The 72,089-nt window shown below is 40.2% G+C and overlaps 1 protein-coding gene across 1 annotated transcript; it reads right to left on the bottom strand.

Annotated features, from left to right (window-relative positions):
• Nucleotides 1-45,942: 45,942 nt before the first annotated feature.
• Nucleotides 45,943-49,192, bottom strand: LOC128576493 (zinc finger protein 624-like). The gene is given in 6 exon segments (XM_053578691.1): nucleotides 45,943-46,380; nucleotides 46,383-47,096; nucleotides 47,099-47,715; nucleotides 47,717-48,398; nucleotides 48,401-48,907; nucleotides 49,042-49,192. Coding segments are annotated over 5 exon segments (2,478 nt in total). The 5' UTR covers nucleotides 48,834-48,907; nucleotides 49,042-49,192; the 3' UTR covers nucleotides 45,943-46,348.
• Nucleotides 49,193-72,089: the final 22,897 nt, after the last annotated feature.

The raw sequence follows: 72,089 nt of genomic DNA, 5'->3' as shown, positions 1-72,089 counted from the left end.
TCCTTTTCCAACTGGGGCCAGAGGTGGGCAGGCGGGGTGACTTAATTGCTGATTTTTCCACACAGCTGAGACTTCAAGCCAGAGTAGAAGTTGCAATAGGATCGAACAGAAACCAGCTGAAAACAAGACAGAACCACTTTGCTCCACCACACCAGACAGGGCCCCAGTTTCTCAGGCCACAACACTGTACGGGCCCTCGATAAAACCCCAGGGGAAAAACCAAAGGGAGTAAACCATGGGGCGGAATCAGCGGAAAAACTCTGGTAACATGAATAACCAGAATAGATCAACCCCCCCAAGAAAAGATACGGCAGATGTGATTGAAGATCCCATTCATAAACAACTGGCTGAGATGTCAGATGTCGAATTCAGAATTTGGTTTGCAGACAAGATTAATAAAATGGAATTAGGAATACGAGGAGAAATTCAAAAATTGTCTCAAGAATTTAACGAATTTAAAGACAAAACCACCAAAGACTTAGACACACTGAAACAAGAACTTGCAGCCCTCAAAGATATGAAAAATACAGTAGAATCCCTCAGTAACAGAATGGAGCAAGCAGAAGAAAGGATTTCTGACATTGAAGATAAAGTCTTCGAACGCTCCCAATCTCTCAAAGAGGAAGAGAAATGGAGAGCAAAAACGGATCACTCACTCAGAGAGCTCTCAGATAATTCGAAAAAAAACAACATAAGGGTTATAGGAATTTCGGAGAACGATGAAGTAGCTGCCAAGGGCACAGAGGCCCTTTTACATGAAATTATGAAAGAAAATTTTCCAGACATGCCTAGAGAATCTGAAATTCAGATAGCAGACAGCTTCAGAACCCCAGCACGATTCAACCCCAATAAGCCATCTCCCAGACATATCATAATTAGCTTCACTAAAGTTAACATGAAAGAGAAGATTCTCAAAGCAGCCCGGCGAAAGAAAACTATAACGTACAAAGGTAAGAATATTAGAATAACTGCAGATCTCTCTGCTGAAACTTTTCAAGCAAGAAGAGGCTGGTCATCAACTTTTAATCTCCTAAAGCAAAAAAACTTTCAACCCAGGATCTTGTATCCAGCTAAACTGAGTTTCATCTATGATGGAGAAATTAAATACTTCAATGACATTCATATGTTGAAAAAATTTGCCATAAGTAAACCAGCTCTTCAGGATGTTCTCAGACCTATCCTCCACAATGACCAACCCAATCCTATACCACAAAAGTAAACTCACTCAGAAACTTCGGATCAAACTCCAACTTCCACACTAGCGAAAGGATTAAAAATGTCCACTGGACCTTTGAAAAACTCGATACCCAAAATTCCACCAGACTTATCAATACTCTCCATCAATGTGAATGGCTTAAACTATCCTCTAAAGAGGCATAGGTTAGCTGACTGGATACAAAAACTCAAGCCAGATATTTGTTGCATACAAGAGTCACATCTCAACTTAAATGACAAATACAGACTCAGGGTGAAAGGATGGTCATCCATATCAGGCAAATGGTAATCAGAAGAAAGCAGGTGTTGCAATTTTATTTGCAGATACAGTAGGCTTTAAACCATCAAAAGTAAGGAAGGACAAGAATGGTCACTTCATATTTGTTAAGGGTAATACTCAATATGACGAGATCTCAATTATTAATATCTATGCACCCAACCAGAATGCACCTCAATTTATAAGAGAAACTCTAACAGACATGAGTATCTTGATTTCCTCCAGCTCCATAATCGTTGGAGATTTCAACACTCCCTTGGCAGTGTTGGATCGATCCTCCAGAAAGAAGCTGAGCAAAGAAATCTTAGATTTAAACCTAACCATCCAATATTTAGATTTAGCAGACATCTACAGAACATTTCATCCCAACAAAACTGAATACACATACTTCTCATCAGCCCACGGAACTTACTCCAAAATTGATCACATTTTAGGTCACAAGTCTAACCTCAATAAATTTAAAGGAATAGAAATTATTCCATGCATCTTCTCAGACCATCATGGAATAAAACTTCAATTGAGTAACAACAGGAATCTGCATACCCATACAAAAACATGGAAGTTAAATAACCTTATGCTGAATGATAGCTGGGTCAGAGATGAGATTAAGAAAGAAATCACCAATTTTTTGGAACAAAATGACAATGAAGACACAAGCTATCAGAACCTCTGGGACACTGCAAAGGCAGTTCTAAGAGGGAAATTTACAGCACTGCAAGCCTTCCTCAAGAGAACGGAAAGAGAGGAAGTTAACAACTTAATGGGACATCTCATGCAACTGGAAAAGGAAGAACATTCCAACCCCAAACCCAGTAGAAGAAAAGAAATAACCAAAATTAGAGCAGAATTAAATGAAATTGAAAACAAAAGAATAATACAACAGATCAATAAATCAAAAAGCTGGTTTTTTGAAAAGGTCAATAAAATAGATAAACCTCTGGCCAACCTAATCAGGAAAAAAAGAGTAAAATCTCTAATATCATCAATCAGAAACAACAAAGACGAAATAACCACAGACTCATCAGAAATCCAAAAAATCCTTAATGAATATTACAAGAAACTTTATTCTCAGAAATATGAAAATCTGAAGGAAATAGACCGATACTTGGAAGCACGCCACCTTCCAAGACTTAACCAGAATCAAGTGGAAATGTTGAACAGACCCATATCAAGTTCAGAAATAGCATCAACTATACAAAACCTCCCTAAAAAGAAAAGCCCGGGACCAGATGGTTTCACGTCAGAATTCTACCAAACCTTTAAAGAGGAATTAGTACCTATATTACTCAACCTGTTCCAAAATGTAGAAAAAGAAGGAAGACTACCCAACACGTTCTATGAAGCAAACATCACCCTGATCCCCAAACCAGGAAAAGACCCAACAAGAAAAGAAAATTATAGACCAATATCACTAATGAATATAGATGCAAAAATATTCAACAAGATCCTAACAAACAGAATCCAGCAACACATCAAACAAATTATACATCATGACCAAGTTGGTTTTATCCCAGGGTCTCAAGGCTGGTTCAATATACGTAAATCTATAAATGTAATTCAGCACATAAACAAATTAAAAAACAAAGACCATATGATTCTCTCAATTGATGCAGAAAAAGCTTTTGATAATATCCAGCATCCCTTCATGATCAGAACACTCAAGAAAATTGGTCTAGAAGGGACTTTTCTTAAACTGATAGAGGCTATCTACAGCAAACCCACAGCCAATATCATATTAAATGGAGTTAAATTGGAATCATTTCCACTCAGATCAGGAACCAGACAAGGCTGCCCATTGTCTCCATTGCTTTTCAACATTGTAATGGAAGTTTTAGCCACCGCAATTAGGGAAGAAAAGGCGATCAAGGGTATCCATATAGGGTCAGAAGAGATCAAACTCTCGCTCTTCGCAGATGATATGATTGTGTATCTGGAAAACACTAGGGACTCTACTACGAAACTCCTAGAAGTGATCAAGGAATACAGCAGTGTCTCAGGTTACAAAATCAACATTCATAAATCGGTAGCCTTTATATACACCAACAACAGTCAAATTGAAAAAGCAGTTAAGGACTCTATCCCATTCACAGTAGTGCCAAAGAAGATGAAATATTTGGGAATTTACCTAACAAAAGACGTGAAAGATCTCTATAAAGAGAACTATGAAACTCTAAGAAAAGAAATAGCTGAAAATGTTAACAAATGGAAAAACATACCATGCTCATGGCTAGGAAGAATCAACATTATCAAAATGTCCATACTACCCAAAGCAATATATCATTTCAACGCACTCCCTATTAAAGCTCCACTGTCATATTTTAAAGATCTTGAAAAAACATTACTTCGTTTTATATGGAATCAGAAAAAACCTCGAATAGCCAAGACATTACTCAGAAATAAAAACAAAACAGGAGGAATCACACTACCAGACCTCAGACTTTACTACAAATCGATAGTGATCAAAACAGCATGGTATTGGCACAAAAACAGAGAAGTAGATATCTGGAATAGAATAGAGAACCAAGAGATGAATCCAGCTACTTACCGCTATTTGATTTTTGACAAGCCAATTAAAAACATTCAGTGGAGAAAAGATTCCCTATTTAACAAATGGTGCTGGGTGAACTGGCTGGCAACCTGCAGAAGACTGAAATTGGACCCACACCTTTCACCATTAACTAAGATAGACTCTCATTGGATTAAAGATTTAAACTTAAGACATGAAACTATAAAAATACTAGAGGAGAATGCAGGGAAAACCCTTGAAGAAATTGGTCTGGGTGAGTATTTCATGAGGAGAACCCCCCGGGCAATTGAAGCAGCTTCAAAAATACACTACTGGGACTTGATCAAACTAAAAAGCTTCTGCACAGCTAAGAACACAGTAAGCAGAGCAAGCAGACAGCCCTCAGAATGGGAGAAGATATTTGCAGGGTATATCTCTGACAAAGGTTTAATAACCAGAATCCACAGAGAACTCAAATGCATCAGCAAGAAAAGAACAAGGGATCCCATCGCAGGCTGGGCAAGGGATTTGAAGAGAAACTTCTCTGAAGACAGGCGCACGGCCTTCAGACATATGAAAAAATGCTCATCATCTTTAATCATCAGAGAAATGCAAATCAAAACTACTTTGAGATATCATCTAACTCCAATGAGACTAGCCTATATCACAAAATCTCAAGACCAGAGATGTTGGCGTGGATGCGGAGAAAAGGGAACACTTCTGCACTGCTGGTGGGAATGCAAATTAATACATTCCTTTTGGAGGGATATATGGAGAACACTCAGAGATCTAAAAATAGATCTGCCATTCAATCCTGTAATTCCTCTGCTGGGCATATACCCAGAAGACCAAAAATCACAACATAACAAAGATATTTGTACCAGAATGTTTATTGCAGCCCAATTCATAATTGCTAAGTCATGGAAAAAGCCGAAGTGCCCATCGATCCACGAATGGATTAATAAATTGTGGTATATGTATACCATGGAATACTATGCAGCCTTAAAGAAAGATGGAGACTTTACCTCTTTCATGTTTACATGGATGGAGCTGGAACATATTCTTCTTAGTAAAGTATCCCAGGAATGGAAGAAAAAATATCCAATGTACACAGCCCTACTATGAAACTAATTTGGGATTCTCACATGAAAGCTATAACCCAGCTACAACTTAACAATAGGGGGAAGTGGGAAAGGGGAGGGTGGGTAGAGGGAGGGGAATCGGTGGGATCACACCTGTGGTGCATATTACAGGGGTATTTGCGAAGCTTGGTAAATGTAGAATATAAATGTTTTGGCACAGTAACTGAGATAACGCCGGAAAGGCTATGTTAACCACTGGGATAAAAATGTGTCAAATGGTTTATGAAGTGAGTGTATGATGCCCCATAATCATATCATTGTATACACTTATGATTTAATAAAAAAATTAAAAAAAAAAATAAATTGTGGTATATGTACACCATGGAATACTATGCAGCCTTAAAGAAAGATGGAGACTTTACCTCTTTCATGTTTACATGGATGGAGCTGGAACATATTCTTCTTAGTAAAGTATCCCAAGAATGGAAGAAAAAATACCCAATGTACACAGCCCTACTATGAAACTAATTTGGGACTCTCACATGAAAGCTATAACCCAGCTACAACTTAACAATAGGGGGAAGTGGGAAAGGGGGGGGTGGGTAGAGGGAGGGGAATCGGTGGGATCACACCTGTGGTGCATATTACAGGGGTATTTGCGAAACTTGGTAAATGTAGAATGTAAATGTTTTGACACAGTAACTGAGATAACTCCGGAAAGGCTATGCTAACCACTGTGATAAAAATGTGTCAAATGGTTTATGAAGTCAGTGTATGATGCCCCATAATCATATCATTGTATACAGTTATGATTTAGTAAGAAAAAAGAAATTATGATGTTAAGACTGCACTTTTTGTTCAACTTTCAGAATCAACCTGTGGCCTGAGCATAGAAATCTGGCAAAACAGAATGTAAATGTTACCTGCTTTGACAAACTAAATATACAAGTGTAACTGATAAATTTGGATGGATAAGGTGGCACAGGACAGAATTTAGACCAGGCATCCTCAAACTTTTTAAACAGGGGGCCAATTCACTGTCCCTCAGACCGTTGGAGGGCTGGATTATAGTTTAAAAGAGAAAACTATGAACAAATTCCTATGCACACTGCACATATCTTATTTCGAAGTAAAAAAACAAAACGGGAACAAACACAATCACACCACCTCATGTGGCCCGTGGGCTGCAGTTTGAGGACCCCCAGTTTAGACTAATGTTTTTATCTCATATTGTGTGAAGTCAAGGTACTCCATAAAGTAACTAGAATGGAAAATAGAGGTTTAAGGACATCACTTAACATCAATCAACATATTTAAGGGGAAGAACAGGAAGAGGATAGTGGAGGATAGTACAAGAGAGAAAGTGCCTGTGATTCATGGTGCACAGCAGGTGAGCTACTCTGAGGCTGAGAAAGGAGGGACAGAGCACAAGCATGTCATTGAAACCGGATGGGAAGAGCCAGGGTCTCTAAGAAGCGGCCTGCTGTAGGTGAGCCTGGGGCCACAGGAATGGGACTGAGGAAAGAGACCTACTTTTTGACCCGAGCTTTTCACTATTAAAAGACTTGGTACTGGACACACAGCTTACTTCTTTTAGAAATAAAAAGAATTTTTTAACTGACTAGCAAAGAACTTTCTTGATGAAGTTGCTAAAATAAAATTCTAATCCAGCCTTTTAAAGATACATTCTTCATGCAGCCTTACGGGGTTGTGTGAGCTGGCTTGTGCTTCTTGACGACCCATCCCAAAATGAAGCTTAAAGTGACAAACATTTATGATTTCTCACAGTTGCATGGGTCTGCAGATATGTCCTTCAGACCAGGGTAGCTCTCTCTACTCACCCGCATGCGGGGCTGTGGCTGAGGCTGGAGGACTTAGGGAAGCTGCTCACAGGTCTGGCTGGTGACTGGCTCAATGTCAGGGCGGGTGGCTGAGCCTCAGAGGCTGTCCTGAATATCTTCCATTTCCCCTATGATTTTACTGTCTTCTGCGTCTCCTCCTTTCCTCCTTTGCCTCTGCATGGGCATCTGCGTGGGCCACATCAACGGCTCCCTGCCCTCTGACTTCCATAGGAATAGCCCCAGCAGCAAATCAGAAAGGGGGAGACAAGAGAGAAGCCAGGGTACCTGTTCTGGCAGAGTCACCCCTGTGGTTACCTGGGACTGACTCAGGGTGGCTTTCCCTAACCAACTCCCTCCTCCTGGCCTTCCTGCAGCTCTGTCCCACTGCTGCCCCTCATCCGGGAGCGCTGCGCTGTCCTTTACCGTCTCTCTGGCCGGCCAGCACCTTTGCAGGTGACCTCTTTATTAAGCCCTCCCCAGTATATCCTGATTTGAATGTGCCACCTAACCTGGGCTAGGACTGCCAATGGCCCAGCATGTCAATGAAGCACCATTGTTGTTCCATGTGCTGCCTGAACTGCTATCTCAGAATGGCTTGTGGTCCACGTGGTTGAAGCCAGAGCCAGACAGCTGCCCACAGAGCATGCTCAGAAGTGTCCTGTGGTCTTCTCCCCTCCCAGGCTCTTTCACCTCACACTGTCCCTGAGTACATGCCCCACCCTCAGCGTGAACCACAGGAACCTTCCTCAGCAAGGCTGACCAGGCATTGACCAGCACTATACCTTCCTCAACCCCATCCCCTGGGGACGACAGTAAGTGACTGCCCTGTGGTTGGGCTTCATGGCTGTGTGAAACTGGGTTCTGATGTGGGCTACTTGGTGATGGGTATACCCACCGACTGTCTTGGCAGCATCCTCTGTCCACTCTCCTGACTCACAGCCACCTCCCTTTGGATTCTAGCCAACATCTCTGACTCACCGTGCCCCACATGAGAGTCAACATCCACCACATCCCAGGGCTCCCCAGACCTAAGTCCCACCTCGTGAGGGTGCTGACACCAGCCTCCACCCTGAACCACTCTTCCCTTACCCTGCAGAGGCCATGTGTGGGCATCCATGGAGTCTGTTAAGCAGACCCCAGCACACCCCTGCCCTGGTCCACTGGCCCCAGAGAGTCCAGTCCATCATCACTCACGTGGACGGCTCTCTGCCTTACTGCCCTTGAGTCCTTCAGTCAGGCTCCATGGGCTATTTGGAGAGATCTGCCCCCAAGGCTGAGGCTGATCACATCATCCCTCTGCTCAAAGCCCTCCAACGTGACCTGTTGTAAGTCTCTTCAACTGAGGGTAGAGAGGTCTTCCGGGTTGTTCCTGCCACCATTGCAGACCACTCTCCTGGGCTTCCACCATTCCCCTGTAGCACACGCAGGTAGCATCCACCTCAGGACATTGGCACTGCGGTCCCTTCACTGGAACAACGCTCCCGGTAGCCTCTGTGTTGGCATCTCCTTCATGCTATGGGTGGCTCCCTGCAAGGGTCAAGACCTCAGAAGTCTGCTCAGACACCTGCATACATAGGCTACCACCCTAGGCAGCCTCTACCATGCTTTTCTAGAGTATTTTTATTGTGACACACTCAGTTTATCTGAAATTGTAATCTTTATTTATGTGTAAATGTCTCCCACTAGACTGTCAGTTAAAGAGAGCAGAGATAATTTTTCAGTCTTGAGCATGCTCTGTAGCTGGTATTTAAAACAGTATAGATAGTTTACTTGTGAAAAGCTAAATAAACTCAACTACAGCTCAACTGCAAATGTCGGTTTCTGGCTGCAGCACTGTAGGCTCATCTAGGGGCCCCCCTCGTTCCTTCCTGGGGCTTCTGTGTAACAAAGCACCATGCACTGGGGAGGAGAACCAGCAGAAGTCTATTTCCTCACCATTCTGGAGGCTGCACCTTCAAGATTAAGGTGATGGTAAGACTGGTTCCTCCCAAGGGCCGAGAGGAGGCTCCTGCTCAGGCCTTTCTCCTTGGTTTGCAGACGGCCATCCTCTGCCAGTGTCCTCACATGGTCATCCCTCTGAGTGTGTCTGAATCCCCCACGCTTCTTATAAAAACACTAGTCAGATTCAATTAGGGTCAAGCCACCCAAATGACATCATTTTTTTTTTGACCATCTCTTTAAAGGCCCCATTTCTAAATGTAGTCACATTCAGAGTGACTGGAGGTTAAGACTTCAACACAAAACTCTGAGGGAAGATGAAGTTCAGCCCATGACCCCTACTGTGCATCTGGGTGCCCATGCAGGCCACCACTGAGACCTTCCAACTCTAAGCCAATGAGACACATGCTTCCAGCCCAAGGCTGTGGGCAGTTCACGGGGTCTTGATTCTGTAAGATTTGAAAAGAATGGTGTGACAGCAGTTAGTTTCCTATGTCTCTCCACTGCACCTGACTCACGATGTCCCTCCTGTTGGGAGAAGGGGCCTTGGAGTGAAGCATTTGGGGATCTGTCTAATGGGAAGGGTTGGGAGACATGCTCAGTTTGACTTCCCAGTGTAGTTGCCTCCGTGTGTAGCTAACTTATCAACAACCATTCTGGAGTAGGGATGACTTCACGGAATGTCCCTTGCCCATGGTGCCAGCTCCCCCTATGTCTTCACGGGGAGGTGCTATATTTCCCATAGCACCAAGGCTGTGGGCATGGAGGAGAAACAAGCTTTGAAAGCAGGAGCAGGGAGATGATCTATGGAAAACTCTTCCAGTCACCACACTTACAAAACATAAGTCGTTCTCACTGATGTCTCGTCAAAAGCAAAGTATTTTTTTGTTAAGAAAATGCTTAAAGGGCAGCATATTTAATTATAAACACAATATATTTTTCCCCCATTTTCATGGGAATCCTGTGCAGTGGAATGTATCAGAACTCCTCTTGCCCTCACTGGGGCAAATGGCCATACGGGCACTACAAACAGCTGTGTATGTGAAGCCACATCTTACCCACCCAAGAGAGATTCTAATGCATCTTGTCCTGATGCATTAGAATGACACATGCAAATTGCCACCAGTCCAGTAAAACGCCTCAGGAAGCAAATATTTCAGAGGCATGTCAGATAATTTATAAAATTGTGTTATTTATATGATATTGTGGCATACATGGTATTTGCCAACTTTCAAACATATGTCATATACTGTGATTTCTTTCCTCATTCTACGTTAAGTTTCTCAGGTAAGTTTGCCTTTATAATTTTGTATCCTGAATCTGCCCCCACCCTGACCATTCCATTTCTATCACCCCCACTGAGTCCATGTCCCCACATGCAGAAATCATTGATGTGAGTATGGGGTTTCGGGAGTATGGCGAGCAGGGGAGGGAAGGAGGAAGGCGACCAGGCAGAGGGAAGACCCAGCCACATGTGGCCAAAACCCTGTGCCCAGTGACTTCTGCATTCTGAATACTATATACAGTGCAGTGATGTGAGCTTCTGTCCCTCAGTGGCTTTGTCACACACAGAGGGCAAATTCCTGGGCAAGTTTCATTGTCCTGAAGAACAGGCAGTGAGTATAATTCACTGTCTGAGTGAGGATTAGTAAGACTGTGACATGTCTGTGCTTTGTAAACTGCTTTCCATTCAACATAAAAGATTAGGCAGAATAGTGCTATCACAGACAGGAGGCTGGGTGGTCCTCTGTGTTTCTGGCAAGGGGGTCTGGCTATTCCCTAATATGATTAGCTTCTTAAAGATCCCTCTAAAAATGTGTTCATCTGGAGAATAAGCTCCCTTCCTGGGTCAGAGGAGACAGGAAGTCAGACTTTCAATAGGCAGATGGCTCACTTCGGTTCTGACAAGGCCCCTTTTAACTCATCCCACTTAGGGACAGGAAAGTTTGTTTTTGTTTTGTTTTTGTTTTTCCCTGTTCACTGCTCAGGATTGCAGAATGAGAGGTAGTTTGCAGAAATCATTTCACTGTTAATGAAACATACATTAAAACCTCCCACAATGTAAAAGTATATCAAAACATCACATAGAACCCCAATTCTTATTTGTCAATTAAGAATTAAATACGTAAAAAAATGACATTTGGCATTTGGAAAGGGGGGCAAGAGAGCCAGGATAAGTGAAAAAGTAATCCCATCTATAGGAATCTGAAGACTCCAGGCTGAGGGACTGTGAAACTGAAGGGGCTGGCAAGTCCCCAGGGCTCTAGATCATGTGGGATAAAACTGGTTTCTGAAATAATTGGGCCCATATGTTGTTATCAAAAACTGGATCTTATAGTTACATTCTTTCTTTTTAAATAATGTACAGGCTAATACTTGTAAAGGAAGCATGACTGTCCGATTTGCATTGCTATCCATATCACATGGAAGTCGTTAAAATATAATTGGTTTAGAATTAAGGCTGGGAAAGGAGTCCCAGCACCCTAGAAGCCTGGAGCTACCAGTGGGCATATCCTTTTATCCAACTTTCTGCCCAGGAGTGATATGCCTTCCTGGGAGCCCCAGAGGACAGCCACCCCTCTGCCAGGGCGGTCCAGAAGCCAGGCTCCTTCTGGGTGAATATACTACCCCAGCGATGAGACAGTTCTTGGAGGGGAGCCCACGTCAGCTTCTTCTTCATGTAGCTCAAATCACCTGATTTGATTCCAAAAATATAATTTTCAGTTGCTAATGTATGAATGAAAAAGAAACAGATAAAGTTAAAATAACCCTGGACCAGACCACCAATGGAGAAAACTTATAACACAAGCTGTTCCCAACAACTGTTGTTGTTTATATTTTTCTAAGAAACAAAAGAATCAATTTGAAATCTCTCTGGAAAAATCCTTCTAGCCAGAATATTGCATCCAAAGAAACTTTAATTTTTTTTTAAATGTCCATCTTCCAAAGGATTACTTAGGGGAAAAAAGAGAAACAAAAAGCAGAACAGAACAAAATCCCTTTATGTTATTAAATTCATGAAATCCCGATACATGTTTTAAATATTTCAAAAAGTTGTTATTTCTCTTAAAATGTTACATATAGACTAGAGGCTATTTTCAGCAATCAAATCACATCCTGACCACTGTGCTGGGCATTGTGAAGTACAAAGGAAGCAGACCTAGATTCCAAGCAATTATCTGTCCCGTCTGTACACTTGGGCTGCGGCAACATGCCTAGAGCTTAAGGGCCTGAGCTCTGAGCCGGATTTCCCTCCCTGCTCCCATCTCCATGATCTGCCTACCACCTCATCTGTGAAATGGTCCCAGAACATGGGAGGTTTGGGGGGCGAATAAGTTAGTTCATGTAATGTTCTCTGGGCAGTGCCCGGCACATAGCAGTAAGTGCTAGACATTCTTAGTTCTTACCCATTTCTGTTCAGTGAGAGCCAACTATAGATTATTCAGGGACCAATTTCTGGATTGTACATTAGTCTGGCAAAATTTTTAACATTCCGTTTTGTGATTTTTAGATAAGTTTGCTACTTTTTGAAAATATCATCTGTGGCAGAGAAAAGATAAGACTTAATGGAATCTATTTTCTTCTTTCTAGAAAAAAACAAATGGGCCAGGAATGAAGTTTCTCAAAATAAGAGTGGTGAGCAGTGAATAGTCTTGACTTCACTAGAAGAGCACAGCGGAACTCCCAAAAGATCTTCTGCAGAGGCAGGGTCAGGAATGGCCCTTGTGATCTGTGAGTCCTTGTATCCATGACCTTGTGGCATCATCTTCCCTTGAGTACAGACCACACTTAGTGACTTGTTTCTAATAAATAAAACACAACAAAAAGAATGAGATGCCACTTCCAAGATTAGGTCACAAAAGGGCTGTGGCCTCTACCTCTCCTTCTCTCCCTCACTCACTGTAAAGGAAGCTGGCTGCTGTGTTGTGGGCTGTGCAACAGAGATAGCCATGTGTCAGGGAACTGATGTCTCACTCCACTTGACAGACCAGGACCTGAGGGCTGCCAACACGTGAGCTTAGAAGGGGATTCTCTCCCAACCTGCAGCCTCCAGGTGACTGCAGCCCCTGCCAGCACCTTCATGGCATCTTCATGAGAGGTGCTGAGTCAGAGCCATTCAGTTAAGCCTCGCTCAGATTTCTGATCCCCCCAAAATAGTGAACATTTGTTGTTTTAAACCACTGAGTTTGGGGCTAATTTGTTATGCATCACCAGATAAGTAACATGGATGATTCCTCTGGCTAGTATAGATAATACACTGGATAGGTTCAGTGCCTGTAGCTCAAGCAGCTAGGGCACCAGCCACATACACCAGAGCTGGTGGGTTCAAACCCAGCCTGGCCTGACAAACAACAATGACAACTACAACCAAAAAATAGCTGGGCATTGTGGCGTATGCCTGTAGTCCCAGCTATTTGGGAGGCTTAGTCAAGAGAATCACTTAAGCCCAAGAGTTGGAGATTGCTGTGAGCTGTGACGCCATGGCACTCTACCGAGGTGGACATAGTGAAACTCTGTCTCAAAAAAAAAAAAAGATACACTCAATAGTGCGGGGAAGACTGGAAGCACCTGCAGTAGCTTCAGCAAGGAAAAGATGGGTCAGTCCCAGGGCAATGTCAGTGGCCAAGGTGGGAGGCAGACAAAGAGTACAAGGTTAAGGGAAAAGTGCCAAGGTAGACATGGGATGAGTGTGGCAAACACATATGTTGATATCTCATACTCTTATTAGAAGAAGCTATAATTATGACTCTAAGCCATTAAGTGGTCAGTGCAAGAAGAAAACAGCATTAGCTACATAATTTATAGAGTTTACAAAATGAAACCAAACTATTTTCCAAAGAACAATCCAATTATTCTTCAGCTGAGATCAATGAGAAATTTTTCCATGGATCTTCAAAGGGAGATACTTTCCTTCATTAAAGGAAATGTGTCCACAAGTGAGATTAGCTCTTTCTTTTGCCATCTCTCATCATTGCCAATGGCATTAATCCAAAGAGAAATTCAGTAAAGATTCCCTGGATCCTATCGTGGTACATTCAGAGTACACAGGTGATTTCATGCAGGCACAGATACTGGAATCTAGAGAGAAAATTGCGCTACATGCCCCTTCTCCACTTAGCTTTTGAGGAGTGCTGAGTGGCACCAAGTTCAAGGTTATACTCTCATTTGCTGGAGCTGGAGGGTACTGCTTATCTGTGAGCATTTAAGTGTCAACCTATGCAGAGAGAATGCTCACCACTGTCACATTAGAAAGGATGTTGGACTTGAAAGATCTTTCTAGAGATAGCAAACCAGTAACTTTGGACTCACTCTAGTTCCCAAAGTTCTCTAACATAGAGATAAGCTTAAAGTTAGCCTCAAAAATTTTAAAGCAGGTGTAAAGAAGTTAAGAATGCAGCTGTTGATGTCAGAATTTCTGTGTCTATTCCTGGTAGAGCCCACACCTGGTCCTGTCCGGGAACCTGACAAGTCAGGAGGGGCAAGTGTGGATCAGACAGCCCCACCTTCAGGGCAATGCAAGGCATTCCAGACTCACTTGGGGAAGCTTCGCCCTGGAAGGTGTGTTCTAGTAGATTCTGTGAATTCAAAAGATGAACAGAGAGAAAAGGAAGGAGGTTAATATGTACAGGGGAGAAAGCAGTGCAGAAGATGGCTGTGGAAACCCATGTGTGGCTCCAACAGTTCAGTTTGTAGGAATCTGACCATGCCGGTGTTTTTAGAAGAGCTGGACAAAGTACCAAAGATTGTAGAGACCTGGTAGCTAGTACTTGGCCAAGCTTCCAAGAGAAGAGAAACACTGAAGTGAGCTGAGCATTTAACACAACTTTGCCCAGCTAGGAATTTACAGGCACATAAAGAGCACAAAGCAAAAACAGAGAGCATCAAATTGTCACACGGGTAAACTAGGACTCAGAGCTACCAAAATGCAGGACTTTTAGAGAATAGAAAATTGTAGAAAATTGAGCCTAACATTCAGAGACAAATTTCCCCCGGAGATATTTTTAGAATTTTTTTTTTATTTCAGGTTAATGTGAGGGTACAAATGACTAGGTTAAAATGTTTGCATTTGTTAGGTAGAGTCCTTCTTGTAGTTGTGTCCTGCACATTTTTAGATTTTTAAATACTTAATTGCTACTATATAGTAAACTGTGTCCCCCTGAAATTCGTACGGTACCCCCCTAATCCCCAATGTGACTGTACAGATGCTGCCCAACTTACAAGGGGGTTATGTCTCAGCAAACCCATTAAAAGTTGAAACTGTTTTAAGTCAAAAATGCATTTAATACACCTAACATACTGAACACCCTAGCTTAGCTTACCCTACTTTAAATGTGCTCAGATCACTTACATTAGCCTACAGTTGGGAAAAATCAAATACCGCAAAGCTAATTCTAAAGTGAATGTTGAATATCTCATGTCATTTACTGACTACTCTACTGAGAGTAAAAAACCAAATGTTCGTATGGGCACTTCAAGTATGGTTTCTACTGAACGGGTATTGCTTTTGCACCATCACAAAAATCAAAAAATCCTAAGTCGGGGACCGTCTGTATTTAGAGATGGAGCCTTTCGAAGGTAATTAGGTTTCAACAAGGTCATGAGGATCTTCATGATGGAATTTAGTGTCCTTATAAGCAGAGCCACTGGATAGCTAGCTCACTGTGTCCTCTACCACATGAGGTCACAGCAAGACCTACCTTTCTAGGAACCAATCACTGGCACCCTGACTTCAGACTTCTGGACTTCAGAATTGTGAGGAATAAACTTCTGTTGTTTGAAATACCCAGTCAGTGACATTTTGTTGAGGTAGCCCAAGCTGATTAAGACAGTTGACAAGAAAGACAGAACTTCTGGTGGTCTCACAAAGCTGAGGAATTTGATTTCAGGGTCTGTCACTGAGCAGAGTTCTAGGAAACTCCCAGGGTCCCAGTGAGGTGCCCTGGAGGAGTAAAGCACACCAAAACTCTAGCAGATGATGGAAGCTGTCACACATCCTCAAATCAACTTGGCCCCTGACTGAACTGATGTGACCTGCCCCTCACTACAAGTTTGCCCAGGGAGCTCATGGAGGAAGACAGGTCATGTAGAGGAGTGCTACCCAGGAGAAAAATAATGGGTCACATATGCAATTTTAAATTTTGTGGCAGTCACACTAAAAAAGCAAAAAGAAACAGATGAAATTGGTGTTAATAATACCTTTAACCAATATTTTAAAAATATTGTCATTTTGATATATGATCAATATAAAAATTATTGAGTTAGTTTACATTATTTTTTTCAAGTCTTTGAAATCCATTGAGTATTTGACACCAAACCGACCCTTATTTCAAGTATTCAACAGCCACCTGTGGCTACTTCATCAGACAGCACATATTAAACTTCTGCAGTTTCTTCCCACACGATGTTTAACATTCAATGAAAAATCTCCAGACATACCAGAAGGTAGGACCAAGAGAAAAAAGCAGATAATAGAAACAGATCTAAATATAAAATTGGCGAGATACAGATGTCAAAATAATTGTGATTTGTATGTTCTAGGTAGTAGAACACAAAATGGGGATTTAGCAGAAAGCTCAACTCCATAAACCAAATGAAAATTCTAGAACTGATAAATGCAAATAACTGATACTAAAAGCTGAAGAGGTGGTTTCAACAATAGTTTGGGTACAGCTGAATAAAAGATTAGATTAGGAAACTGGAAGATAGGCCAGTGGGATCCTCTAGAATAAAATAGAGAGACTTAAAAAGAACATAAAATACAAAAAATAAAAAAGTGCGTAAGACACAAATATGACATGATGAAATGGTCTAGTATACACACAGTTGAAAAGCTAGAGAGGAAGCGGCAAGAGATATGGTGTAAACAGATCTGAGAAGTTCTCAAAACTCATGAAACCCACAGAAGCCAGAAGTTCAGGGAACCCCAAGCAGGGTAAATACAAAGATAACCCTTCCTGGGGAATGTCAGAGTGAACTGCTGAAGACCAAGAACAAAAGGAAAAATCTTTAGCACACCCACCAAAAAGGAAAAAGACATTTTAACTTCAAAGGAGCAATAGTAAGACATTCAAGCTCTGACAATTAAGTTTGCAAACTCATTCTAGAAAAAGTGCTTTGAGGGATGGACTAGGCACCGGCGTCAGTACACATATTTCCAAGGGGAGTACTTGGAAGGTGACCATAGTGATTTTCAGCAAAGAGATATGTAGCACATTTTCTAGAAAGAGTTTGTGGACTTAATTTTCCAATCTCATATACATAGCTCATTTCTCAGAGTGAAAACAGAGGATAATGGAATGACACTTTAATAGTGCTAAGAGGGAACGTCTACACAGGACGAGAAAGTAGCAGGAGAGAGATCTGAGGCTGTTTATTCCATTTTATAAAAGAAAAATAGACTCCCGGTTATCTCTTGATTTATGCTGCTTTAATGAGAGTTTTAACTTTTTTTATTTTCACCTTTTTAGATTTTTACTCCCTATTAATTTTTCACTCATCTTAGTAACTGAAATAAAGCATTTACGTGTATTCTAAATCTAAGAAAACATGTTAATAAGTTAAGTACTAATGAAATCATGAGTCTCATTTCTGAAAACCGTATTTTAATCAGTGGGACTTTCTTCCCATCAAATACTTACAAATTAATGAGGCCCTTGCCAACATTAGCTACACACTCCAGTGACTAATTAGAGTGGTATATAGTTTTATTCCTCCTGGCACACTAAAATATTTCATTTACATGGCTAGTGAAGTCATTAAAAAATCCCAGGTTTTTAATTAAGGCTGAGTAGGAATCCTGCTTTCACCTCCTCCTAATCACTGTGTGATCTTGGACAACTTTACTTAATATCTCCAAACCATGATTTCATATATGGCAATAATAGGCATATCCTAGGAGTTTGCCACACATAAATGAGATTATTCAGGACAGTGAAGATTCTATGTTAGACATAGAATCCACAGGTTTCCAGTAACTCAGAAAAAGCATGTTCTCTTGGCAAACATGGACCCTAAGTGATGGGCTGATGACACCCGTGACAAGCCTTGCCCTGTCCCCGAGACAACTTGCCAAAGAGCAGGATTAGTGGGTCCCAGTTAGCAACAGTTGGTGGCAAAGGAGAAAAATAGAGAAAAAAATAAAAAAGTAAAAAGGATGGACAGAGAGAAGGTAAAGCAAGCCAAACTAACACCTGCAACACCGCAGCCCACGCACATCTGTTTCAGCAATGTGTTTCCTCCTTTCCTTGATTGAGTTGGTGCAGCGACACCAAAGTGAAGTTTGGTTTCTAGCTTTGAGTTTCTAGTCATTGGATTTTTTATTCCCTTGACTCTGTCCCCAAATCTCCATTTCTCGCCCCCAGACACTGATTAAGGTGAAGAATGAGAACAGAAGTGGTGCATTCTTAAACAATCGCTTCAAAAACTATGCTAAGGAGGGGCTAGAGAAATTCTCTAACGTTCATTTTAATTTCAGAATTGAGAGAAACATGACATGATTTTTGAAATGATATTTTTCCTAAACTGATAGGCAACACATACACTGATTAGATTCAACTTCATGATTCCAATTTCTCTAAATAGAGTGTGATCTTCACACACTTGGATAACCCAAGTTCTAATTTTATTCATCTAAATAATGCATACTTATGATCTCTATGTTTACTTTTTCTCTTTTAGTCAATAAAATATTTCCATCTTTTATAGAAGCATAATATAGAGTATAGGAAAACATACATGTCACAAGTATGTACTTGTATCACACTTACACACATGTACAAGGGTACACGTACCCTTGATTATTTTCACAATGAAAGCTGCCAAGTAAATAAATAGTAACCTACCCAGTTACCAGAGCCTCAGCTCCCAGAGCCTGGGAAGCTGAGCAGAGCGGGCTCTGTCCACCCTGTCCCACACCTGTACACCTCAGCCTCTCCCTGAAAGCCTCTTCATCTGTTGTCAGGATTACGGCTGGGCACAGATTTTGGTGGGGGAACAGGGAGGCTCTGATGCTTAAAAAAAAATTAAAGTAACGATCTCTATACCAGAATGTTTATTTCAGCCCAATTCATAATTGCTAAGTCATGGAAGAAGCCCAAGTGCCCATTGACCCATGAATGGATTAATAAATTGTGGTCTATGTACACCATGGAATATTATGCAGCCTTAAAGAAAGATGGAGACTTTACCTCTTACATGTTTACATGGATGGAGCTGGAACATATTCTTCTTAGCAAAGTATCTCAAGAATGGAAGAAAAAGTATCCAATGTACTCAGCCCTACTATGAAACCAGTTATAGCCCAAGATGAAGAGGAAAGGGGAGAGGGAGGGGAGGGGAGGGGGGAGAATGGGTGGAGGGAGAGTAATTGGTGGACCACACCTACGGTGCATCTTACAAGGGTACATGTGAAATTTACTAGGTGTAGAATATAAATGTCTTGACACAATGACTAAGAAAATGCTGTGAAGGCTATTTTAACCAGTTTGATAAAAACATTTCAAATTGTATATAAAACCAGCACACTGTACCCCATGATTGCATTAATGTACACAGCTAAGATTTAATTTTTTAAAAATGTTTAAAAGGAAAAAAAGTAACGATCTCATCCTGAGATTCTAGGTTCAGCTCAGGACATAGGGATACACTATCGCAACAAGGTAAAGATGCCCAGTAGTTGAGACCAGGTGGCAAAAGGGGCCTCAGAGTAAATACAGGGTCCAAAATGGACAAGAAATCCCAAAGTGGAAGCAGGGATGTCCCAGACCCAGATCTGTGGGTAAGCCACTGGTCAATAGTCAAGAAAGATACCAGAATTAGAGTGAAGCCTTTGTCTGTCTCCATTCCCTCCAACAATGGCTTGTGTTATGCTCTTGCAAAAAGTCCTGGTCCTCCCTGGAACCCACAGGATAAATCCACTTCATGCAGGCAGTTACTAGCACAGCCAAATCCAGAGCACAGCACTCCATCTTGGCAACAGCTGTGGGAAGTTTCAGTTCCAGGTTTCTACACATGATTCAGCCAAAATTCTCAGAAACGGTGTGGGTACTTCCCAGGCAATCTGAATTCTGTGCTCAGTTCTTCAGAGTAGATGTCATTCTATTCTCTGCCATAGAATGCAATTTCACCCTTGCCCTTGATTTCCCCATGTAGAATGTCCTCATCTGCTGTTCCCTCCATGCACTTAGGGATGGGTTTCTTGGCCCTGACCCAGTGAAGCACTCCTGTTGTGATGCTATAATCTCTGAGCTGCCCTGTCATCCTTGGATATGCCTTTCCCCACAGGCCTCCCCACAATTGCAAGAATATGCACTTAGTTGTACTGTTTTTTTATTTTCTTTTCCCATAGCCTTTCCTCTCCCTCTGAGAGTAGTTTTCTCTGATGAGATTTTTAAGGCATGCTTTCTCTTATTCCAGTTTTCAGAAAATAGTTCTGCAACTCTCCTGAAGGCTGCCACATAAAATGCATTTGTACTGCCTTCTTTTTATCCTTCTACTTCCTGCAGCACAGAGAAATCAATCATTCAATTTCTCCTGATCTTTCTTTTTTAAAGACCACAATATCCAAACACTAAAAAAATAGGCCCTCTGAAGATAACGTAAAAGACATAATAGATGAGATGGGGTCCCTGCCCTTGAGTAAAGGAAGAAAGCTGGAAGCACCCTTGTTGATCAATTATCTGACAATGAATGGATGGAAGGTGGCTTGGTGAATAGACGGATGGATGGGTGGATGGATGGATGGAGGGATGGAATTCAGGAGTTGCCAAATTTTAAGGGAGTAATATAATTTATACAATACCCCCAGTTGGGTATAGGACAGTACCAGAAATTGGGCACCCTGATTCATTGAGTAGTTGAAGTGATAGTTGAGTAGTAGTTTGAATAATCACTCAGTGAGCTTTAGAAATAAAATAGATTATAACCATCCTAAAGTCCTGTCAGTTGGGAAGAGCATTTTTGATCTTAGCATTGAATATAAGAAAATGTAAATTTGGCTTGGCTACTATAGCACGGTGGTTACAGCGCCGGCCACATGCACCAAGGTGGTGGGTTTGAACCTGACCTGGGCCTGATGAACAACAATGACAACTGCAAAAACAAAAAAAATGACCGGGTGTTGTGGTGGGAACCTGTAGTCTCAGGTACTTGGAAGGCTGAGGCAGGAGGGTCGCTTAAGCTGGAGAGTTTGAGGTTGCTGTGAGCTGTGATGCCACAGCACTCTACTGAGAGTGACACAGTGAGACCCTGTTTCAAAAACAACAACAGCAAAAAAAGAAAATGCAAATTTGTCTTCTCTATTTTTTAGAACTTATTTGGGGATTTCCATAGATTATAACCACATATACATTGGTTTGCTTATTTATTCTCTACCCTGCAAGCAATATTAACTTTAATCATCATAAAAGTGAGAATTCTGTCCAAAATAGTATATGCTCTATGCCTGACACAGATCAGGTGTTCAATAAGGACGAATTGTATGAAGGGCAGAGGAAAAATCCTGACTTCTACACCAACCTCTCCTGTGGACTGCCACTTGTGGGTCCAGGCCCTGAACTGAGGGACACATCAACTCTTGTCTTTCTGGACCACCTGCAGCGGGTACTCCTGTGGGCCACTTCATTCTCCTGAAGCACTCCCTTTCTATCTTGGCCTTCTATTACATGAATCTTCCTAGTTTTCTTTCTTCATCTTCATCTTCTCCTGGAGTTTCTCTTCCCCCTTCTTGTCCCCTAAATGCCAATACTTTTTACATTTCTGCTCTCAAGGCTCCTCTCTTTGAGTCTGCAGGGAACTCTTTGCTGGACACCTCACTTGCTCTCTGCCTTTAATTATCATCACATCCTCAGATGATTTTCAACCCAAGTCTGTCCATGAGGGAGAGTTCCTCAGGGATGTCCGATAAGCTCCCTAATTCAACTTAATTCAAGTTAGGGTGAGGGAGGAGGAGGGGGGATTTGTGTTCTTTCAACAAATAGGCACACATCCTGGGCGAGGGGCACAACTACAACAGGGACCTTACCTAACAAATGCAAACATTGTAAACTAATCATTTTACCCTCATATTAATCTGAAATAAAAAACAAAAAAAAATATTAAGTGGAGAATTTTTATTAACATGAGAGTATAATCCTGAATTTTACATTTTGTTCCTTTCTTTATATAATATCCTGATAATTACTTTAGATTTCAGGAACCCTTTATTTCTTATCACCTGGAAAAGACTTTTTTGCAGTTGGTTTGAATATGTAGATGAACATTCTACATGTAAATGGGTAAAGAGTAAACCTTTTCTTCCAACATTTTTTAAAAAATCAAGCCTGAATTCTTAAAGGTATAACTCTAGCCATTATGAATTTTACATAAGGAAAAAATCTTATAGAGAGTATTAAAATTCAATTTCTTGGATGTTTTATTATTTTGGGGGTTTGTGCCTTATAAGTTAAAAAAAATTGTTCACTATTCAGGTCCTGTTATCAACCTTCTATTCTAAAAACAAAACAAACAATGAAAGAAAATTAAAACGCAGATCTAGATTGAGAAAGTCATGAAAAGGCTTCCAGGTAAAAATCTCAGTTTCAAAAAATGATTTAATGTCTTCATATAACTGACATGCAAATTCTTTTGTAATTGGATTGCATGTGACATATTTTATGTAGTTCATTGATTCAAGACCCAATTAAATGAAAAATGTCAGAATGCCACCAGGTCCCTCTGTGCTGCTTAGCTGAGCCCCCCTTACCAATGGGACCCCTAAGATTAGCACCACATACAACAGAAAACAAAACTGCAGGTTCCCTGCAAATGCGTGGCTGGGATGCACCTTGGATGATCTGGATTCTTTTGAAGCCCCATCTTGACATAGGCAAGGTGACTCAGTTTTTGTCCAGGGTGAATCCTGAATGGATTAACCAAGTGTTGAAGCAGTCAGGATTTAGCGTATTAACCAAGACTTTTATTGGCTGTGTTCTGATGCTTTGACATCTTGGAGGTGCCCCTCCTGGACTAGCCAGTTTCTTATATGACAGCAAATGACTTGTCTGTGAGCACACATTTCAAATGCAAACCGACAACCCCCTAACTCACACACCCCTCCTCCTCTATGGGGCTTTCATACTCTGAGCCACTATCCACCTGCTCTCATAATCCCAAGGCAAGTGGGACAGCCTCTGCACCTCAGGGCCCACTGAAATGATTCACATTGGCCAATCCTCAGCCTGAATACCCTGCCTTACCTGTCCCTGCCCATGGAAACCACAGTAAAGGCTCCTGCCCACAGCTCTTCCAATCCCTCTCCCTGATGGCCATCCTGGGGTTTCTGCATGTGATCTCCCCCTCCCTACCTCCCCAGGCATGTTGTGCCCCCTCTTCTTGGGAACTGCAACAAACTATCCTTTCTTTTCTTTTTTTTTTCCAGTTTTTGGCCGGGGCTGGGTTTGAACCCACCACCTCCAGCATATGGGGCCGGCGTCCTACTCCTTGAGCCACAGGCACCGCCCAACAAACTATCTTTTCAATGGAAATCATTTTCTTATCTGTTGGCCTTACTATACCTCAAATTTTCTACTAATGCATTGTATTTTAAAACAACCAGAGAAATAGCTTCTCTTTAATATATACAAAGAAAGAATTAAGATGAAGGGCATCACCCAACAAGGAAGCTCTGGTGATTGAAGCACAGAGGCAGGAGGGTCTGGCTCGGTTCTCTGGGGCTTCCCCGCCACCCCACCTCACAGGGCCACACAATGTTCAATTGATGAGTTGATGAGGCTTCCCTCTGTCTGAACACCTTTGCACGTGGTACCAGCTGGTGAAGCATTCAGATCTTCTTCTGTGAGCTCTTGAAGTTCATGATAATTTTCGTCTACCTGAATTAGGTAGAAATTTCCTGACAAAGAACTTGGCAGGAACATGCTTTTGCCTGTCACAGCTAGTGAGCCCTGAGCTGACAGGGGGAAAATAAGAGCTGATGTCTGTGACTGAGGATTATTCTCATTTCCAAAACAGTTTGTGTTGACTTCCAGAAATAACCAGTTACATTTATTCTTGCTTTAAGACAAAGAACATGAGGAATATTCTTTTTTTTAATTTGCCAAATAGCCAATATATTCTTTCTTTCCTCCCCCCAGTTCTGTGAATGTATACACACAATTAACAAATAAAAATTGCATATATTAAAATCAGTAGGCTGAAGAGATAACTGCACTCCCATGTTCACTGCAGAACTGTACACGATAGCTAAGGTGTGGATAAAAACCAGGTGTTCATCATCAGGTGAATAGATAAAGAAAATGTGGCATATATATACACTGGAATACTACTCAGTCTTTAAAAGGAGGGAAATACTGTCATTTGTGATTACATGAATGAATCTGAAGAACACTATACGGAGTTAAATAATCCAGGCACAGAAAGAGAAATACTGTGAATTTCAAGCTCATAAAAGTAGAGAGTAGAATGGTGGTTACCAAGGCTGGGGGAGTGGTGAAAGAAAAAAGAGATGTTGATTAAAAAGTACAAAGTTTCAGCTAGGAGGAACAACATTTAGTGATCTATTGCACAGAGTAGTGATTAGAATAATGATAGTGCACTGCACACAGATAGAGCTCGAAGGTATTGCAGGCCTGATTCCAAACTACTGCAACAAAGCAAATACTGTAATAAGGTGAGTCACATGAATTTTTTGGTTTCCCAATGCACATAAAAATTATATTTATAGTTTTATGCAGTGTAAGTGTGTAATAGCATTATGTCTTTAAAAATATGCTTTCCTTAATTTCATAATACCTTATTTCTTTAAAATGCTAGCAATCATCTGAGCTGTCAGCGACTCATAATCTTTTTGCTGGTGGAGGGTCTTGCCTTGATATTGAGGGCTGCTGACTAATCGGGGTGGTGGGGGTGCCTGCTGATGGTTGATCGGCTGCTGATTGGCTATGGCAATTTCTTAAAATAAAACAACCATGACGTTTGCTCCATTTATTGACTCTTCCTTTTACAAAAGATTTCTCTGTAGCACATGATGCTGTTGAATAGCATTTTATCCACAGGAATCCATCTTCCCAAACCCTGCTGCTACCTAACAAGAGTTGTGGAATATTCTGAAGCTTTTGGAATCCATCTTCCCAAACCCTGCTGCTATCTAACAAAGGTTGTGGAATATTCTGAAGCTTTTGTTATCATTTTAACACTGTTCACAGCATCTTCACCAGGAGTAAATTGCATCTCAAGAAACCACTATCAAAAGATTGCAGCAATCCTCGGGCTCCACTTCTAATTCTAGTTATTTTGCTATTACTTTTATCTATATATCTACAGTTACTTCTACTAAAGTTTTGAACCCCTCAAAGTCACTCAGAAGAGTGAGTCAGAATCAACTTCTTCCAAACTCCTGCTAACGTGAACATTTTAACCTCCTCCCATGAATTATGAATGTCCTTGATGGCATCTAGAACAATGAATCCTTTCCAAAAGGTTTTCTATTTACTTTGTCCAGATCCATCAGAGGAATCACTTATGAAATGTATTTCTTTTCAAATAAGACCTGAAAGTCAAAATTGATCTATAGGCTACAGAATGGATGTTAACTTAGGAGTCCTGAAAACAGCATTCATCTTCTTCAGAGCTCCTGGGTGATCAGGTGTGTGGTCAATGAGTAGTAATATTTTGAAAAGCATCTTTTTTGTTAAGCTATAGCTCTCAATAGTTCTGTCATTCCGGCTTTGTTGTTGCATTTCTAGAGCACAGGCAGAGTAAGTTTAGCATAATTCTTAAGTACGCCCAGATTTGCCAAAGGGTAAATGATTAATGACTTCAACTCAAAGTCACCAGTTGCATTAGCCCCTAACAGGAGAGTCAGCCTATGTTTTCAAGCTTTGAAGACATGCATTGGCTTCTCCTAACTACGCAGGTTGGAGACGGCTTCTCCTTTCACTGTAAGGCTATTTCATCTGCACTGAGAACCTGTTGTTTAGTGAGGCCACCTTCATCAATGATGGTAGCTCATCTTCTGGATAACTTGCTGCAGTTTCTCCATCAGTACCTGCTGCTTCACCTTTCACATTTATCTGTGGAGACGGCTTCTTTCCTTAAACCTCAGGAACCAACCTCTGCTAGCTTCAAAATTTTCTTCTGCAGCTTCCTCACCTCTCCGAGCCTTTATCAAACTAAAAAGAGTTCAGGCCTTGCTCTGGATTATTAGCGTTTGGGGATGTTGTGGCTGGTTTGATCTTCCAGACCACTCAGGCTCTCTCTGAATTAGCAATATGACTGTTTTTCTTTCTTGTCATTTGTATGTTCACTGGAGTAACGCTTTTAATTTCCTTTAAGAATTTCTTTGCATTCACAACCTGGCTAACCAGCTCATCCCCGCTTTTGGCATGCCTTCCTCACTACACGTATTTATTTCCAGGCTCTCATTTAAAGCAAAAGGTGCACAACTCTTCCTTTCACTTGAACTCATAGAGGCCATTGTAGGGTTATTAACTGACCTAACTTTAATGTTGTTTTGTCTTAGGAAATAGGGAGGCCTGAGGGGAAGAGAGAGACAAGGGAATATCTAGCCAGTGCAGCAGACAGAATTAAGTTTGCTGTCATATATTGGGGCAGTTTGTGGTGCCCCCAAACAATAACAATATCAACAGCAAAGATCATGGATCACTGTTCACTATGCCAGAGATAGTAATAATGAAAAAGTCTGAAATATTGCAAGAATTACCAAAATGTGACACAGAGATATGATGTGAGCACGTGCTGTTGGAGAAATGGCAATGATCACTTACTCTGGGCAGGGTTGCCACAAACCTTCAATTAGTAAACAACACAGCAACTCTGAAGCACAATAATACAAAATGAAATAAGATTATGTATGCTTACATTTCAAAATTGCTAAGAGAGTGGATTTTAAATGTTTCTATCATACAAACATGACAACTATGTGAGGTGATGGATTTGTTAATGAGCTTCATTTTATCATTCCACATTGTAAGCATATATCAAAACATAATATTGTACCCCATAAATATATACAACTATTAATTGTCAATTTAAAATAAAAATTTTAAGATATCAGTAACAGTTAAAAATTGCGTGTATTTATAACATGTACAACATTATGCTTTGGTATTGGTAGACATTGAGATTGAATCTGCACCAACAAAGATGGAATCCATACCACACTGAGAGATTTTCTTATTATGATTCTTATTTTCCACAGACTATGCAAGGCTGTGCAAAAACAAAAACAAAACACCATACATTTTGGTCCTACTTGGGACTCTAAAACTGAACTTGGCTATGAAGAGAAAACAGAGCGGTATTAAGGTCCTTGGCAAGTAGGATAGTACAATATAATAACAGAATATTGTTCATTAATGGATAAAGAATAAGTGGTACCTATGTACAACAGAATGTGACTCAGCCTTCATAGGCTAAATGGAAGCTTCTCTTTTGCCTTATCAATCTTGTGATGTAGGAATTTGCCCTAGAAGAAAATGAGGAGTTAATTAGATAGCCTGGGGCCAGGTTGTGGCTCTGTCCTGTACTAGGAGAAGGGACCCAGTGCTGTTAAGTCCCTGTTGGTGGAAAGCATTTTAGGATGTTGTTTCATTTGAGGTATAATAAAATATATACATTTGGTCTTTGTTGCTGGTTCCTAGAATAGACTTTTGGAATCTCCTGAACAGTAAGAGTGACTTTGGTGTGCTGGTAAGATGACAGATGGCTGGGGCCCTACATAGCTTCAGGATGAGGGGCTGGTTGCCAGAAAAAACAACTGTGGAATTAGAGGGTTAGCTCCCTGGGGAGAGGGAAGGGGCTGGAAATTGAGTTCAGTTACCAATGATCAATAAAACCCATAAACAGTAGTGCACAGAGAGAGTCTGTGTTGGCAAACACACGGGGTGCAGGGGCAGCAGTGTACCTAAAGAAGGCCTGGACCCTCTGTGCCCCTCCGCCCCACACCTTGCTCTGTGCATCTTTTCTTTCTGACTGCTCCTGAGTGGTATTCTTTATAATAATAAGCCACTAAACGTAAGTAATCTTTTTTCCCTGAGTTCTGTGAGTCATTCTGCAAATTCTGAAGAGTGGGGTGCGGAGACACCAAGGAAACCCCTGAATTTGCTGTCAGCTGAACAGACATGAGTAGTTGGTAGTCTGGGCCTCCACTGGGGCTGGCATCTGAAGTGGGGGCAGCCTGTGGGACTGAAGGCTTTCTCTGTGGGGTTTGTGATAACTTCAGGACTTAGTGACAGAATTAGTTAAATTGAGAGACACCCAGTTAGAGTCCAGAGAGTTGAAGAAGTAATGTTGGAAAAGATACCATTACTCGGTGTCAGAGAAAGAACATCACATTTTTGAACTCAGAACAACCTGCAGGCTAACTCTTATTATATTCCTAATTGGTAGATGAAAAAAGTTGAAGAAAAGAAACTAAGAAATTTCCAAAGTTACATTGCTAATAAACTACTAAGCAGGGATTTGGATTTGGGCCTCTTTGAATCCAAAGTCCTCATTCTTCTCACAAACAAGGCTGCCCTTCACATTAGCAGGTGACCTCGGGCATTTCTGATATTTCCAATAGCCCTAAGTTAATAAGCATAGAAGGGGCATAGGTTTGGTCACTTAAGTCCTCTTAGGTCCAAACATACTTCCTAAGGACACCATGAGGGTCAGAGGAGGCTGAGAAAGCTCACAGTGAAGTGTAAGTCAGTGTCCACTTGAAAAGTATTTTTATATTATGATATCACCCTTATTAACAAATTGCTCAGGACCAGTTTCACATGAGACACCCACAGTGACTTCTGAACTGCCTCTGGCAAAGGAGCCTAGCATGGTTCCTTGGTTCCAAGGCTGTAATTTGCAAAGAATCATCCGTCTGTGGCATGCCTTTGGTCAGAGACCAGTGCTGATGTCCTTTGATTACATATGTTAGAAGCCACAGCTAATTCAGGACAAGCTAGAACATCTGAAATAAAACCAAAGTGACAGAGTCCCAGATGGTATACCAGCCAATGCCACGTTACAGAAAACAAACAACTGAAGACAAAACAGAAAATGAAACAAGATTTTTAATGTTCTCCTTTTCTCAAATACCGGATTTGGATATGAATGCTCTGATTTCATTCAAAAAAGAAATCAATTCCACACAATGAGAAATCTATATGAATTTCTCATTAAATATATCAATTGATTTCGTAAGACCTTCTGGAAACCATTGTGACATGGTTCACTTCCTGTTAACATTTAAGTTTTACAAAGACACAGAGGCTGGGGGAAAAGGTAAGAAATGGTGGGTAAAAATTTGCAGGGCTGTGTGAATGAACACGTGTATAGATGTAGCTCTTCTCTAGCTTAACTATGAGGAGGTCTACATGAGGAAATCTCAGTCTAGAAGTTGCTATCAGGAATTTCTTCTTATGTTAGCAAGGAAACCCCAGTTTAGTGGCAGCCTCTTTTTTTTAACTAAATATTAGTGTTTAACTGATTCTTCCTTGTTTACTGTCCTACTGAATACATTAAAAATGCATTTTTTATCCCAAGACCAGAGATGTTGGCGTGGATGTGGAGAAAAGGGATCTATACTGCTGGTGGGAATGCAAATTAATACATTCCTTTTGGAAAGATGTTTGGAGAACACTTAGAGATCTAAAAATAGATCTGCCATTCAATCCTAAATTCCTCTACTAGGTATATACCCAGAAGACCAAAAATCACATTATAACAAAGATATTTGTACCAGAATGTTTATTGCAGCCCAATTCACAATTGCTAAGTCATGGAAAAAGTCCAAGTGCCCACGGATCCATGAATGGATTAATAAACTGTGGTATATGTACACCATGGAATATTATGCAGCCTTAAAGAAAGATGGAGACTTTACCTCTTTCATTTTTACATGGATGGACCTGGAACATACTCTTCTTAGTAAAGTATCTCAAGAATGGAAGAAAAAGTATCCAATGTACTCAGCCCTACTATGAAACTAATGTATGGCTTTCATATGAAAGCTACAACTCAGTTATAAGCTAAGAATACGGGGAAGGGAGAGAGGGAGAAAAGGGAGAGGGGAGAATGGGCAGAGGGAGGGTGATTGGTGGGATTACACCTGTGGTGCATTTCACAAGGGTACATGTGAAACTTAGTAAATGTAGACTATAATTGTCTTAACACAATAACTAAGAAAATGCCAGGAAGGCTATGTTAACCAGTGTGATGAATATGTGTCAAACTGTTTATAAAACCAGTGTATGGTGCCCCATGATCACATTAATGTACACAGCTATGATTTAATATTAATTTAAAAAATGCATTTATTGTGTATCCTTCAAACTAAAGTGTTGTTTTATCAGAGTATCTGTTACTATGTTTCACGGGAGGAGAGTGTGTTTCTGAATAACGTTTATGCATTGCAGTTGTTATAATCCTATCTTAAAGATCCAGCCTTGCAGCAGAAGATGTTATATTTATCAAGGGCCAAGATCTCCATTTACATTCATCAACTGAATCTGTTGTTTCAATTTGTCAGACAAGCCACATTCTTACCAAATACCAGTTAAGTAAGGGGGACACAAAATTAATAAGACACATCCCCTAACATCAAATTATTCCCCACAGGGGCATGTATGCATGCTAAAAAAATAACTTACAATCATGAAATTATGCTAAGAGAACTATGAAGTCAAAAAGCAGTACAAGCTTTATATATATATTCATAAAAAATAATTCAAAATAGAATCTCAAAGAGATATTTGCACACCCATTTTTATCGCAGTGTTATTCAGAATAGCCAAGATATGAAAGCAACCTAAATGCCCACTGATGTATGAACAGGTGAAGAAAATTAATTAGGTGTACACCTATCACAGAATATTATTCAGTCTTAAAAATGGGGCAGTTCCTGTGGCTCAAGGAGTATGGCGCTGGCCCCATATACTGGAGGTGGTGGGTTCAAACCCAGCCCCGGCAAAAAAAAAAAAAAAAAAAGAAAGGAAATTGACAACCTTGAGGACATTATGCTGAGTGAAATAAATCAGTCACAGAAAGTACATGCCTGCACTTACATGCATTATCTAAATAACCAAACTGTGGAGAGAGCAAATAGAATGGTGTTTGGCCAGGGCTGAGGGAGAGGAGAGAATAGGAAGTTGTTCAATGGGTACAAAGTTTCACTTTTACGAGATGAAAACTATCTAGAGACCTGCTGTATAACCATCTCCATGTAGTTCACATACTGTACTATATACTTTAATTTTTTTGTATTAAATCATCACTGTGTACAACAATGCATTTATGGGGTACAATGTGCTGGTTTTATATACAAATTGAAATACAACAAAGTGGTTAACACTTTAAATGGGTAAGAGGGTAAGTTTATGATAGGTGTTTTCTGTCACAAAAAAGTAGGACAAAAACAGATACAACTTCGAAAAGGCCGGGGCTTTCATTAGGTGCCCCCAGGGACACTCTGAGAAGGACAACACTACTCCATTGAAGACCAACACTACCCCATTGAAGAACATTGAAGACCAACTTTCAAGTCCACGTGATGGGGAAGCCTGTGATTTTCCACTACCACCCCCAATATCTCTTCTGTAGGACACTAAGTCCATCTTAGAAAATTTTCACAAAGCAAATTAGAAAGAGTAAAATTCTTTATAGGATCTATTGTTTCTGAAAACAAGAAATCAAGAATTATTTCTGGGGAGCGCAGGAGGTGGAGGCGGGAATAGATCAGCACAGTTGCACCAAGCCGGCAGGCTGACCATGAGGGCCCCTTCACCTCCTCTCTTTTCCCCTCCCCACCTGCCCTCCTGTTCACTACTTCTTACCAGGAGAGCAGGCTCCCACCTTGAGCCACTGCATCAGGAACAGGTATCTTTTGCCAGGGGTTCCCCCGTGAGCTTTGCAGATGCTGCTGCTAGGATTGGTAGGACCATCCGAGGGACATGTGGCTGGGAGCACGGCCTAGGATTCCAGGGACTTCTCTTCCTTGTTCTCCTCCTTTCTCTAGTCCAGTGTGGCCAGGGCTGACACTAAAGACTTTGTAGGCATCAACCTGAGTGGAAAATGAAGGCTGAGCACAGTGACTCATGCCTGTAATCTGAGCACTCTGTAAGCCAAAGTGGGAGGATGCCTTGAGCTCAGGAGTTAGAGACCAGCTTGAGAAAGAGCAAAAGCCAATCTCTACTAAAAATAGAAAAATTAGGGGAGGGGGAAAATGGCCAACCGGAACCAGCCTTCAACAGAAGCTACTGTCCAGTGGGAGAGATAATGGCCAGAAAGAACCAAATAAAGCTGAAGGTCAGGAGCTGAGCTGAGAGAGAAGATTGATAACTTCACATCCTCTCTGCTGAGGTAAGCCACGACTCCAAGGAAGCAAATTTCAGGTACAAAACCCATCCCAAAGAGGACAAGTGTCTGTCCTCTCCCCCCAAGAGAGTGGCTTGCTGTGAGGTCTCTACAAGTAAGCGGTGAACTGAAGACCTCTTGTCTCACCCCACAGGAGAGTTGCTGGTGGCTGGGACTCCTTCTCCAGAGAGAACCAGCTGTGAGCCTGGGCATTCTCTTGCCAAGCATGAAAGTTGAACAAATATTTTCCCTGCCATTTTGAACTCCAAATCTACCCTTCCACCCTGGCCTGGCCATATAGAATCCCAACCCCTGCAGCTCGCCTGGCCGTCTAGAAGCACAACCCCTGTAGAGACCAGAATGTCCACAATTCTTTGCTAGGACCAGGCAATGCATGGGTCATGTCAGCACAGCTGCACTGAAATAGTGAATCCAATAGCAGTGCAGAAAAGCCCACAGGTCATCCTCTAAAATAGATCATATCCTAGGACACAAACCTAACCTGAGCAATTCAAAAGAATAGAAATTATTCCTTGTATATTCTTGGACCACCACGGAATAAAAGTTGAACAACAATAGGAATCTTCATACTCATACAAAGACATGGAAACTAAATAATCTTATGCTGAATGATAGCTGAGTCATAGCTGAGATCAAGAAGGAAATCACCAAATTTTTGAAACAAAATGATAATGAAGAATGAATTATCAGAACCTGTGGGATACTGAAAGGCAGTCCTAAGAGGGAAATTTGTAGCATTGCAAGCCTTCCCCAAGAGAACAGAAAGAGAGGAAGTCAGCAACTTAAAAGGACATCTCAAGTAACTGGAAAGGAAAAACATTCCAACCCCAAACCCAGCAGAAGAAAAGAAATAACAAAAATTAGAGCAGAATTAATTGAAATTGAAAACAAAAGAATTATTCAAAAGATCAAGGAATCAAAAAGTTGGTTTTTTGAAAAGATTAACAAAATTGATAAAAACTTTGGCTAACCTAACCAGAAACAGAACAGTAAAGTTCGTAATATCATCAATCAGAAATGACAAAGGCAAAATAACAACAGACATCTCAGAAATTCAAAAACTCCTTGATGAATACTACAAAAAAACTCTATTCTCAGAAATATGAAAATCGGAAGGAAGCAGACCAATACTTGGAAGCATGCCACCTTCCTAGACTTAGCCAGAAAGAATTGGAAATGTTGACTAGACCTACGTCAAGCACTGAAATAGCATCAGCTATACGAAATCTCCCAAAAAAGAAAAGTCTGGGATCAGACAGCTTCACATCAGAATTCTACCAAATCTTTAAAGAGGAACTGGTACCTATAATACATAACCTTTTCGAAAACATAGAAAAAGAAGGAAAACTACCAAACACATTCTGTGAAGCAAATATCACCCTGATCTCCAAACTGGGAAAAGATCTAACGAGGAAAGAAAACTATAGACCAATATCTTTAAAGGATATAGATGCAAAAATATTCAATAAGATCCTAGCAAACAGAATCTAGCAACACATCAAACAAATTATACATCATGACCAAGTTGATTTTACCCCAGGGTCTCAAGGTTGGTTCAATATACGTAAATCTATAAATATAATACATCACATAAACAAAATAAAAAATAAAGACCATATGATTCTCTTGATTGATACAGAAAAAGCATTTGAAATATCCAGCATCCTTTCTTGATCAGAACACTTAAGAAACTAGATATAGAAGGGACATTTCTTAAACTGATAGAGGCCATCTACAGCAAACCCACAGCCAATATTGTATTCAATGGAGTAAAATTGAAAACATATTCATTCAGATCAGGAACCAGGCAAGGTTGCCCATTGTCTACACTGCTTTTTAACATTGTAATGGAAGTCTTAGCCATCTCAATCAGTCAAGAGAAGCTAATCAAGGGTATCCAAATAGGGTCAGAGGAGAGCAAACTTTCACTCTTTGCAGACAATATGATTTCATAACTAGAAAACCCCAGGGACTCAACTACAAAACTCTTAGAAGTGATCAAGGAATACAGCAATGTCTCAAAATCAATACTCACAAATGAGTAGCATTTACATATACTGACAATAGTCAAGCTGAAAAACAGTCAAGGACTCTATTCTTTTTACAGTAGTGACAAAGAAGATGGAATATTTGGGAATTTACCTAACAAAGGACGTGAAAGATGTCTATAAACAGAACTATGAAACTCTGAGAAAAGAAATAGCTGAAGATTTTAATAAATGGAAAAACATACCATTCTCATGGCTGGGAAGAATCAACATTGTTAAAATGTCCATACTACCCAAAGCAATCTACAAATTTAAAGCAATCTCTATTAAAGCAGCACTGACATGCTTTAAAGATCTAGAAAAAATAGTACTTTGCTTTATAAGGAAAAAAAAAATCCTCAAATAGCCAAGGCATTACTCAAAAATAAAAACAAATCAGGAGGAATAACACTACCAGACTGTACTGTAAATCGATAGTGATCAAAATAGCATGGTACTGGCACAAAAACAGAGAGGTAGATATATGGAACAGAATAGAGAACCAAGAGATGAACCCAGACACTTATCATTATTTGATCTTTGATAAGCCTATCAAAAACTTAAACAGAGGGAAAGACTCCCTATTTAACAAATAGTGCTGGGTGAATTGGCTGGCAATCTGTAGAAGACTGAAAATGGACCCACAACTTTCACCATTAGCAAAAATTGACTGTCACTAGTTAAAAGTTTTAAGCATGAGACATGAAACTATAAACATTTTTGGACAGAGTGCCGGGAAAACACTGGAAGAAATTGGCCTGGGAGAATACTTTATGAGGAGGACCCCTTGGGCAAATGAAGCAACACCAAATATATATTACTGGGATCTGATCAAACTAAAAATCTTCTGCACAGCCAAGAACACAGTAAGTAAAGCAAGCATAAAGCCCTCAGAATGGGAGAAGATATTTGCAGGTTATGTTTCTGACAAAGGTTTAATAACCAGAATCCACAGAGAATTCAAACATACTAATAAGAAAAGAACAAGTAATCCCATTTCATTGTGGGCAAAAGACTTGAACAGAAGCTTCTCTGAAGAAGACAGGCACACAGCCTACAGACACATAAAAAAATGCTCATCATTTTTAATCATCAGAGAAATGTAAATCAAAACTACTTTGAGATAACATCTAACTCCAGTAAGGGTAGCCCACATAACAAAATCCCATAACTATAGATGTTGGTGTGGATGTAGAGGAAAAAGAGCACTTCTACACTGCTGGTGGGAATGCAAGCCAATACATTCCTTTGGGAAAGAAGTTTGGAGAATACTTAGGGATCTAAAAGTAGACCGGCCATACGATCCTACAATTCCTCACTAGGTGTATATCCAAAAGACAAAAAATCACTTTAGGCCTGCTTGGACCTCCATAAGAGCTATGCCGTGAGCGTGATTGGTGCCCGCCTGGACCTCGGTAAGAGCTGCACCGCGACCCCCGACCTGCAACCTGCACCTGCCGGGCCTCCACATGCCCTGACCAGGAAGTGCGGGAGCCACGCAACCCCGCGTTCTCCCTCCTGTACCCTCCCTGCCTCCACACTGGCCCACTCGTCTGGCCAAGGACTCTGGTAGCCACGTGCACTCTGGAGCCCTCCCTGCCTCTGTGCAGAGCCCTTCTCCTGGCCAGAGACTGCTGGAGCCTTGGGCTCTCTGTGCCAAAGTCACTGGGCGCCAGGCACTCCCAGAACCATGTGCACCACCTCCCGCCCTGTTGCTGGATCTGGGTGTGTCACACTCTGGAACTGCTTCCACAACCAGAACTCCCTGCCTGGGGCAGCCCCAGAGGAAGTACACAGGGTCACTCCCTACAAAGATCCAGCAACAATAGAGTGATCCCACTGGGATTTAATCTTGGAGAGACACCTCCCCAACTATGAGGACAGCCAGAGGCAATGGTGAAAAACAATCATGAGGCAAAATCAACAGAAAAACTCTGGCAATATGAATAATCAGAGTAGATCAACTCCCCCAAGGATCAATGGGGCAGACACATCACAAGAACCCATGCAAAAACAAATAGCTGAGATGTCAGAAATCAAATTCAGAATCTGGATAGCAAATAAGATCGAATTAGAATTCCAAAAAGTAACCCAAAAGATATCTCAAGAATTCAATGAATTCAAAGACCAAATGACCAAAGATTTTTGACACATTGAGACAAGAAGCTGCAGCCCTCAAAGATCTGAGAAACACAGTAGAATCCCTCAGTAACAGAATGGAGCAAGCAGAAGAAAGGATTTCTGACATAGAAGACAAAGCTTTCACATGCTCCCAAACTCTCAAAGAGGAAGAGAAATAGAAGGCAAAAACAGATCACTCTCTCAGAGACCTCTGGGATAATTCGAAGAAAACAAATATTCATCTTATAGGGATCCCTGAACGTGAGGAAGTGGCTTCACAAGGCACAGAGTCTCTTCTCCATGAGATTATGAAGGAGAACTTTCCTGACAGACTATCCTTCATAAAGACCAGCGTAACCCTCCACCACAAAAGTAAACACACCCAGAAAATTTTGATCAAATTCCAACTTCCACAGTCTCAAAAGGATTAAAAATGTCCACCGGACTCTCAAAAGCTTATCAATATTCTCAATTAATGTGAATGGTTTAAATTGTCCTCTAAAGAGGGACAGGTTGGCTGACTGGATACAAAAACTTAAGCTAGATATCTGCTGCATACAAGAATCACATCTTACATTAAAAGACAAATATAGACTCAAGGTGAAGGGATGGTCATCTATACTCCAGGCAAATGGAAAGCAGAAAAAAGCAGGCATTGCAATCTTATTCACAGATGCAATAGGCTTAAAACCAACCGAAATAAGGAAGGATAAGGATGGATGTTTCATATTTGTTAAAGGTAATACTCAATAGGATGAGATTTCAATTATTAATATTTATGCACCCAACCAGAATGCACCTCAATTTATAAGAGAAACTCTAACAGACATGAGCAACTTGATTTCCTCCAGTTCCATAGTAGTTGGAGATTTTAACACCCTTTTAGCAGTGCTGGATAGATCCTCCAAAAAGAAGCTAAGCAAAGAAATCTTAGATTTGTACTTAACCATTACACATCTGGACTTAACAGACATGTACAGAACATTTCATCCCAACAAAACTGAATACACATTCTTCTCATAAGCCCACAGAACACACTCCAAAATCGACCAAATCATAGACCAAAATCCAACATCAGCAAATTTTAAAAAATAGAAATAATTCCTTGCATCTTCTCAGACCATCATGGAATAAAAGTTGAACTCAATAACAACAGGAATCTGCATATCCATACAAAAACATGGAAGCTAAACAACCTTATGCTGAAGGATACATGGGTTATAGACGAGACTAAGAAGGAAATCACCAAATTTTTGGAACTAAACAACAATCGACACACGAATTATCAGAATCTCTGGGATACTGCAAAGGCAGTCCTAAAAGGGAAATTTATAGCACTGCAAGCCTTCCTCAAGAAAACAAAAAGAGAGGAAGTTAATAACTTAATAGGACATCTCAAGCAACTGGAGAAGGAAGAACACTCCAACCCCAAACCCAGCAGAAGAAAAGAAATAACCAAAATCAGAGCAGAATTAAATGAAATTGAAAACAAAAGAATTACACAACAGATCAATAAATCCAAAAGTTGTTTTTTTGAAAAGATCAATAAAATACATAAACCTTTGGCCAACCAGGAAAAAAAGAGTAAAATCTCTAATTTCATCAATCAGAAATGGTAACGATGAAATAACAACAGACCCCTCAGAAATTCAAAAAATCCTTTACAAATACTACAAGGAACTCCACTCTCAGAAATATGAAATCTGAAATAAATCGACCAATACCTGGAAGTACACCACCTACCAAGACTTAGCCAAAACGAAGTGGAAATGTTGAACAGGCCTATATCAAGTTCTGAAATAGCATCAACTATACAAAATCTACCTAAGGGGAAAAGCCCAGGACCAGATGGCTTTACGTCAGAATTCCATAAACCTTTAAAGAAGAACTAGTACCTATATTACTAAACCTCTTCCAAAATATAGAAAAAGAAGGAATATTACCCAACACATTCTACGAAGCAAACATCACCTTGATCCCTAAAGAAGAGAAAGACCCAACAAGAAAAGAAAATTATAGACCAATATCACTAATGAATATTGATGCAAAAATACTCAGTAAGATCCTAACAAACAGAATCCAACAACACATCAAAAAAATTATACACCAAGACCAAGTGGGATTTATTTCAGGGTCTCACGGGATTTATTTCTGGTTCAATATACGTAAATCTATTAATGTAATTCAACACATAAACTAAAAAATAAAGACCATATGATTCTCTAAATTGATGCAGAAAAAGCTTTTGATAACATCCAGCATCCCTTCATGATCAGAACACTTAATTGGTATAGAAGGGACATTTCTTAAACTAATAGAGGCCATCTACAGCAAACCCACAGCCAATATCGTATTGAATGGAGTTAAATTCAAATCATTTCCACTTAGATCAGGAACCAGACAAGGTTGCCCATTGTCTCCATTGCTCTTTAACATTGCAATGGAAGGTTTAGCCATTGCAATTAGGGAAGAAAAGGCAATCAAGGGTATCCACATAGGGTCAGAAGAGATCAAACTTTCACTCTTCACAGATGATATGATCGTATACCTAGAAAACACTAGGGATTCTACTACAAAACTTTTAGAAGTGATCAAGGAATACAGCAATGTCTCAGGCTACAAAATCAACACCCATAAATCTGTAGCTTTTATATATACCAACAATAACCAAGCTGAAAAAAGTCAAGGACTCTATTCCTTTCACAGTAGTGCCAAAGAAGATGAAATATTTGGGAGTATACCTAACAAAGGATGTGAAAGATCTCTACAAAGAGAACTATGAAACTTTAAGAAAAGAAATAGGTGAAGATGTTAACACATGAAAAAACATACCATACTCATGGCTGGGAAGAATCAACATTGTTAAAATGTCTATACTACCCAAAGCAATATATAATTTTAATGCAATTCCTATTAAAGCTCCATTGTCATATTTTCAAGATCTTGAAAAAATAATACTTCATTTTATATGGAATCAGAAAAAACCTCAAATAGCCAAAACATTACTCAGCAATAAAAACAAAGCAGGAAGAATCATGCTACCAGACCTCAGACTGTACTATAAATCAATAGTGATCAAAAACCACAGTACTGGCACAAAAACAGAGAAGTACATGTCTAGAACAGAATAGAGAACCAAGAGATGAATCCAGCTACTTACCGTTATTGGATCTTTGACAAGCCAATTAAAAACATTCAGTGGGGAAAAGATTCCCTATTTAACAAATGGTGCTTGGTGAACTGGCTGGCGATCTGTAAAAGACTGAAACTGGACTCACACCCTTTACCATTAACTAAGATAGACTCTCACTGGATAAAAGATTAAAACTTAAGACATGAAACTATAAAAATACTTGAAGAAAGTGCAGGGGAAACTCTTGAAGGATTGGCGTGGGTGAATATTTTATGAAGAGGACTCCCCAGGCAATTGAAGCAGTATCAAAAATACATTACTGGGACCTGATAAAACTAAAAACCTTCTGCACAGCCAAGAACATAGTAAGTAAAGCAAGCAGACAGTCCTCAGAATGGGAGAAAATATTTGCAGGTTATACCTCTGAGAAAGGTCTAATAACCAGAATCCACAGAGAACTCAAACGTATTAGCAAGAAAAGAACAAGTGATCCCATCTCAGGGTGGGCAAGGGACTTGAAAAGAAACTTTTCTAAAGAAGACAGACACACGATCTATAAACACATGAAAAAAAGCTCATCATCCTTAATCATCAGAGAAATGCAAATCAAAACTACTTTGAGATATCACCTAACCCCAGTAAGAGTAGTCCACATAACAAAATCCCAAAACCAGAGATGTTGGCGTGGATGTGGAGAAAAGGGCACACTTCTACACTGCTGGTGGGAATGCACACTAATATGTTCCTTCTGGAAGGACATTTGGAGAATACTTAGAGATGTAAAAATAGACCTGCCATTTGATCCTATAATTCCTTTACTAGATTTATACCCAGAAGACCAAAAATCACAACATAACAAAGACATCTGTACCAGAATGTTTATTGCAGCCCAATTCATAATTGCTAAGTCATGGAAGAAGCCCAAGTGCCCATCGACCCACGAATGGACTAGCAAATTGTGGTACATGTATATCATGGAATATTATGCAGCCTTAAAGAAAGATGGAGATTTTACCTCTTTCATGTTTACATGGATGGAGCTGGAACATATTCTTCTTAGCAAAGTATCTCAAGAATGGGAAAAAAAAGTATCCGATGTACTCAGCTCTACTGTGAAACTAATTTATAGCTTTCACATAAAGGCTATAACCCAACTATAGCACAAGAATATGGGGAAAGGGCCAAGGAAGGGGAAGGGAGGGGGGAGGTTAGGGTGGAGGGAGGATAATGGGTGGGGCCACACCTACCGTGCATTTTACAATGGTTACAGGCAAAACTTACTAAATGCAGAATACAAATGTCTACATACAGTAACTAAGAAAATGCCATGAAGGCTACGTTGAACAGTTTGATGAGAATATTTCAGACTGTATATGAAACCAGCACATTGTATCCCTTGATTACACTAATGTACACAGCTATGATTTAACAATAAAAAGAAAAAACACTTGACAACAAAGATATTTGCACCAAATTGTTTATAGCAGCTCAGTTCATAATTGCCAAGTCATGGAAGAAGCCCATGTGCCCATCGACCCATGAATAGATTAATAAATTGTGGTATATGTATACTATGAAATATTATGTGGCCTTAAAGAAAGATAAAGACTTTACTTGTTTTATATTTACATGGATGGAGCTGGAACATATTATTCTTAGTAAAGTATCTCAAGAATGGAAGATAAATTATCCAATACTCGGTAGTATTATGAAACCAATTTATAATCACCCACACTTTTTTTTTTTTCAGTTTCTGGCCAGGGCTGGGTTTGAACCAGCCATCTCTGGCATATGGGGTTGGCACCCTACTCCTTTCAGCCACAGGCACCGCCCCAGCCACACTTTCATATGAAAGATAAAGCACAACTATAGTCCAGGATGAAAGAGGGAAGAGGATGGGGATGGGAGGAGAGCGGGGATGTTGGATGGAGGGAGGGTAAATGGTGGAACCACACCTATGGTGCATATTGGAAGGGTACATGTCAAATCTATTACGTGTAGAGTATAAATGTCTTAACAAAATAATTAAGTAAGTGAGGTGAGCACTATGTTAACCAGTTTGATGTAAGAATTCCAAATAGTATATAAATAAGCACATTATACCCCATAAGTTCATTGATGTATACATGATTTATGTATCTATGACTTAATTAAAAAATAAAATAAAAAGAATTATTTCTGAAAATTAAACTAAGAATCAATAACTAGGAGTAAATGTACTAAACATTTATTTTTTTATTTGTTTACTTTTCTGCTAATGAAAATGACTTAACTTTTCTAAAAACTATAAGTTTTTAAGCTGTAATAAGAAAACTGCCTTGCAGCCAAACAATAATTTCAATCAACTGAAGTCCACTTACCGAATGTCCGCTCCCCAGAATGCTTTCCTTGAATACAATCAAAAATGGCAGAGCTAAACACACATTGTTTACTTCCTCAGTAGGAAGAGAACACAGGCTTTTTAGAAACTGGCTAAAAAGGTCTAAAAATGAAGAAATTTATGTATCTTTTCTCCTAATGCAGTATCTAAAATTTGTATTCATTATAGTTTTGTTTGAAATGTGGACATTGATTGAAGATGGTATGCCAGAGAAACACACACTACCCTCACACTCTAAAGCGGAAATACAAATTCTCAAAATTCAATAAATAAGATGTATAATAATGCATCTGTGGATGTTATATTGGGTTAAAAACATTACTGTTATCAATTGCCAAATAAACAAGAGTAGAGGCAGGTTATTCACGTAGTGGTATTATGGGAGTGATTCTCAACACCCAGGAGACACTTTTGATTGTCATGACCTGGGGGTGTTGCTAGCAACTTGTGGGTAGAGGTCAGAGATGCTGGCAAATATCCTACAGTGCACAGGACAGCCCACCACAACAAGTGAATGTCTGGTCCAAAATGTCCTATGTGCTGAGACTAAGAAACTCTATATCATGCCAATACGTAAATTGCTCCCTGTTCTACCCACTATGTCTCAGATCAATAGGAAGAATAGGCAGTTTCATTGCCTGCCAGGAAACAGGTCTGCATACTGCTCATGGCTGGGAAATGTTGATTTTCAACTGTGGTATTTTTACAGGAATGACATCAGTTCATTCAAAAGGAGATAGAATGATGGAATGCCAGTAACAGAGAGACCAAGTTCTTTCAGAACTCTGCACTGGCTTTTAAACCATATCAAAAGGCCATGGCAACTTGGAACTGGACCAAGATATCATGTTGTTTGGATTTGCCACCAGACCCAGGAAGAGAATTAGGTCTAACTCAGTTCTCAGAAATGAATTCCTTGTAAGTAAACTTTTTATTTATTTCAATTTATTTCTTAAGATGTTTCACCTGGTATACAGCAGAATAAGATTAATTAAAATTAGGGGAAAAAATAGATCGAGTTCAGAAATTGCTTGATAGGGAAGGAAAAGGTAAATTTGAAGTCAAAGAGGTAAAATCTGCTATATAAATTTATGCAACTAGGGGTAATCTCTATGGAATCAAAACAGCTAACTTGGGCTCCTTTGTCTCACTGGTCCTCAGTGTATGCAGGACAATCTCCCTACAAGTTCATGAAGTTGTCTCTGAAGCATTATGGCATCCATTGATCATGTATTTATTTCTTCAGTTGTTTCATATTTTATGCTATAAAATCATCAACATTTGAGATCCTTGATTTGTGCCTTATACATCTGCTGCTGTGTAACACATTACCTCAAAGTTCATCAGCTTAAAATACACATACTTGTTATCTCATTTTCTTTCAATTAGGAATCTGGACATCACTTATTTGGGTCCTCTGCTTCAGAATCTCTCACAAGACTGCAATCATGTCAACTGAGGCTGCAGTCTCATCAGAAGACTCAACTGAAAAATGATCTACACCCAAGATCACTCACATGGCTGTTGGCAAATTTCAAAGCTTCTTGAAACTATTTTCCTGGAGCTTTCGGTGTCTTCATGGCTGTTCACCAGAGGACACCCTTAGTTCCTTGGCAAACGGTCTCTTCACCAGGATAAATATGCAGAAAAAGGCAGAGAGAGAATCCCAGTAAGATATTGGATAAGACTGAGAAAATTACACAATTTCAAAGATTGGCAGAGAAAAAAAAAAAAAGATTGGCACAGAGCCAATAGGGCACTATGGAGCAGCCTCCTCTGAAACCAGTGCTCTGTATAACCAAAGGGATCTCACACACTAAATAGGAAAGATATTGACATTGATGAGAAATACATACAAAGACATTTTTCTAAAGTCAGATTATCTTGAACATGGAATATTACTGACCAGAGGCAATTAAAGGAATTGGGCAAAGCTTGGAGGCCAGTCTCAGATAACAGGAGAGGAGGGTGTTGGAAGAGTCTGAACAATTCACCATGAAAACAAAAGTTTAGCATGTCTGGGGACAAGTAAAAAAATGGAAGGGATTCTGTGAGGGGTATATGAGATAAAATAAAGGAATCTAGTATCAAAAACAGAGATAAGATATAATTTTTATGGGGTTTGTTTTTATTAATAATTAAATAAAAATAAAAAGTCATTGATAATGAGAATTCCCAAGCCACAATGCCTGGTTTCAAAGTCTAGCTCTTCCTTCTTGATCCTGGTAAGTCATTTCACCATTTGTGCCTCCATTTACTACTGTAAAAGAGATGACAGTAGTGCCCACCTTGAGGGCATAAGCACATGGCAGGGGCTGTACACATCACCTGTCACTCTTATAATGATGGCCAGCATCACTGGTACTTGTTATCATTCTGTACACAGTCACACTACACGAAGATGTGGGGTGGGGGGATAAAGACACGAAGTGACTATTTAGGGCAATTCATGCACCTGAGTCTACATACGTGTTGGCCACTGAGGTAGAGGGTAGAGATGCTGGTCTAGGCTGGAGTTGATGTGGACCAGCTCTTGGGAAGTCCCAGGAAAGGTGGAAGGAGAACCCAGAATGTAGGCCAGGCTATGGGAGACCTAGTGGGCTTGGGAACCAGCCTGGATGCCTGGATATGAGGACTGAGGGAGAGGCAGGACTTAGGGGTTGTCCAAAACAGCCAATAGTGCCTTTTTATAAGAGATGAGATCTTGCTCAGTTACCCATGCTGGAGTATAGTGGTGCAATCCTAGCTCACTGAAGCCTCAAACTCCTGGATTCAAGCAATCTCCACATCTCGGCCTCCTGATCCTCCTGAGTATCTGGGACTACGGGAATGTGCCACCACATCCAGCCAACTGCAATATTTTCCAAAAAGATTTACAAATCTCTTCAATACCTATTTACTCCTTCTATGTGTAGAGACCACTCAACAAATGCTGATGATTCAAAGTAAAATTAAATGCATTATAGCCACCTTGCAGACTCATTTCTGTAATAGGTAGCACTTTTTATTTTTTTTTATTTTCTTTTTCACCTACCATTAAAATTTTAATGACCATTCCTTTATTCATTTCTCTCAAAAGTTCATACAAATACATAATATGACATATACAGTTTTACACTATACAGGCTGCACTTACATTCTTCTGTTTTTATAGTCACTCCCTCCTTATCTCCACTTTTCCTTTTCTCACTCCCCTCAAGATAATCAGTATTAAGAGTCTGGTGTATATTCTTCCTTACCTACTCCCATGCATATCTAACACATGCACACATAAATATATTATTAATGTATGATCATTATTTTAACAAAAATGAAATGTTATATACACATTTTATAAAGCAATTATCAAAACATGTGGAAATACATGGAAGCCAGTTAGTATAGATATAGATAGGACTCATTTTCAGAATGACTCACGCTGTTCCATAACACAGATATATTACAATTTATCCAACCATTCCTGTAGTAGAAGACATTTTGTTTCCAGTTGGAAATACTTTGTTTCCAGTTGGTCCTCTCCCCAGGTATACAAACAATACTGCTACAAACATGCTTATTTATTTATATTCTTATGCATTGATTATGCTTTTATTTCTGTGGGACATATTCACCAAAGTGAGACTACTGGGCCTAAGGGCATATACTATAGTTAATATTTTAATTATATATTGCTGGATTGCTGGTGGAAATATAAGTTATACAACCTTAATGTAAATTATTTTATAAACCTCATTAGCAAAAGATCTCTTAATTGTTGCCAACTCCATGAAGGAGAAGTTTCTTCTCATTGGTCATTTTATTTTGCATTTCCCTGAGCACTATTTAAATTCAAAATCTTTTCATAGGTTAATGGTCATCTATAGTTGTTCTTCTATGAAGAACCATCCAGTCCAGATGGACTTAAGACTTGAATGTAAAAACTAAAGTCAGAAACAAACTGAGGATATCCAGGGATTAAGGATACCTCTTTTAATCTAAATGAGTAAATTGAGAACCTAAAAATGAAAAGATATAAATATTTTACTGTAAGAATAAAAATGTGACTATTTAAAAGTATAATGACAAATACTAGATTAAGAAAAGTATTTGCTACACAAATAACAAAGGACTAATATCTAAAATATATAAAAAGTACCTCAAGATTTATAAGAAAAGGCAGATAAACCAATAGAAAAATAGGCATATATATATAAATTAATTAAAGATAATTTGTTGAATGAGTAAAGTATGAAATCTGAATGAAGGCTTTCATTTGTATGTTATTTTTCTCTAGTGTGAATTTTCTTATAACGTCTAAGGTCTAATATGACTAAATGCTTTTCCGCATTCATTATGTTTCTAGAGTATCTATTTAGTGTATATTGGGGGCAAATTTTTAATGAAGATTTCCGACATTCATAAAATACAGTTTATCAAAGTAATCTTGTGGAGTTGACATTTGAATGAATGATTTATGGTTCTCTATATTAATTGAGTTTCTCTCTGATGTATTTTTGATGTACAGTAAGGCTTGAACTAGTCCTGAAGGCTTTCCTAAATTCATTACATTTATAGGGTTTTTCTCCAGTATGCATCCTAAGGTGTACAGTAATGTCTGAGTTAGTTCTGAAGGCCTTTCCACATTCTTCACATTTATAGGGCCTCTCCCCAGTATGAATTCTCTGATGTAGAGTTAGCTGCGATAGAGTAATACAACCTTTTCCACATTCCTTACAGGTATAGGGCTTTTCTCCAGTATGTGTTCTCCAATGCACTGTAAGGTATGAACCCCTCCTGAAGGCTTTTCCACAGACGTCACACTTATAGGGCTTCTCTCCACTGTGGATTTTCTGATGTTCTGTGACATGTACCATCTGGCTAAATGCTTTTCCACAGTCATTACATTTAAATGGGTTTTCTCCAGTATATGTTCTCTGATGGGTATTAAAGTCTGAGTTACTTGTGAAAACCTTCCCACATTCATTACAGTTATAGGGTTTCTCTCCCATGTGCCTTCGTTGATGCACAGTGAGCTGTGATGTATTAGTGAAGGCTTTCTCACATTCATTACCTTTATAGGGTTTTTCTCCAGTATGTGTCCTTTGATGTACAATAAGGTACGACTTAGTCCTGAAGGACTTTCCACAATCATAACATTTATAGGGTTTCACTCCAGTATGAATTTTCTGATGTTCCTTGAGATTTACCATTTTGGTGAATGCCCTCTCCAGTCACTACATTTATAAGGTTTCTCTCCAGTGTGAATCATCTGATGCACAGTTAAGTGTGATTTTATTCTGAATGATTCCCCACATTCATTACATAGATAAGGTTTCTCTTCAGTATGAATACGCTGATGTATAATTAGAGAGGAAGAATACATGAAGGCCTTTCCACATTCATTACATTTATAAGGTTTCTCTCCTGTGTGCATTCTGTGGTGTATAGTAAGGCATGAATAATTAATGAAGGCTTTTCCACATTCATTACATTTATAGGGTTTTTCTCCTGTATGAATTCTCTGATGTTCTGTGAAATTTGCTATGCGGTTGAAGGCTTTTCCGCATTCATTACATTCATAGGGTTTTTCCCCAGTGTGAGTTCTTACATGTACAATAAGGCTTGAATTACTTCGGTAGGCTTTCCCACATTCATTACATCTAAAGGGCTTCTCTCCAGTATGAATTCTCTGATGAACATTAAATATTGTGGTATTCTTGAAAGATTTCCCACACTCATTGCACTTACATGGTTTCTCTTCAGTATGGGTCTTTTGGTGCACACTGAGATATGACTTTTTCCTGAAGGCTTTTCCACAATCATTACATTTGAAGGGCTTCTCACCATTGAGTTTCCTGATGTCTTGCCAGTTTTGATTTGTCACTAAAAGCTTTCCCGCATTCACTACATTGATAGGGTTTCTCTCCAGTTTGAATTCTCTGGTGCTGATTCAGACGGGCACACTGGCTGAAGGATTTTCCACAGACATTGCATTGATAAGGTTTCTCTTTTGTATGGATTCTCTGATGTACCATCAGTGATGAAGAAGCAATGAAGGCCTTTCCACACTCATTACATTTATAAGGTTTTTCTCCAGTGTGGATTTTTTTATGCTGACTGAGATACGAAGGCTGGCTGAATGTTTCCCCACATTCAGCACATGCATAAGGTTTCTCTTTAGTGTGAGTTCTTTGATGTTGAATGAGTAATGACCTATAACGAAAGGCCTTCTCACATGTACTACATTCATAGGGTTTTTCTCTATCATTGGATTTTTTCCCCAAAGTAAGTTCTGAAGTCTGCTTTATGGCTTTGCTGCTTTCTGTGTCCTTGTAAACTATCTTCCCCAAATGGGTACCTGTAATAAAATCTAAATTCTCTGTGAAATTTTCCTCATGCATTTGGCATTTTCTGGGGGATTCTTCTGTGGTAAGTGCTGGTTCTGTAACAAGAACAGATCCAAATCTATAATCTCTTTGACCAGTGGGAGTTTTCTTGTGAGTAATTGTTCTTTGACCCAAATTACTGTCCTATTTTTCTGTCTTAATATCCTGTCATTCCATTTCCATAATCCTCCCATTCTGGAATCCCACAGACCACTCTCGGTGAGTTTCTCTACTACCGCCTCCTGTGATAAATCTTCAGAAATGTCATCTGTTAGTGTAGCATTCTTGGTTCCAGGTTTGGTCTCTAAGTCTGGATAGGGGGTTCTTGTGATTTCTCTCACCATGGCCCATGGTCCTTTCCCATTCTCCAAATGGGATATCATGTCTGGTTTGGAAACTGCAAGCCCCAGGGAGGCCAGATTCCTGTAATTTTCCAGCATCACATCCTTGTGCAGGTCCCTCTGTGTAGGGTCCATCAACATCCACTCCTCCAATGTGAAGTCTACAGTCACATCTTTAAATGTCACTGATTGCACGAAGCTGTCTTTTAAAATCACAGAAATTTTGCAGTTTGAAATCATACCAGTGTTTAAAGTATACCTTTGTTTCTTCTATGGGAAGGTGAAGATCTTCATCTGGCTGGGTAACTTCATGACTTCAGGAAATATTTCAGCAACTCCTCATAACATTGTTTTCTTCTAAACCTCAAGGAGACTGTAAGCTCCCTCCAGTCATGGCTGTATCTTAAACACGTTCTTTCTCTCAAAGTCATCTATGAAGTTTGATCACTTCAGAGAGGTCCAACTGAAAAAACCACAGCAGCCATAATCTCTGCCTCTGTGTCCCCCTCTCTGGAAAGAGTGGAATCTTGTAGAGACAGATCTGGTGGCCGAACTGAGGACAACTGAGAGCACTAGCAGAGCAGAGCGGGAACTCTTCCAACAATCAGGTAGCACTTTTTAAATTTCAGATTAGTATGAGGGAACAAACAATTAAGTTACAACGTTTGCATTGGTAGGTAAGGTCCCTGTTATAGTTGTGTCCCACACCCATGAAGTTTGCTGTAGGTAGCATGAAGGTAGCATTTTAAACATCAATTCAAACCCTCCAAAAATTAAAATGAAGCTCATCATTTTACTTCAACCTATTGAGATGTCTAAAACGAGAATATGGTCTTAATGCCCCAAAATCATCTTAAACTTCACCATCTCCCTCATTTGAAATGCTTCTCACAGGTGGATTTTCCCAAAGATTTTGTCCTTTCTACTCCAAACTCCTCAAACACCCCAATCCAGCTTTTACACAGGCTCCTGTTTCTCTCCTCATTCTCCTAGACTCTAAGTTTTCTGCTTTTGTTCCAGGTTGGGTTTTTTTGTTGTTGTTGTTTTGCTTTAGATTATTTCTCTCTCTCTCTCTCTCTCTGTCTCTCTCTCTCTCTGGTTTCAATTTTCCTGTTCCAACATTTTCTGGATTCTACAGGAAAAAATAAAACAGTAATGTGGGAGACCATGCACCAAGCTTCTGGAAGCAGTCATTGGCTTTTGAGGGAGGGGCTGGGAGCAGTACAATCTCCTAGTTGGCATGGAGATGTTTGGCTGCCCAGAGACAAGCCCTCAGGCAGCTGCATGTGTTAATGAGTTAAGATCAGTGGCTTGTCAGCAATCAGGTGTTATACATTGAACATTCGTGATGCAGCAGGGTGGAAGTCAAGCCTGGAGGGGGAAGAGCACGATGTAGCTCTTGTGTGTGGGCCCCCACACCTATTGTATAATGCTTCAATAAAAGGCCATGGCAGGGGTTGCTTGAGGTGCTCCTTGGAATATGGGAAGCCCCAATCTTGCAGGCATTTTCACCTTCAATCTGTGGCCCCAGCTGCTTTTATTTGTGCAGCCACACAGTGCCCACAGTGGGCACCAACATCATGGCGATGAAGGTGGGATAGTGGACATGCACCAATATAATGGCACCCCAGATGGGACTGTGGACAGGCACTGACAGCTGGACTGGGTCACAGACCGAAAGGTGGAACTACATTTGATCAGTAAGTGAAAACTTGGCAAACAACAAGAGGGAGTTTACAGGGAAGGAAAGGGTAATTCCCCATTTGTAGACAACAGAGGGGTATGGCACTCAGAGTAAGTGGACCTCTGGCAAATAGCAGTATGTACATGGAGTTATTTTGTTGATCGTGGTGATGTGTCTGTGTTTGTCAAATTGTGAGAGATCATTTTGTATATCAAAGGAATTCCTATAAAGTAATGAGATGTTAGGGCAAAAAGTTAAAAAAAAAAAAAAAAAACAAAGATAAACCCCACTGGGAGTAAGCAGGACCTTTTGGCAAACAATAAAGAAGTGTTTAATTTCATTAAGGGAACTTAACAGTAACTTAAGAGAAAGAGGTTGGGGTAAGAACAACTTCCCAGAAGAATCAGAACTTAGATTAATTAGTCAGAAGCCTCAGTTAAAACTACTAAATGCCATAATGGTAGAAAGGTAGGCCATGTGAGAAAGGAGGGTTGGAGGAGGAATTGCAATCACAATGGCCATTTTTTCATTTAATAATTAAAAGAAACAAAGAAAATGCAAACCCTCAAGTATATGCCCTAGGAGTAGAAAAGGGTTCCATTGGGCTAATGAATGCCACTTTCAGTTTAATAGGAATGGAACACCTTTGCACCTTTAAAACTATCAGTCGGGCCAAACCTGATAATGTGTTAACCTGGTAATGTGCTACCTTGGGGTTGAGGTTTTGCTATTATCATTATAGAACAGCACAAAAAGCAGTGCCTACCCACTGGATCGAACCTCTACATGAGCAAGAAACCTCACCAGTCTTGAGGATTTTCTAAGTAACATCTAATTACATGTCTATAAATATTGATTCACTGAGTAGTTGATGGATAGCAAAATACATCTGTAACTAACTTTGCTTGTTTAGGTAACCCTTTCACTCTTTCTCTCCCTCCTGCTAGGCCAGTTTTATACAGGAGCTTCAAATGTAAGGTAAAGAGAGGTGAGAATTATATAGATAAAGAGGGGAAAGTAATACATAAGAAAAAGGCAGTCAATAACAGGCCTTCCTCATTTAGTTTCTTCCCTTCTCTCCTGTGCTTTCTCTTTCCAAATCCTAATCACCTCTTCTGTGGATTGGTTTGGGAAAAAAGCAGACAAAAGCCTTTAGACTCAGGGGTGAGAGAAGCCTTTGGCAGACCAACGCCCCCTGTCCCTTTAAGGCAGTCAAAGGTTCTATATGGAAGGGAAGGATTGTAAAGGACAAAAAAGCCAACAGTTTCTATAACATCTTCATTTCAAACTATTCTTTGGTAAAATAGTATAATTCTTTCAACTTTATGCCAAAGGAGGATCCTGCCCTCAGTGTACTGGACCTTTCGCACCCCAGAGACAAATATGGGGAAATTAAACCAGACCAACAAATGACAGTGGAGAAAAAATAAACTAAATTATTTATTTATTTATATGCTTATCCTCCACCTATGGTTAGCCCACTTCTTGCAGGCTTGTACTTAATCCATGTCCTGCCTCATGGCCTGGACACAGACTGAAGGAGAAAAAGACACTTGGGGGATAGTGAACCCTTTGCAGACAGCAAGAGGGAGTAACAAAAGGGAAGAAAGATTGCACAAGCAAAACATTGAACCATTTAGAGAAACTCCATTTGAAATAATGTCTGGATTCAACTAGCAAAGGGAAAAACTCTGTAAGAAAAGCAGAACCTTTGTTCGTCAGGTAACACAATTTATAGTAGAAGAAATGGAAATTATAAATTCTCTCAGCCAAAGATTTTATCAGTTTGAAATACCTTTATACGATATAACAACCTCTAGCTACTAGAGGGACAACTAGAAAACATTGAGACCAACTCTAGATTGGTGTATTTGGTAAAGTGGAGAAAATAAATTATTTTTTTTTTATTCCAGGTCCAAACTCTGACTCCACTATTTATTTATTTATTTTGTATTAAATCATAGCTGTGTACATTAAGGCGATCATGGGGTACCAGACACTGGTTTTATAGACCGTTTGACACATTTTCATCACACTGGTTAACATAGCCTTCCTGGCATTTTCATACTTACTGTGTTAAGATATTTACATTCTACATTTACTAAGTTTCACATATACCCTTGTAAGATGCACCACAGGTGTAATGCCACCAATCACCCTCCCTCCGCCCACGTCCCCCCTCGCTGCTCTCCCTTTCCCCCTTCCCCCTATTCTTGTGTTATAACTGGGTTATAGCTTTCATGTGAAAGCCATAAATTAGTTTCATAGTAGGGCTGAGTACATTGGATGCTTTTTCTTCCATTTATGAGATACTTTACTAAGAAGAATATGTTCTAGCTCCATCCATGTAAACATGAAAGAGGTAAAGTCTCCATCTTTCTTTAAGGCTGCATAATATTCCATGCTGTACATATACCACAAATTATTAATCCATTCGTGGATTGATGGGCACTTGGTATCTTAGCAATTATGAATTGGGCTGCAATAAACATTCTGGTACAAATATCTTTGTTATAATGTGATTTTTGGTCTTCTGGGTATATGCCTAGAAGAGGAATTATAGGATGGAATGGCACATCTATTTTTAATCTCTAAGTGTTCCCCAAACATCTTTCCAAAAGGAATGTATTAATTTGCATTCCCACCAGCAGTGTAGAAGTGTTCCCTTTTCTCCACATCCACGCCAACATCTCTGGTCTTGGGACTTTGTGATATAGGCTAATCTTACTGGAGTTAGATGATATCTCAAAGTAGTTTTGATTTGCATTTCTCTGATGATTAAAGATGATGAGCATTTTTTCATATGTCTGTAGGCCATGTGCCTGTCTTCTTCAGAGAACTTTCTCTTCAAGTCCCTTTCCCAGCCTGCGATGGGATCACTTGTTCTTTTCATACTTATACATTTGAGTTCTCTGTGGATTCTGGTTATTAAACCTTTGTCGAAGACATAACCTGCAAATATCTTCTCCCATTCTGAGGGCTGTTTGCTTGCTTTATGTACTGTGTTCTTGGCATGCAGAAAATTTTTAGTTTGATCAGGTCCCAGTAGTGTATTTTTATAAGCTGCTTCAATTGCCCAGGGGGTCCTCCTCATAAAATACTCGCCCAGACCGATTTCTTCAAGGGTTTTCCCTGCACTCTCTTCTAGTATTTTTATAGTTTCATGTCTTAAGTTTAAACCTTATCTTAACTAAGGTGAAAGGTGTGGGTCCAGTTTCAATCTTCTACAGGTTGCCAGCCAGTTCACCCAGCATCATTTGTTAAATAGGGAATCTTTTCCCCACTGAATGTTTTTAATTGGCTTGTCAAAGATCAAATAATGGTAAGTAGCTGGATTCATCTCTTGGTTCTCTATTCTCTTCCAGACATCTACTTCTCTGTTTTTGTGCCAGTACCATGCTGTTTTGATCACTATCGATCTGTACTATAGTCTGAGGTGTGGTAGAGTGATTCCTCATGCTTTGTATTTATTTCTGAGTAATGTCTTGGCTATTCGAGTTTTTTTTCTGATTCCATGTAAAACAAAGTATTGTTTTTTCAAGATCTTTAAAGTATGACAGTGGAGCTTTAATAGGGATTGCATTAAAATTATATATTGCTTTGGGTAGTATGGACATTTTAACAATGTTGATTCTTCCTAGCCATGAGCATGGTATGTTTTTCCATTTGTTAACATTTTCAGCTATTTCTTTTCTTAGAGTTTCATAGTTTTCTTTATAGAGAGCTTTCACGTCCTTTATTAGATAAATTCCCAAATATTTCATCTTCTTTGGCACTACTGTGAATGGAATAGAGTCCTTAACTGTTTTTTCAACTTGACTATTGTTGGTATATATAAAGGCTACCAATTTATGAATATTGATTTTGTAACCTGAGACGCTGCTGTATTCCTTGATCACTTCTAAGAGTTTTGTAGTAGAGTCCCTAGTGTTTTCCAGATATATTATCATATCATCTGCAAAGAGCGAAAGTTTGATCTCTTCTGACCCTATATGGATACCCTTGATCGCCTTTTCTTCCCTAATTGCAATGGCTAAAACTTCCATTACAATGTTAAAGAGCAGTGGAGACAATGGGCAGCCTTGCCTGGTTCCTGATCTGAGTGGAAATGATTTCAATTTAACTCCATTCAATATGATATTGGCTGTGGGTTTGCTGTAGATGGCCTCTATCTGTTTAAAAAATGTTCCTTCTATACCAATTTTCTTAAGTGTTCTGATCATGAAGGGATGCTGGATATTATCAAAAGCTTTTTCTGCATCAGTTGAGAGAATCATATGGTCTTTGTTTTTTAATTCGTTTATGTGCTGAATTATACTTATAGATTCATGGATATTGAACCAACCTTGAGACCCTGGGATAAAACCAACTTGGTCATGATGTGTAATTTGTTTGATGTGTTGCTGGATTCTGTTTGTTAGGATCTTGTTGAATAGTTTTGCATCTATATTCATTAGTGATATTGGTCTATAATTTTCTTTTCTTGTTGGGTCTTTTCCTGGTTTGGGGATCAGGGTGATGTTTGCTTCATAGAACGTGTTGGGTAGTCTTCCTTCTTTTTCTACCTTTTGAAACAGGTTGAGTAATATAGGTACTAATTCCTCTTTAAAGGTTTGGTAGAATTCTGACATGAAACCATCTGTTCCCGGGCTTTTCTTTTTAGGGAGGTTTTGTATGGTTGATGCTATTTCAGAACTTGATATTGGCCTGTTCAATATTTCTTCTTGATTCTGGCTAAGTCTTGGAAGGTGACGTGCTTCCAAGTATGGGTCAATTTCCTTCAGATTTTCATATTTCTGAGAATAAAGTTTCTTGTAATATTCATTAAGGATTTTTTGAATTTCTGAGGAGTCCATTGTTATTTCATCTTTGTCATTCTGCTGGATGACATTAGAGATTTTACTCTTTTTATCCTGGTTAGGTTGGCCAAACATTTATCTATTTTATTGACCTTTTAAAAAAACCAACTTTTGGATTTATTGATGTGTTGTATAATTCTTTTGTTTTCAATTTCATTTAATTTTGCTCTTGTTTTGGTTATTTCTTTTCTTCTACTGGGTTTGGGGTTGGAATGTTCTACCTTTTCCAGTTGCTTGAGATGTCCCATTAAGTTGTTAACTTCCTCTCTTTCCGTTCTTTTGAGGAAGGCTTGCAGTGCTATAAATTTCCCTCTTAGGACTGCCTTTGCGGTATCCCAGAGGTTTTGATAATTCATGTCTTCATTTTCATTTTGTTACAAAACTTTGGCAATTTCCTTCTTAATGTCATCTCTGACCCAGCTATCATTCAGCATAAGGTTATTTAGCTTCCATATTTTTGTATGAGTATGCAGATTCCTGTTGTTACTCACCTCAACTTTTATTCCATGATGGTCCGAGAAGATGCAAGGAATAATTCCTATTCCTTTAAATTTACTGAGGTTAGACTTGTGACCTAAGAAGTGATAGATTTTGGAGTATGTTCCATGGGCTGATGAGAAGTATGTGTATTCAGTTTTGGGGGGGATGAAATGTTCTGTAGATGTCTACGGTATCCAAATGTTGGATGGTTAGGTTTAAATCTAAAATTTCTTTATTCAGCTTCTTATTAGAGGATCGATCCAACACAGCTATTATGGAGCTAGAGGAAATCAAGTTACTCATGTCTGTTAGAGTTTCTCTTATAAATTGTGGTGCATTCTGGTTGGGTGCATAGATATTAATAATTGAAATCTCATCATATTGAGTATTACTTTTAACAAATATGAAGTGACCATTCTTATCCTTCCTTACTTTTGTTGGTTTAAAGCCTATTGTATCTGCAAGTAAAATTGCAACACCTGCTTTTTTCATTCGCCTGAAATATGTATGACCATCCTTTCACCCTGAGTCTTATTTGTCTTTTAAGGTAAGGTGGGACTCTTGTATGCAACAAATATCTGGCCTGAGTTGTTGTATCCAGTCAGCTAACCTGTGCCTCCTTAGAGGACAGTTTAAGCCATTCACATTAATGGAGAATATTGATAAGTCTGGTAAAATTTTGGGTATTGAGTTTTTTAAAGTCCAGTGGACATTTTTAATCCTTTCACCACTGTGGAAGTTGGAGTTTTATCCAAAGTTTCTGAGTGAGTTTACTTTTGTGGTATAGGATTGGGCTGGTCATTATGGAGGATAGGTCTGAGAATATCCTGAAGAGATGGTTTGGTTATGGCAAATTTCTTCAACATACGAATGTCATTAAAATATTTAATTTCTCCATCATAAATGAAACTCAGTTTAGCTGGTTACAGGATCCGGGGTTGAAAGTTATTTTGCTTTAGGAGATTAAAAGTCGATGACCACCCTCTTCTGGCTTGAAAAGTTTCAGCAGAGAGATCTGCAGTCATTCTAATATTTTTCCCTTTGTAGGTAATGGATTTTTTACATCTGGCTGCTTTCAGAATTTTCTCCTGCATAACTTTAGTGAAGTTAATTATGAAATGCCTGGGGGATGTCTTATTTGGATTGAATCATGCTGGGGTTCTGAAGCTGTTTGCTATCTGAATTTCAGAATCTCTTGGCATGTCTGGAAAATTCTCTTTCATAATTTCATGGAGAAGGGCCTCTGTACCTTGCGAGGCCACTTCATTGCTTTCAGGGATTCCAATGAGGCACATATTAGACTTCTTCAAATTATCCCAGAGCTCTCTGAGAGAATGATCCATTTTTGCTCTCCATTTCTCTTCCTCTTTGAGAGTTTGGGAGCATTCAAACTCTTTTTCTTCCGTGTCAGAAATCCTTTCTTCTGCTTGCTCCACTCTGTAACTGGGGGATTCTACTCTATTTTTCAAATCTTTGAGGGCTGCAAATTCTTGCTTCACTGCATCAAAATCTTTGGTGGTTTTGTCTTTAAATTCGTTAAATTCTTGAGACAACTTTTGAATTTCTCCTCAAATTTCTAATTCCAACTTTTGAATTGCTGCTGAAATTTCTAATTCCAAATGTTCCTCCATTCTATTAATCTTGTTTGCAATCCAAATTCTGAATTCGATTTCTGACATCTCGGCCAGCTGTTTGTGAAAGGGATCTTCAGTTACATCTGCCATATCTTTCCTTGGGGGGGGCGTTGATCTATTCTCGTTATTCATATTACCAGAGTTTTTCCACTGATTCTGCCCCATGATTGTTTTACACCATTTGGTTTTTACCCTGGAGCTTTGTTGAGTACCCATATAGTGCTATGGCCTGAGAAACTGGGCCCCTGTTTGGTGTGGTGGGGCTAAGTGGTTCTGTCTTGTTTTCAGCTGGTTTCTGTTCGACACAAGTGAAACAGTTACTCTTGGTTGAAGTCTCAGCTGTGGAGAAATACCAGCAATTATGTCACCACCACCACCACCCGCAGGCAACAATTTGAAAAGGAAAATCAAACCTTCCTACAACTATACACCCAGGGCACCACCTGAATAGGCCTTGTGGATTGGCTCAGTACAAAATGTCTAAATCAATTGTCTCAGTCAGCACTTGTCTCAGGTAGGAGAGTTTAGAAGGTCTCTGGCAACTGGATCACAGGGGTCTGGTGACTACTCTGATATGGCTTGCTTCAGTGCTGCGTGGAGTCAGGAGGTGCCACCCAGCAAATAGATCAGTCTGGGATGGTTGATGCCTCCTTCCCTGCCTTGCACCTCTGTCACACCCAGTCACTGATAGCCCCGCATTTGGCTGACCCAGTTGCCTGTAGTGAACAGATACTCCAGGGGTTTGCACCTGCCTTAATCACAAGGAAATCCATTTCTGCTCAGCCAGGCCACTGCGCTCTGCCTCTATCTAGCAGGGGGAGGTGAGGCCTGACAACTTCGAGCACTCGATGGAGACTGGAGGGTGTTCACTCAGTTCCAGCCCCACCTTGATTGATGTTACTGACAGAACAGAACAGAACAACTTTGTGGGAATTTGTTTCTGTCCCTGCTAAATTCCCCTGCAGAAGAGAAGCTGTTTTGAGTTCCCAGAGCCTGTGCCTCAGGCCCTGTCTTTGCTCCTGCAGGTTTGTATTTGGTTAGCTGTCAGTTCTAGCCTCCTGTCTTTTTTTTTCTGTAGGCTGACGATCCCCCGAGGGCCGGGTGCATCTTAGGCTCAGTTAAGCAGTCCTCTGGGTCAGCCCTGCCCTGGGAATTTCCTGACTCTGCACGTGCATTTTCTAGTCCCCTCACTCCACCCAGGCCAGTACCACCTCAGACAAACCCTTTACCCACAGGGCCTGTGTTTCCGTCCCAGATCTGTTCCACGGTGGTTGCCACATAAGATGCCCAACCTCCATTTGTTGCCCAGGGAGACAGGTTGTGTGGCTTCAGAATATCTGGGAGTGAGCCCTATTGTTGCTAGAAGATGGCTGCTGCTCTGCACCTTCGGGCACTGCTGCTCCGGTGTGGTTCCCTCTCAACCAACCATCCTCTCCTCACTCCCATGCCCCAGAGTCAGCACTGACCAGCTGCAGTTTAGGCACTGTCCACACCCCTTGAGAAATCACCCAAGAATCTGGACTTCTGAGGGACAGGCCTCCAGACCTCAGAGTGAGAGTGGAGGGGAATGCTGGGAGCTCAGAGTTGTAGGTAGAGAATATATACAGTTTTATACCTGTCAGGAGAATGCCATGGTACCCTAATAGGGGAGGTAGGTCCAGTTTTTAGAGGGTCTCTCCTGTAGAGTGTAGTGGGAGGACCTTTGAACTCTGCTCGTTTGTTTGTGGGGCACTCTGAGCCATTCTCATGGTGGAGGGGACTCCCATCCTCTTGGTGATGGATTTTGTACCTTTTCTTTGTATCCTTGGAGGTTGCAGCTCACCTCAGTGGTGTTGATGTGCGTTCTTCAACCTTCTCTCTTGGTGCAGCCCAAATCCACCAGGTTACTTGTTAAATTTCTGTCCTTTAACTCTCCTTCTGGACAGGAGCCTGTGTGGAAAGCTGGCTTCAGTTTGAGAAAATAAATTCTTTGTAAACTACCAAAGCACATTTCAAAGATACCATTATTTTAATTTACTATGAAACCTGGATCAACCTCCTCTGAGGAACCTCTAGCTGTCCCCTTATATTAATGTCCAGTTTAAGCAGGAAGTAGTTTGGAGCAGTCAGTGTCCCTTTTCCCAATGGCAATTAGAGCTTCTGTTCAGAAAGGAAGGATTGATATGGGGTTCCACCACTAAGGGGGGCTCCATTCTCTAGGCCCAGTTGAGCTCAGCACACACCCTCTGGGTTCTTAACAAAGTAATGAACAAAGCAGTTAATTTTTGTGGTTGTTAGCATGCATCACTAATTCCACTTCTCCATCAGAAAACTGTCATCAGCAGCCAAAGATTTGGTGACACAACAAGGTAAAACAGCAGACTTTTTGCTTCTGACAATAATTGCACTGGCATCAGCAAATAAGTAAGAGAATTTTACTTATTTACTGCTCCTCCAGACTTCGGCTTGGAAAGGGCATGAGCTCATTGACACTACCATTTCCCCACATGACGTTAAAAACCTCGGGCATTGGTTAATACTTCCTATAGAAGGGTCATTGAGACAATGGGTCAGCCCAAGACAAACAGGTGACAACATATGTAAGATCAGTATTATTACTGCCATGATGAACCATGTCAGTATTGTTTGGCAGGGAGGAAGTAATTTGCCTAAAAGAGTGCAATCTGTCACAAAAATTGAAATTCTGAACACTTTTGACAGTATGGCTAACCTCTTCTCTTTTTTATTCTCTCTCTCTCTCTCTCTCTGTCTCTCTCTCTCAGCTCTAACAGAGTAGTGAACAAAGCAGTCAATGTTTGTGGTAGTTAGCATGCGTCACTAATTCCACTTCTCCATCAGAAAACTGATAATGTGTGCCAACTAAATAATCAATATGGATGCCCTTTAACTGCACACTAATCACCAAAAGAATGATCCAGTAGATCCCCACAGGCCACACTGAGGTCTCTAGATTCCTTTGCTCCTTGACCATCTTCTGTAGAATCCAGCTGTTTGCTTTCGATGCTGACCAGCTTTCACCCTAGAGAGGTACCATCTCAGAAGCTGGGTATGTGGGCCCCACCAAAGCACCTTGTGTGGCTCTCCTTTTCTGCAGAGAGTGACTGCTGAGCGTCCAGCCTCAGCCATTGTGCTCACAGTCCTAAACCCAACTCCTTGTCACCTCCAGCCCCTACAAACTGTGACTTAAACAATGTTGGGAAGAAAAAATGAGAGGAAGGCAGATGATGGGGATTGTATAGTTCAGGTTCAAAATTCTTTTGCAAACAGTAATAGAGCAATAAGTTAGACCTGTCTGCATTTTGCTCCCAGGTGTATATCAGCTTGTCTTTATTTCACTGTGGCAGGATTATGTTGAGAAGGAGAGCTTCAGAATGTGAATATTAGACATAGTCCTCCTGAATACAGCGTGGCCATAAAGTCTATGTGCAATTTAAGAGAGTAACTATAGTTACTATTATATATATAGTTACTTTTATTTTATGGCCACCCTGTATATTGAATAAATATAGTGATTCTGCAGAAGTCTTACTTTTATGTGATCTACTTGTAAGTGAGAAAATATTTCAAGCACACTGAACTATGATGAACCCATGTGCTCAAAATCCAAATTCATAAATTTTGTCATATTTGCCTTGAATCTTTCACAGTTGAAGTCTCATTTGTGCTCAGACTCATTCATCTGCCTTAATCTCCTTTGTTCTTCCCACAGTATATCAGATAAGGATGTGGCCCTCTTCTTTCTAGTTGGAACTTCCTATACCTGTAACTTCAGGATTTTTCCACCCAGCTTATCTCTTAATATATTCAGTAAATTTCAGCAATCCTTTCTTTTCCCAAAAATAGCTACCTCCAGACCTATTATCTGGATGTGAAGTCAAATCATCATCATTATATCACCATCACCATCATCATCACAACCATCATCACCATTACCATCAAACTATCACCATCACCATCACTATCATCACCATCATTATGACTGCCATCACCATCACCATCATCACCATCACCATCACAACCATCATTATCAGGACTACCATCTCCATCATCACCATCATAATCATGACTACCATCACATCATCACCATCATCACCATTACTATCACCAACATAACCATCACCACTACCATCATGATCATCACCAGCATCACCACTACTACCACATCATCATCATCACCATCATTATCACAATAACATCACCATCATCACCATCATCATAACTGCCAACACCATCATCACCGTCACTACCACCATCATCAGCACCATCATTATCAGGACTACCATCTCCATCATCACTATCATCACCATTAAATCACCATCATCACCATCATTATCACAACTCCCATCACCATCATCACCACCATCATCATACTACCACCATCACCATCATCATCACCATCATCATTACAACTACCATCACCATCATCACCATCACCACCATCATAGTTACCGCTATCATCACCATCATCACAATCATCACCTACAATCTCAACTGAGACATATTCTAGCTGCTCTCTGCCTTTCTCCAACACACTGAAACCCATTGTTCTGAAAGTTAGGAAGCTTCAAGGCAAACACATTTACAAGACAGGTTTGAAAATCTTTTTAAAAATATTACCCCTGTGGGGAGGAGACAAGATGGCTGACTGAAGCCAGCTTTCCACAGAGGCTCCCGTTCAGAAGGAGAGTTAAAGGACAAAAATTCAGCAAGTAACCTGGTGGATTTGAGCTGCACTAAGAGAGAAGGTTGTAGAACACACGTCAACCCCGCTGAGGCAAGCTGTGACCACAAGGATACAAACAAAAGGTACAAAATCCATCACCAAGCGGATGCGAGTCCCCTCCCCCTGAGAATGGCTCAGAGTGCCCCACAAACAACCAGGCAGAGTTCAAAGGTCCTCCCACTACACTGCATGGGAGAGACCCTCTAAAAACTGGACCTACCTCCCCTACTGGGGTGCCACGGCGTCCTCCTGCCAGGCATAAAACTGTATAAACTGTATATGGTCTCTACCTGGAATTCTGAGCTCCCAGCGCTCTCCTTCGCTCACACTGGGGTCTGGAGGCCAGTCCCGGTCGGTTGGCGGAGAGGGGACTGCACCAGAGTGGCAGTTCCCTGAGGCACAGTGTGACAGCCGTCTTTTGGTGATAATACAACCAGGCATAAAACTGTGTAGAGCTGTGTGTGTTCTCTGCCCGAAACCCCAGGCTTCCAGCGCTCCTCTCTGCTCTTGCTCCAAGGTCTTGAGGCCTGTCCCCCAGGGGTCCAGACTCTTGGGCGATTGCTCGAGGGGTATAGACAGTGCTGGGCTGTAGCCTGTCGGTGCAGACTCTGGGGTACGGAGCGGAGAGAGGATGATTGGCTGGAGGGGAGCTACACCAGAGCAATGGTTGCCTGAGCCATAGGGCAGCAGCCCTCTTTTGCTAGCAATACGGCTCACTACAGAATATTCTGAAGCCACACCCCCTGTCTCCCTGGGCAACCAGAGACTCTGAGTTTGCTTGAGGCAACATAAACTTGCAAACCAGGGAAACTCCCAGGGCGGGGCTGACCCAGAGGTCTGCTTTACTAAACCTAAGACGCACCTGGCCCTCAGGGGATCATCAGCCTATAGACAATACAAGAGCAAAGACAAGCTGATTTGGAACTCAATTCAGCTTCTCTTCTGCAGGGGAAACACAGAGTTGTTCTGTTCTGTTCTGTCAGTAACATTAATCAGGGGTGAGACTGGACCTGAGTGAAAACCCCTCAACCTTCATCTAGCACCCGAGGTTGTCAGGCCTCACCTTCTCCTGCTAGAGAGAGGCAGAGCGCAGCGGCCTGGCAGACTTCCTTGTGATTCAGGCAGGTACAAACTCCTGGAGTACCGATTCACTACAGGCAACTAGATCAGCCAACTGCAGGGCTATCAGTGACTGGGTGTGAAGTGGTGCAAGGTGGGGAAGGAGGCAGCAACCTTCCCAGACTGATTTATAGGCTGGGTGGCTTCTCCTGACTGCACGCAGCACTGGAGCAAGCCACACCAAAGTAGTCACCAGACCCCTGGGATCCAGTTCCCAGAGACCTCTTAAACTCTCTCACCCGAGACAGGTGCAAACTGAGACAATTGATTTGGACATTTATGAACTGAACCAATCACCTGAGGACAAATCAGGTGGTGCACTAGGTGCCCTGTGGTAGGAAGGTTTGATTTTTCTTTTCCAATTGTTTGCCGGTGGGGGGCGGGGTGACTTAATTGCTATATTTCTCCACAACTGAGACTTCAATCCAAAGTATCTGTTTCACTAGGGTGGAATAGAAACCAGCTGAAAACAAGGCAGAACAATTTAGCCCCACCACACCAGACAGGGCCCCAGTTTCTCAGGCCACAACACTGTACGGGCCCTCGACAAAGCCCCAGGGGGAAAAATCAGAGGGAGTAAAACAACCATGGGGTGGAATCAGCAGAAAAACTCTGGTAACATGAATAACCAGAATAGATCAACACCCCCAAGGAAAGATATGGCAGATGCAATTGAAGATCCCATTCATAAACAACTGGCTGAGATGTCAGAAATCGAATTCAGAATTTGGATTGCAGACAAGATTAACAAAGTGGAAGTAGGAATTCGAGGAGAAATTCAAAAGTTGTCTCAAGAATTTAACGAATTTAAAGACAAAACCACCAAAGACTTAGACACACTGAAGCAAGAATTTCAGCCCTCAAAGATATGAAAAATACAGAATCCCTCAGTAACAGAATGGAGCAAGCAGAAGAAAGGATTTCTGACATTGAAGATAAAGCCTTTGAACGCTCCCAAACTCTCAAAGAGGAAGAGAAATGGAGAGCAAAAACGGATCACTCACTCGGAGAGCTCTGGGATAATTCGAAGAAGGCGAATATCCAAATCATATGAGTTCCAGAAACAGATGAAGTGGCCTCGCTGGGCACAAAGGCCCTTCTGCATGAAATTATGAAAGAGAATTTTCCAGACATGCCTAGAGATTCTGAAATTCATATAGCGGACAGCTTCAGAACCCCAGCACGACTCAACCCCAATAGGATATCCCCAAGTCATAACATAATTAACTTCACTAAAGTTAATATGAAGGAGAAAATCCTTAAAGCTGCCAGGAGAAAGAAAACCATTACCTTCAAAGGCAAGAATATTAGAATGACTGCAGATCTCTCTGCTGAAACTTTTCAAGCCAGAAGAGGGTGGTCACCGACTTTTAATCTCCTAAAGCAAAATAACTTTCAACCCTGGATCTTGTATCCAGCTAAACTGAGTTTCATTTATAATGGAGGAATTAAATAGTTTAATGACATTCATATGTTGAAGAAATTTGCCATAACCAAACCAGCTCTTCAGGATATTCTCAGACCTATCCTCCATAATGACCAACCGAATCCTATATCACAAAAGTAAACTCACTCAGAAACTTCAGATCAAACTCCAATTTCCGCACTGGCAAAAGGATTAAAAATGGCCACTGGACTTTTGAAAAACTCAATACCCAAAACTTCACCAGACTTATCAATATTCTCCATTAATGTGAATGGCTTAAACTGTCCTCTAAAGAGGCATAGGTAAGCTGACTGGATACAAAAACTCAGGCCAGATATCTGTTGCATACAAGAGTCACATCTTAACCTAAAAGACAAATACAGACTCAGGGTGAAAGGATGGTCGTCCATATTTCAGGCAAATGGTAATCAGAAAAAAGCAGGTGTTGCAATTTTATTTGCAGATACAATAGGCTTTAAACCAACAAAATTAAGGAAGGACAAGAACGGTCACTTCATATTTGTTAAGGGTAATACTCACTATGATGAGATCTCAATTATTAATATCTATGCATCCAACCAGAATGCACCTCAATTTATAAGAGAAACTGTAACAGACATGAGCAACTTGATTTCCTCCAGCTCCAAAATAGTCAGAGATTTCAACACTCCTTTGGCAGTGTTGGATCGATCCTCCAACCAGAAGCTGAGCAAAGAAATCTTAGATTTAAACCTAACCATCCAACATTTGGATTTAGCAGACATCTACAGAACATTTCATCCCAACAAAACTGAATACACATACTTCTCATCAGCCCATGGAACTTACTCCAAAATTGATCACATCTTAGGTCACAAGTCTAACCTCAGTAAATTTAAAGGAATAGAAATTATTCCATGCATCTTCTCGGACCACCATGGAATAAAACTTGAGCTGAGTAACAACAGGAATCTGCATACTCATACAAAAACATGGAAGTTAAATAACCTTATGCTGAATGATTGCTGGGTCAGAGATGAGATTAAGAAAGAAATCACCAATTTTTTGGAACAAAACAACAATGAAGACACGAACTATCAGAACCTCTGGGACACCACAAAGGCAGTTCTAAGAGGGAAATTTATAGCACTGCAAGCCTTCCTCAAGAGAACGGAAAGAGAGGAAGTTAACAACTTAATGGGACATCTCAAGCAACTGGAAAAGGAAGAATATTCGATCCTAAACCCAGTAGAAGAAAAGAAATAATCAAAATTAGGCAGAATTAAATGAAATTGAAAACAAAAGAATAATACAACAGATCAATAAATCAAAAAGCTGGTTTTCGAAAAGGTCGATAAAATAGATAAACCTTTGGCCAACCTAATCAGGAAAAAAAGAGTAAAATCTCTAATCTCATCAATCAGAAACGACAAAGACGAAATAACAACAGACTCCTCAGAAATCCAAAAAATCCTTAATGAATATTACAAGAAACTTTATTCTCAGAAATATGAAAATCTGAAGGAAATTGACCAATACTTGGAAGCACGTCACCTTCCAAGACTTAGCCAGAATCAAGTGGAAATGTTGAACAGGCCCATATCAAGTTTGGAGATAGAATCAACCATACAAAACCTCCCTAAAAAGAAAAGCCCAGGACCAGATGGCTTCACGTCTGAATTCTACCAAACCTTTAAAGAGGAATTAGTACCTATATAACTTAACCTGTTCCAAAAGGTAGAAAAAGAAGGAAGACTACCCAACACGTTCTATGAAGCAAACATCACCCTGATCCCCAAACCAGGAAAAGACCCAACAAGAAAAGAAAATTATAGACCAATATCACTAATGAATATAGATGCAAAAATATTCAACAAGATCCTAACAAACAGAATCCAGCAACATATCAAACAAATTATAGATCATGACCAAGTTGGTTTTATCCCAGGATCTCAAGGCTGGTTCAATATACGTAAATCTATAAATGTAATCCAGCACATAAACAAATTAAAAAACAAAGACGATATGATTCTCTCAATCGATGCAGAAAAAGCTTTTCATAATATCCAGCATCCCTTCATGACCAGAACACTTAAGAAAATCGGTATAGAAGGGAGATTTCTTAAACAGATAGAGACCATCTACAGCAAACCCACAGCCAATATCGTATTGAATGGAGTTAAATTGGAATCATTTCCACTCAGATCAGGAACCAGACAAGGCTGCCCATTGTCTCCATTGCTTTTTAACATTGTAATGTAAGTTTTAGCCACTGCAATTAGGGAAGAAAAGGCTATCAAGGGTATCCATATAGGTTCAGAAGAGATCAAACTTTCACTCTTCGCGGATGATATGATAGTATATCTGGAAAACACTAGGGACTCTACTACAAAACTCTTAGAAGTGATCAAGGAATACAGCAGCTTCTCAGGTTACAAAATCAACATTCATAAATCGGTAGCCTTTATATATACCAACAACAGTCAAGTTGAAAAAACAGTTAAGGACTCTATCCCATTCACAGTAGTGCCAAAGAAGATGAAATATTTGGGAATTTATCTAACAAAGGACGTGAAAGATCTCTATAAAGAGAACTATGAAACTCTAAGAAAAGAAATAGCTGAAAATGTTAACAAATGGAAAAACATACCATGCTCATGGCTGGGAAGAATCAACATTGTTAAAATGTCTATACTACCCAAAGCAATATATAATTTCAATGCAATCCCTATTAAAGCTCTACTGTCATACTTTAAAGATCTGGAAAAAACAATACTTTGTTTTATATGGAATCAGAAAAAACCTCGAATAGCCAAGACATTACTCAGAAATAAAAACAAAGCAGGAGGAATTACGCTACCAGACCTCAGACTATACTACAAATCAATAGTGATCAAAACAGCATGGTATTGGCACAAAAACAGAGAGTTAGATGTCTGGAATAGAATAGAGAATCAAGAGATGAATCCAGCTACTTACTGTTATTTGATCTTTGACAAGCCAATTAAAAACATTCAGTGGGGAAAAGATTCCCTATTTAACAAATGGTGCTAGGTGAACTGGCTGGCAACCTGTAAAAGACTGTAAGTGGACCCACACCTTTGACCATTAACTAAGATAGACTCTCACTGAATCAAAGATTTAAACTTAAGACATGAAACTATAAAAATACTAGAGGAGAGTGCAGGGAAAACCCTTGAAGAAATCGGGATGGGCGAGTATTTTATGAGGAGGACTCCCCAGGCAATTGAAGCAGCTTGAAAAATACACTACTGGGACTTGATCAAACTAAAAAGCTTCTGCACAGCCAAGAACACAGTAAGTAAAGCAAGCAAACAGCCCTCAGAATGGGAGAAGATATTTGCAGGTTATGTCTCCAACAAAGGTTTAATAACCAGAATCCACAGAGAACTCAAACGCATTAGCAAGAATAGAACAAGGGATCCTATCACAGGCTGGGCAAGGGATTTGAAGAGAAACTTCTCTGAAGAAGACAGGCGTGCGGCCTTCAGACATATGAAAAAATGCTCATCATCTTTAATCATCAGGGAAATGCAAATCAAAACTACTTTGAGATACCATCTAACTCCAGTGAGACTAACCTATATCACAAAATCCCAAGACCAGAAATGTTGGCGCGGATGTGGAGAAAAGGGAACACTTTCGCACTGCTGGTGGGAATGCAAATTAATACATTCCTTTTGGAAAGAGATATGGAGAACACTTAGAGATCTAAAAATAGATCTGCCATTCAATCCTGTAATTCCTCTACTGGGCATATACCCAGAAGACCAAAAATCACGTCATAACAAAGATATTTGTACCAGAATGTTTATTGCAGCCCAATTCATAATTGCTAAGTCATGGAAGAAGCCCAGGTGCCCATCGATCCACAAATGGATTAATAAATTGTGGTATATGTACACCATGGAATATTATGCAGCCTTAAAGAAAGATGGAGACTTTACCTCTTTCATGTTTACATGGATGGAGCTGGAACATATTCTTCTTAGTAAAGTATCTCAAGAATGGAAGAGAAAGTACCCAATGTACTCAGCCCTACTATGAGACTAATTTAGGGTTTTCACATGAAAGCTATAACCCAGTTACAACCTAAGAACAGGGGGAAGAGGGAAGGGGAGGGGAGGGAGGGGGGAGGTGGGTAGAGGGAAGGGGATTGGTGGGATTACACCAGCGGTGCATCTTACAAGGGTATATGTGAAACTTGGTAAACGGTCTGTGAAGCTAGTGAATGATGCCCCATGATCATATCAATGTACACCGCTATGATTTAATAAAAGAAAAAAATATATATATTACCCCTGTTACGAGCCTAAGAACTCCAGCTCTACAGCAGTCAGCATTCAAATCATACTCTTTATTAGCTGCTATCTAATTTACATAAGTCATCTAAGGCTCTAAAAGGGTCCCAAGGCATCTTCCTAAATGGAAAATCTAAGAGGAGAAATGCCCCTTGTTCCAGCCTATCTCCAATGGCATGCTAGAGTCAGCTCATATCAGTTGGCAAAAGCCAACTTTTAATTTGTCAGGAATTTTGAAAGCTGGTTAATACTGGGTGGAAACTTGAAATTAGCCATGAAGGAAATAGTTACACCACAGAAAACAGTAGGTGCTACAAATCAGGGCTCACATGGAGGTGCCTGTAGCTCAGTGGATAGGGCACCGGCCACATAAACCAAGGTTGGTGGGTTCAAACCTGGCCTGGACCAGCTAAAACAACAATGACAACTGCAACAGCAACAAAAAAATAGCCGGGTGTTGTGGTGGACTCCTGTAGTCCCAGCTACTTGGGAGGCTGAGGCAAGAGAATCGCTTAAGCCTGAGAGTTTGAGGTTAATATGAGCTGTGATGCCATGGCACTCTACCGAGGGTGACATAATGAGACTCTGTATATATATATCAGGGATCACCCACCCTTTCCCCCATGGATTGTTAAACATTTACCAAAAGACGTCTGCCGTCCTTTCAGAAACAGGTGTGGGGGAAAGGAACTACATCTTAATACTTAAATACAAGTTCAGAAAATAGATTTTAAGAGTCAACCAGTATCCCATAGTATTTTCCCCCAGTTTTTTGTCCCCAGGCAAACTTAATTTTTCCTTTTAACCATCATAGTGTATCTATAATTTAATTTTTTCACATCATATCATAAACATTTTCTGTGTCAGTAGACAGCTTTCTTTATCATTTTAATTCCAATTCCTATACTTGTTCATTTTTTGTGCTCATGTGCATTTAAGAGCTTGCAGCATTTTTCTTTTTTTTTTTAATTTTACAAGTGATACATAATCAATTCCTGTAACAAGATTCAAACAATCTATAAGCATACAGGCTCTCCACCATCTGGCACCACCCCTACTGTATCCACCCTGATGGCGGCCACATCCACTCAGTGGATTTTCCTCAACATCCTTTAAACTTCCTTACAGATATACCAAAACACCTGTACACTTAGCCAAAGACATTTAGGGGCAACATTTACATAAGGGGAATCATTCTACACAAATAATATTGCAAGGTATTTTCTTTGCTTATAATTGAGGGGTTTTTAACACCACTGCATTATATTCCAAGTTTGGAGGTATCAAAATTTACTTAAGCTTCTCTTTACTATGAACTTTGAGAAGTGGAATTGATATGTTCAAGGTCAGCACATTTTAAATTGCAGCCCTCTGCAAAAACAATTAGAGAAAAGAAGTGTACAGATGCCTCTTTCTCCACATATTTGCAAACCTTTCACTATAAACAAATTTTGTTTAAATTTCCCAACTGAATGAGCAAATAAATATTGGGTATATTGTGGCTTTAATTTCCATTTATGTAAATTTGATAATTTGCTAATTCAGTTTGCCCAGAAATGAAATACAGCATATTTTCACATTTATCCTTCATAGTTTTCTCTGAATATCTTTTTTTCTGTGAATATCTTATCCTTCATCTATATTTTGATTGAATTGTTTTTACCTTTTATTATTGATTTATAGGAGCACTTTTTGTTTACCAATGTTTTATCTTTTAATGTGTTGTGAATATTTTCTATCAATTACTTTTTTTCTTTTATTGTTTGGGATTCATTGAGGTTACAAAGAATTAGGTTACACTGATTGCATTAGTAGGGTAAAGTCTCTCTTATAACTATGGCCCACCTCAAAGAGGTGTGTCACACACCATGACCCCCCAACCCCCTCCCTCTGTCCCTCTCCCTGCTCCCCCATTCCCCCAACCCCCACCATGTACTAGGTCATCAATTGTCCTTATATCAGAATTGAATACATTGGATTCTTGCTTCTCCATTCTTGTGATTCTTTACTGAGAAGAATGTGTTCCAACTCAATCCAAGTTAATACAAAAGATGTAAAGTCTTCATCTTTTTAATGGCTGGATAGTATTCCATAGTATACATATACCACAGTTTGTTAATCCATTCCTGGGTTAGTGGGCATTTAGGTTGTTTTTGCATTTTGGCGATTGTAAATTGAGCTGCAATAAATAGTCTAGTGCAAATGTCCTTATGCTAAAAGGATTTTTTTTTTCTTCTGGGTAGATGCCTAGTGATAGGATTGCAGGATCAAACGGGAGGTCTAATTTGAGTTCTTTGAGGTTTCTCCATACTTCCTTCCTAATTACTTGTATTTTAATTTTGCTTATCATTTATTTTGCCATACATAAGTTCTAATTTTCATGTGATCAAATATGACACTTTTTGTTTATAATTTCTGTCATTAGTGCTAGCTGTGGATTTAGTTATAAATTCCATTCTTTATGACATGACACTCACACACACTGTGAGGGTTAACTTTAGATGTCAACTTGACCAGAGTGAGAGATGCCCAGAAGGCCAGTGAAGCATTGTTTCTGTGTGTCTGTGAGGGTATCTCCAGGGAAGATTGACCTGGGAGTCAGTGGACTGGGAGAGGAAGACCTGGCAAAGTGGCAGGCACCATCAGTTAGCCAGGGATGCTGCTAGGACAAAGCAGGTGGAAAATGGGACATTTAGCTTGCTTTCCTTCCCCTCTGTCTCCCTTATGGAGTGGGCACCTTTTCTCCTTCTGCCCTTGGACATCAGATTCTAGGTTCTTTGGTTTTAGGACTCTGAGACTCACACCAACAGCCTCCAGGTGCTGTCAGGCTTCTGGCTTCAGACTGGTGGCTACACCATTTGGTTCCCTGACTTTGAGCCTTCTAGACTGAGTTGTGCTTTCAGCTTCTCTGGTTTTCCAGCTTACAGTCAGCCTACCAGGTGAGCCAATTTCCTTAACAAATTTCTTCTTGCATCACCTATTGGTTCTGTTTCTCTGGAGAACCCTCACACACACACACACACACACACACACACATACACACATACATTATTTTTTTCTAAAGCAGATGTTTGTGCCCCAGCAACACTTCCTAGGGCTCTGAGGTATTCTCCATTGATGTCTCTGCCATCCCAGAGGTCTTCCCTGCCCCCATGTGCATGGGAGACAGCGCAGGCCACACCTCTCAGATGCTGCATCAGTGGAGCTGGGCTGGGCATGGTACTCCTCACTGTCTCCCACTCCCCACCAGCCGGAGCTCACTCACACATC

The sequence above is a fragment of the Nycticebus coucang genome, chromosome 2 (assembly GCF_027406575.1).
Source record: "Nycticebus coucang isolate mNycCou1 chromosome 2, mNycCou1.pri, whole genome shotgun sequence".
Classification (NCBI taxonomy): Eukaryota; Metazoa; Chordata; class Mammalia; order Primates; family Lorisidae; genus Nycticebus; species Nycticebus coucang.
The sequence above is the reverse complement of the archived record's forward strand: the minus strand, read 5'-3'. Positions and strand labels throughout refer to the sequence as shown.